The 65,045-nt window shown below is 42.7% G+C and overlaps 2 protein-coding genes across 2 annotated transcripts; one reads left to right on the plus strand and one right to left on the minus strand.

The window, feature by feature from the left end:
* Window positions 1-36,115: 36,115 nt before the first annotated feature.
* Window positions 36,116-40,786, minus strand: BAG5 (BCL2 associated athanogene 5). Its single transcript, XM_018082216.2, has one exon. It carries the CDS (start codon window positions 40,759-40,761, stop codon window positions 39,409-39,411), a length of 1,353 nt encoding a protein of 450 aa, XP_017937705.1. The 5' UTR covers window positions 40,762-40,786; the 3' UTR covers window positions 36,116-39,408.
* A 1,745-nt stretch (window positions 40,787-42,531) lies between these two features.
* LOC103753775 (apoptogenic protein 1, mitochondrial) lies at window positions 42,532-49,068 on the plus strand. The gene is given in 5 exon segments (XM_029964275.1): window positions 42,532-42,756; window positions 42,759-42,994; window positions 44,181-44,244; window positions 46,180-46,270; window positions 48,815-49,068. Coding segments are annotated over 5 exon segments (636 nt in total). The 5' UTR covers window positions 42,532-42,617; the 3' UTR covers window positions 48,921-49,068.
* Window positions 49,069-65,045: the final 15,977 nt, after the last annotated feature.

Consider the following 65,045-nt stretch of genomic DNA (forward strand, 5'->3'; position numbering starts at 1 on the left):
CCTGTTAGCATCTCAGCTGCAAGAGGAAAGCTGGATTTTTACAAAGAGGACACAGGGAGGATAGGAAATTTTGGAAACCGCATGCATTTTAGATTAAATGAGCTTAAAATGCATTTACTCTGAATAAACCATGAAATATCTTGGACAAAAGTCTACCCTGCAGTAGATTGTAAAAATTATGATACGGTAGATTATAAAATGACTAGTGTGAGAATACCTTGATTGGCAGATAAGAAGAGGTGGCTGCTGTAGTGCGATTCACAAAATGAAGCCCCAGGGCACTGCTACCTACAAACAGCAATTCCACCCACACCACAAAGTCAGGGCTGCAAGTGAAGGGAAGGGGGAGTTTCTCTCACGGCTGTAATTGGGACCTTGGGGAAGCAGAGATAGAGATGGCTCTGAGACGTTTTTTTTAAGCCAGGAAGAAGGTTTTTTTGCTTGACATTCATACTGGGAAAATCTGTTGGTGTTGGTGAACTGCCAAAGATTCTGAGAATCATTGCAGCATTCTCTGTGGGTTTGGGAAACACAAGGCTTGATTCTGCAACTTGGCTTCTTATTCCCTACGTCAGCATCTCCCAGGAAAAGGTAGAAAATTTATCTTTATAGTGACATCTGTGGCTGAGCTAGGAACTGAAATAGCAGGTACTGAGTAATAGCTCTGCTGGCCTGGAAAAGTCACCAAGATGGTGCAGTCTAAGGTATATCTCTGGGTCCTTCATTCTCTTGGCAGTCTGTCTGAGAAAGCCAAAAGAAAAGTCTTGGGACTCATTTTTTACCTCTCCTGCCATTCGTTTTCTTGATGTGGCTCAATGCTGTCATTAAATTAAATGTATCCAGGTTATAAGAGAGTGAATTTATGCAGGGATTAAAACAGGCTAACATTATGCCATTGAAAAATTACTTAGCTTGCTACTGAATGGAAGCTCAGTGCTGACCTGCACAAGTATTTCTGCCCAGGAACAAAAACAGGTCTAAAAGACAGAACTGAAAAGACAGCTGACAGGATGAAATGAAGAAAGAGAGAATGTCAGCTGCCTCTCTGGGGACCAGACTTCTTTGAAACGAGCCCTGCCAGACAAAATAGAAGTCTTGTTGCTGGGCTCTAGCAAAATGTTAGCAAAGGCCAGATCCTGTAAGCCTCAAGGCTGAGGTATATCAGTGTAAGATAAAAGTGATAAGCGGGGGTGGAATGTGAATGCTCCAGCTCAACAGTAATGCTCTCGTCCCAGTGGTCTCTCCTCCTCAGCACACCCAAGAGAAAAGGGACAAGTTTGCCATGTCCCTAAGACTGGCACCCATCAATGCTGGGGGCAATCTCTGGTGGTGACCCCCTGCAAGGGATCAGGGACAAGGAACTATGCCCAGTATATCAGGAAGATGGACAGAGGGACCCAATACTGGTCTTCTTCTCACAGTGCCTTGATGATCTGTCTCAGGTTTAAATAGGGTTTCCCACTGACAAGCCAAACTGTTGGCTGATGTAGGCGGACTTCACATGAGCTGAGGAGCTTATTGAAATGTCGCAAAATGACAGAAAGGTTTTTCCTTTATCATACTGGTATGACTGAAATCTCAAAGCCAGGAGGGATTTGGACTGAGAGAGGATCCTAACCCGCCTCTGGCCATAATTATTTCAACACAGCTGTTCAGACAGGGCATGGGCAGCCTTTGTCCTGCCATAATTATTTTTGCAAGGGTTTTTTGTTGTTTTTTTTTTTATTGATATATTCAAGAAACAAACTGTTATAGGATGTTCACTGTTACAGGACTCACCCTGCTAGCCATATAAGTCCATACTGTGTCTGCTACATGGGACAGGTTAATAACAAACCTGTACTTACTTATGTACAGATAAGAATAAATATTCATACCAGTAACTGGTAAATCCCAATTCAACCACTGTAGTTATATGACTAATTCTCTTGGTGCAGAAATTGTTCTGGTATAACGGGTATATGTGTATATATATATTAGAAGAGGACAGTTATTTCATTTCTCTGCATGAGTAGCTATCCCAATATAGATGTATTTATATCAGCACATCTGCAAGAGAGTAGGTCTACCCCACTAAAAAGAAGTTTTGCCATGTTAACTGTGCTCATAGCTCAGCATGAGGGCACCTTCCAGTCAGCAGAAGCTATCAGAGAGAATACAGTCTGCTATAACATGTACTCTTCTGCAAGACATGATGAGCAGCTTTCCTCCAACAGTACAGGGAGATGACCAACAAGTAAAGCCAGTACTGAAAAAAAAAGTAAAACAGGTGACCTCTGATATCAGGAGAACTTCTTCAAAGAAATCGTGTCTTTCTTCCAGGGAGGAAAGTAGAGTTGTTTGCTCCTACTTTGGTCCAACAGACGTGGGTGTAATTAAAGGCACAACCTGATTTGTTTGACTCATTGGCAACCTGAATAGCCACCCTGTGTTTTGTTTGGCCACATGAGGAGCCAGCCCCTTTTCCAGGCTGGGATTTAATGGGTGAACAGCCCCCTTTCTAAGGAGCCCCTCTTTTCCCCACAAGCCACCAGGTTCTTTTGGCATTTGACACTTCTGTAGAGCTTTTTCCCCTGTGGGTTTTCCATATAGCTATTTCTGGGAGATTTCAGACTTGCAGCGCAATCTTCGTCTGTTCAGCTTCTCTCTGACTGTAAAAAAGCCACCCTGCACCTCTAATCATCTCAGTGTTTAGTATTAAATTATCCATCAGAGCTCCTTTGGTAGCAGAGGGAGTTGATTGTACTGTTTTTACAGAGGATAAAAATAGCAACTGTAGCAGGCAAGGGCAGAGGGGAGGGCTGAGGCGAACGGAGGCAGCCGCACTTCTGTGACAGAAGTTGGTGCCTTCACCTGCAGACAGCAGGGACTGGCAAAAAAGGATCTTGTTTCTGCAATCAATCGAAGTGTAAACAGCGGTGTCTGAATTCATACTGATGACCTTGATCTGTTAGGCAGGGAATAAGACACTGGATACTGAAAATTTCCCTGCAGCAGCCTGAAAACTCCCAGTCACCAGCCCAAAAACCTTGCCTGCTTCTTCAGCTGGTTCCAGAAGACAACCCTGCTTCCCTTTTCCGTGCCAGTGCGGTGCCAAGCTTGCACACCCCAGCCTTTCAGGAGGCACAATGAGCTCCCTGGGCTCTCACAGGGGGGAAACCAACTCCTTGCAATTTTTGCAGCTGTTAAATAAGTGGGGCATCCTCCTACCCTGCTCTGCCGAACCTCCAGCCCCTGTCCACCCCTTTCCAGCTGCTCTGCTCCTAATCCAGGCTCTGACATCCTTGCTTCACCCAACCCATTGATGGAGTGTGGTAGCTCTGCCTCCAGACCTCTCTGAGAGCTGACAAGTGCTGTTGCATGTAGCCCAGAGGCAGGGCTGACATGCAGAGGCAGGAGTCATTTGCTGATAGCGCGTCCTGAAGCAGGGAGGAGGTGGGATTTGCCTCCTCTGGCCCACGCACCAGAGAGCCTGTAGTCACCAGAATGTCGTGTGCTGCTTTTCCTGCTCCCTCAATGGGCTGGCCCAGGAGAGCACAGCCATCTGGCAGCTCTGATGTGTGAATGATGCCACTAAAGAAACGAGGATTTCACATTCGGATCCCTTTTTTTTGCAGAAGTGCCAATCAAGCGTGTGCTACTTGAACTGGGAAAATGTTTTAAGAAGTTTTTCAGGATTAATGGAGCTTCATATCAGTTCGAGTGGAAAGAAAATCAATAGGAGCGCATTTCCCTGTGAGTCCAGGTAATTTTGCGTCCATAATTAAGCTTTTCTGGGGCTAGAGCTCTGCTTGGGTGTAGAAGGACCCCAGTTATCAGGATCATTTCAGGAGACAGCAGAAGAATACAGTGCACATAAGTGCAGGTCAAAGTGCAGCTTTGAGTAGTGAGTTTATCTCCATCTTTTAGAGACAATGATGTGCTCTGGTAGCAGACCAGAATCGGATCTCCTTTTCACTGGTATGAGGTACTTCTGTCACAAATTTCAGGGATCTAAAGCTACATCCTATTGTACAATAACAGAAAAAAAAAGGTAGGGAATCCTTTACTGTTTTCCAGTACCTTCTAGTGCACTGTCAGAACTCACATGTCCCCACAGACACACACCTCTTCAGCAGCAGTACATGCCATTTATTTATCTGTGATCACTGTCTTGCAATATTAAGCTTTTATTAATCCATAACTGGAAAGCTGTATCTCAGAAATACTGATGCTCTGTTATTTCAGCACTGCACATATAGCCAAGGGCAATCCTTCCCAAAAAGCAGTGAACCTGGTCCATCCACACCCACCATGCTTTCTGGGAGCACCTTTCTACTGGTTTATGCAGTCCCTGAGAGCACATCTCATGCTTTCACGTGCAAAAAGTTGTGGATACCTTTGGAAATTAGACATGGTACTAAATTCCCAAGAACTTTCTTGGGAGGCGCAGAGCCAAGCCACCATTGTCACAGTGGAGCTGCAGGCCAGCTCCTGAGGCTGTGACTCATGTGAAAGGAGTTCAGTGGTCCTGCGTGGGTGCAAAGGAACAAGATTCCACACATGCAGACATCTGCAGTCTCAGAGGGACCCAAACAAGGAATATCTGCCGAGTCCCGAGTCTTTCCAACAGCTCAGACGTTTCCAGGGCGAGAGCTGAATGCAGAAGACCGTGGGGTGGGGGGAGTGAGAGGCCACACTTGAGCTTAATTTGGTGCACACAAATTGTGAGAATCTACCTTTGAGTTTGTATGACTACCCACAAGTTATGTGTTCAGCCCTAGCAAAGTTTTTTAAGTGATTTAAACACCAAGGCATGGAGGAGAAACAGTCCAAAATGATCCTGCTTTGCTAAAACTTACATCTGCAATTTATAAAGCAAACTGCTACGGTAAATAATGATCAGTAAGGCTGAATCATCTCCCCATCCTCTGCACATTTTCACTTTGACATTTGTTGTCCTTCTTCTTCTGTTTAATGAGCGAGTGAAAGGTATTTGAAACTCATGTCAGTGCATCCTAGCAATTGAAAAAGTATTTTAAAGAAAAAAAAATACATTTAAAAACTGGTTAAACCTTCTCAGTGTAAAGAGAGTATGTAGAATGATTCACCTATGGTGTTATGAATTTTATTCTGGTCTGCAGCAAGTCAGAAATAATAAATCTGAAGATACAAAGCAATTAATACCTCGTTTTCTTTCTGCCTTTCATTGCCATCATCTCCATTAAGATTTACTTGGGTAAATTAAGTGTTGATACTCCAGGTTTACATATTTCACATATGAGATGTGCATTTAGATACAGATTTTATATATATATATAAAAATCTTGATATATATCTCAATTCTGAGATAAATAATTTATAAATATATAAAATATTAATTATAGATATGTAAATAATATCTCTCAATTCTGAGATATATTATTCAGGAGAACACTGAAGTTTCATGACACCTGTAAAAAAGATGAGCATTTCATACAGATGAGTTTTCCGAAGATAGCAATGTGATGACTGGTCTCTGGGTTACTAACACTCCATTAGCCCTTTTTCCAGACCATTATTAAAATCAGGAAAAATGTGTTTTTCTAAATAACGTTCATTTTTAGTGCAACGTCACCCAGATCTTCACAAGGCAAATATCAAATGCAAGGAGCAACAGCCACTGAAAGAGGCAAACCAAACCACTTGATTTTATATTCTCTGCAAATGTCCCAGTGGTGTGCAGACACCACCTTTTCTTTTTTAAATAGGAATAAGTTGTTTTAGGTTTAGGGCCAAAGTTATTGCTAGTACAAATTAAGCAACTCTTCACTGACTTGAATAACTTGCAATAGAATCTGGCAGGACCAAATCAGACCTAAAGCCAGCCTGGAAAATCCAAACAGTCAACACAGCTTTCTGCAAACAGACTTGGAGATCAGGGTGGTTCAGAGCAGTGACTTGTTTTGCAGAGAGGAGCTGTGCCATGACGCACAGAGCTGTAGGCTCAGTTATTTATGAATCCTTGGTTGATTGGTGGGGATCCTTGTCAAAACCTGAGAATGTGTTGAAAATATCAAAAAGGAGCTCAAATCAGGAGCTCTGCCTGTTACCCAGTGCCAGCAGGACCTCACCTATGAAAGACACTAATGTGCTTTCCCAGACTCCACCAGGTGATGATCATGGAGCATTGCTAAAGTAGGGGATTAATGTCATCTGTGGAATTACCTGTTCCAGTGTGTAATGCAGATGCATGGACTGAGCTCATGGCTATGCAGCCCTGCCGTGCCTGGCCTGCAGTAATTGGTGAGACACGGAAGGAGAGAGAGCACAACAGGGGCAGGGGTACCTGTGGGACAGAAAGGGGGTCCTTGTGACAACTCTCTGTGGCAAGCAAGACAGTTGCACATGCAGATGTGTCAACTCAAAGGGAACAAAGGTGAATGCAAGCAGGAGGGAAGGAAGGATGTGCAAGGCATGGTCTGATTCATCTCTCACTACTATTAAAGTGCAAATTTAAAAGAACAGTTGGATATACATATTAATAGACAGAGTGTGTATCTGGTAACTGCTTGGATTGGGCTGGTACATCTCTATATGAGAAGCAGAAGATGAGCTCAGACAGTTACAGCTTGAAGGGAGTCCTCCAGGTAAGACTTTTAAGTTATTCACTAGTTAATTCCAGACACGACCAGCATCAGGTTTCTTGCAATTCCAGAGGGACATCAAACTCCTCCTGACACATCTGAATCTTGCCCAAAGCTTCTGTGTTCGCCATGTCTTGCACTCCCAGTGACATCTCAGGCCCTCTCCTTGCACAGAAGCACCTGCTGCCTAGTGAGGGACAGGAATTGCCAATAGCAGTACTCGAAGCTACATATTTTCCATGGACAATTTTGTTCCTTACGCACAGAATGCCCTTTTATTTACAAGGGGAAGAAGAAAGAGTGTTTGCTTCCCAGCCCAAGGAAGTGCCATAGTCAGGTTGTACATCACTGTGTAAGAAAGTCAAATAATTATTCCCTTGACAGTTATGCCACTCTTTGCAGAGATGCTCTACCCTTAGTTACTATGCCTAAGGCATCACACTCTTCCAGTGATAACATATGGCAACATATTTATCCTAGGGCTTGTAGGGCTCTATGGTATAAACTCACAGGTATAAAATTTGTCCTTGTGACCCTGTGACATTTCGAGCCAACACAAAATCAATAAAGCACATCGAATCACCAGCCAGCTTAAAAAACTAACCCAGCTGCAAGCATCATTTTAACAGCGACAGATGAGCATCACTATTAAACAGTCAGAAGTGTCATTTGTCCCCAACCTGCTCCATTGCTTTGGTCTTTGGGGTATTTCAGAGCAATTCCTTTCCATCGTGTCACTTAAGCAGTAAAGGGGAATCTTTTATAAGCTGAGAAAGGGCTGTGGTAGCAGCTGACATGATTTATGTTTAATAAAGGCCCTTTAGCGCCAGGAAAGAGGGGCCCTGCCAAATCTCAGGCGTCTCCCGAGCCGCTGCTATTGTCCCTGGGGCAGGAGCACTTTTTAGGTCCCCTCTCCATCCCTGTAAACAAAAGGACAGCTGTACGCTTGGCTGGCTCCGGACCGGGCTCTTTGTGCTCGATTAGTACCCCGCGCACATCATTCATGGCTCTTGAATAAAGATGACCTCTCGCAGGACAGGATGGGGGAAAAAAAGCCTCTTTATTCAGCAGGGTTCGAATTAGCATAAGGACAAGGAAACCGTTCCTTGGAAGTCACAGGAAGAGCTAGATAAATAAACAAGCAAACTACAGGTTCTCTGCAAATACTCCCCGTTCAGGAGTTGGGCCTGGGAACTGTAAAATCCCAGGGGAGTTGTCCCCACTCTCGGTCGCTAACGCGTGTGCCGCCCTTCGCTCCCTGGTCTGAGCTCCGGGTGGCCCAGCTGTTCATCTGCAGCTGGGGAAACACTTTGTCACAGAGAGTATGGCCCGCGAGGAGGAAAAATGAAGCATACAACATGGCCAACTTGAGCTGATTTCCACCACCTTCATCCTTCCACCTCTCTCTTGGCAATGCCCCAGCCGGTGGCTCTTGGAGTGACAATAATATTGGCCTTTATTTTCCCGTCCCGTGTGCAGACCGGCGGGTCAGGCAGCGAGCTATGCAAACAGACAATGACATGCTGAATTTTTTCACATGCTGGGTTTCCCAGTCGATGAAAGGCAATTCAGCAGCTTATCACCATGTACGCTGCTGCAATTAAGAGCCCTGTGAGCATTGGCCCTCCTTCCCCAGCCCCCTCCACCTCCCATCCCTCCCCCATGCCCATAGGAACAGGCTGTCTCTCACCACCCACCACACCAGCACAATTGCAACCCTTATACTCGGCTCTGAGCTCTGCTGAATTCTCTGTGACCCAGCAGCCAGGGGCATGGCAATAAGCACTAGGGTGTCCTCCAGACCCAACCTTCACATCAGATTAGTTTTCAGATGAAGCCCTGCTGTGTCAACTGTAATGGCCCTTAGAAACATGGATTTCTCTCCTGTAAGGCTTAGCAACGGTAGAGTTAGCTAAAGGCAGCAGACAAGGAATGAAATGCAGTTTAAAATTAAATTAAGTCCCAAAACTGTTTTTAAAGCAGCATTACCACTTTCTTTGGGTTTCAATGCTCACTGTAGTTGCTGTTTTTCTGCAAGTCTCACCCCCTGAAAATTATCCCAACCCTTTTTTTTCCTTTTTAACTGCGCCCTTTCCTCTGGAAAAAAAAAAAACAAAACCTGAAAATATGGCCCTGGCTGTAGTCAGAGGCTCCAAGTGGAGGAGGCAAACATGAAAAAATAGATATTATTTTATGACTTGTGATTTTCAGGTCAGTCATTAATTCTAACCCTCTGCAGTCAGCAGCACAATGAACAAACCAGAGTCTCCACTGCCATTTTTGTGTTCTGTAGAAGTTTCATTAGTCTCCAAAGAATCTGCAGCAGAAAAATGCATAAAACCACAAAACAAGGTTAATTACTGAGTCAGCATCAGCTTCCTCCAGTGGTCCGGGTTACTTTGGGGTGGAGATAAACACAGGCCAACTCCAGCCATTGGCAGCAGAGTGATTTACACAGGTGGGCATTGTCCTCCTCACTCTTAAAAGCATGAGAAGCCAAGTACCTTGCCCCAGTGGTGTGGTTTATCACTGGAAGTCTGAGGAGTAGGACATTACCATTTCATGTAAACCGTGCACCCACATGGAAGGACATGACACATGGAAGACTTCTGAGAGTGCGTGGTTAAAGAATATTGCTGAAGTAAAGGCGTTTCCTGTTGTTCATTAGCCTTTGGACTTTCAGTGACAGAAAATGAGCCATTTGGAAGTTATTTCCATGAAAACCACTTGAGTGTTCCTCACACTTGCCTTCTTCCAGCTCTCTGTCCAGCACCTCACATGTGTTGTTTGTTTCTGTTCGTCTCTGATGGGGAAAGCAATATTCTGAGTTTAACTGAGGCTAGACTCAACATTCACTACGGGTACCTCTGATATATGTGATAACTACACACCTGCACCATTAACAGCCCTGTTGGAGTTGCAGCAAAACAATGAATGAGTCCATAAAGGGCTGAAACACAATAAAAATTTCTGAATGAGGCTGTGAGAAAATTTCAGTGCATCAAAGGGTACTCACTAAAACTGAATGAAGGGACTTCTGAGGAGAGTGAAAAAAGATTATCGAAAGTGCCTGTTATTTAAGAATGTTATAAATACATGGGAACTCCTGCCGTCCTTAGAGGTGCTCTGCCTCTCTGCTTCATTATGGAAATGCTTCCCTCGGGCCCCATCTGCCTGCAGGTTTTCTGCTGCAGATGAAGGTGACCCAAAGGGAATTCGTTACCACACATCTCCCACGGCAAAGCAGGGCTTGCTGCAAAGGAGGCTGCACAGCCTGGCAAGCGCTGCCTGAGGAGGCTCTGACAAACTCATGGCTGACAGGATGCCACCATCAAAAAGATCCTCATGTGACAGTTTGTGCTTCCCTCTCATGCAGCTGGACGTCTTGGCAGCAGGCAGGGCTTTGGGGGAGTGATATGACTCATGTAGGGCTTTTTCTGGGAACACGCTCCAACAGGACATAAATTATGGTGTATGCTTGGATCAGGTGCTGTCCTGGATGCAGGCATGTCATGAGAGCTATGTACAAAAGGGATGTCTCTTCTAGAGAAATCAGACGAAGTGCTGCAGATCTCACTAAGGGAATATATATATTTATTTCTCATCTTCCATCTCTTTTCTAGAAGGATTCACAGATTAACCATGAAGTACAGCTGGGAGTACTAAGGCAGGCTTCACTAGTCAGTGTTAGTAGAAAACACTGAGGCATAAAATGTGAAGTATTTCATTAAAGGCCAACAAGAAGTCATAAACAGACCTCCTGCCTGTTTTCCAGTATTCGTGACAAAAAAACAAACCCCAAACAAACAGTGGAATTAGGCTTTGCCAGCTTTAAAGGGAAAGATAAAATACATAGGGGCAGAGTTGACAGTAAAAGAAAATTCCCATGTGAGGTCAAGCGGTGAGACCCTCAGCCTATAAGTAAAGCCAGAGCTCACGTGACCATCAGATTTCAAATATGTGGCACCTTTTAAATATGTAAGTGAATTAGACAAAAATGAATAATCCCATAAATCAGGGAGATGAGAGGGGGTATGAGCTGTATGGCAAGCTTTGACTTTGACTTGGAGGACCAGGATTATCGGGCAACCCCCATTTCAGGTACAGGTCATTTGGGACAAGCAAGCAGTTGAAGCGAGTTTCTTGGCAAAAGCTGAATCTCATAAAAACTGTTGGTAGTGTTACACACCCATATGACTCAGGCTCCCAGCTTCTTCAGCTTTATTCCACAATAAAAAGAAACACAAATCTGAGCCTCTGTGACAGAGAGGTCCTCGTAGCTTTGGCCAATGGTATTTATGAGGGTCTATCACCCTGCAGATTTTGTAGTGCCAGTCCAGCAGGACTGATATCTTTGTGCTGGCCCTCAGTACTCCATCTGGGATGGCAGGACCTACAAAAAGGAGATGCTCAATGCTTCTGGGAGACTTTGCCCTGCTAAGCCCTGTGGTTCCTCTGCTGCTGTTGCAAGAGGGTGAGGGCCTAGCAGAGGAGACATGGCATGAGCCAGCAAGTCACCAGGAGTATTCCCAGCAGCCGATGAGCTCAGCACCTTTTCCGGCAGGATGTTGGGCAAACATCAATTGGGGAGACGTTTGGGAAGGAGATTCCCTCCTCCCTGAAGCATGCCTGCTCCAGGCTCTGAAGTACCACACCCTGTGAAAAGATTGCCCAAGAAATGGGCCATTGCCTCCTCTCCAATGTGCAAATGGTTAGCAACATAGCTGTTTTTTTCACATATCCATGGAGCTGACTCCCTGTCCTTCTGGGAGTTTTACATCTTTACTAAACCCCAGCAGCAGCTGAGGGATACAGTCCTGCGGGACACATATGGGAGTAGGAAGGAGAGCAGCAGCATGTGAAGGAACAGGGCATGTGTAGGAGATTCCACATTACCAGCAGGACAGGCAGCACAGAAAAATGGGATTTCAAGGGTTGATTTCTGCAGCCTGTATTATAAACCTTGGGGTTTTTAATCTGTTGCAGGAAGAAAGCCACAGTGCTTTGCCTGTCTCCTGCTGGCTTCATGTGGATTTTCTCCAGCTCCTTCAATTTCTAACCTAGTTTTTGCTTAAAAGCTTTGATTTCAGTGTGGGGCCATGAACTCAGACTGGTCTGTGGCATGAGCCACATGAAGAGTGATGGCAGAGGCTTGTGTTTTCTAGTGAGATGGCATCTGTGTGTCACTGGGTGGAAAGAGATGTTCAGGAGGCCATGTATCCTTCTCACTTCCCTTAGCTGTGGTATGTCCAGGTAGAGAAAACAGAGGCAGACTCAACACCCAAACCACACTTTTTGGGGTATGAATGGTCCTCAAATACCTCATAGAAAAAGACTTGTTTCAAGCCTCAACACAGACTTCAAAGCACTGAATCCTAATCTTTGCTGTAGTATGGCAAATTGATGCAGTGTTTACAAACATTTGCAGGCATAACATGATAAAACAAATGCCACCAGTCCTCCAGCAAAATGCATGATTTATTTTCTATTTCACACACAAATATTTGTGCTGTTCTGTCTTTGAGAGCTGCTGAGAGCAGTGAAGCAGCCTCTCCAGGTGGCTTGGCCAGGAGCTCTGCTTGTACCACATATGGGAGCAGAGATAATGCTAGTGGTCAAACTGGGACCTGGCCTGGCTCCCACAGTGGCAAATTGTCCTGTAAAAATTCGTTTTGTACAGGCTCTTATCTTTCTGAATGGGAGGAAGGTTATATTTACACTAGGCAAAAGCCAATGGGACTTTTTTTTTTTTTTTGCTAAGAAATGATAAGATAGAGTTTATAGTTCATCCCTTTGCTGTGATGGACAGAATTAGTGACAGATATATGAGGGAAATTTAATGAAAAGCCTGTAAGCATCTGCTCTCAGACTATGAGAATCTCCCAGAACAGTCCCATCCATCCCCCACTGCTGCCCTCAGTGTTGCTCAAAGGGCTGCCCAGGTAGAGGGATAATGGGGACGATGCCCAACCTCTCTGCTCATGGAGTGCTGATTTACAGCATGGAGAGGGGACACCAGTAAGGGGGCATTTTGTTCCTTCTCCCATCCTCCTAGCACCAAGGTAACTCTCAGAGGATTGCTTGGGGAGACAGAACCCACAGCCCATCAAACCACCAGCTGGAAAAAGTGCAGAAAAATGTAAGTATGATTTCTTTCCCGTCCACAGCATTAGTAAGGGGTTCTCACTACAAGTAGATGGGACAGGGATATAAATACATTTACAGCTCAGGGGAATTTGCTGCATCACCTCCTCTGCTGCAAGCCTCTCTGTAGGCTCCTGTTTTAGGGAGATTATTTCTCCCAGGCCCCGGGGACAGAGGTTGCCCTTGCCAAGGTAGGATTTATGGGAGGAGGTGGCTGCAGAGAGAGGTCAGTTTTGGGGAGGCACATCCTCACCACAAAAAGGCATCAGGGCAGACAGGGCAGCAGGATACCAGCACTAAACAGCAGAAGCACGGCAGGGTTGATGTGGGTCAATCCAGCATCCACAGGGAGACACTAAATGCAGGGAGGGCTCAGGTCCCTCAGCCTGGGGCAGCTCCCAGAGCTTCTTTGGTTTCGTGCAGACAGCAAGAATTGGCCTCTATTTCTCCCCTAAAGCATGTTTCCACTCATCACTTCTGTATCCATGCTCCATTTGCTTGGACTGATGGCATGATTCCTGTCTGAGCAGTAACCACTCATATTTACTGATCAGGGCAGGCTCAGCTGGGGAGGGGATGAATCCCTGCTGATCTCTGCTGCTCACCATGCGCTTTGGTTCCCTTCCCCAGACAGACCCGGGCAGCTCATCCCTCCATCTGGGCACTACTGGGAGGATTAGTTAGCATACATGACATGGTTACCTGAGGTAGCCCAGGGCTGGATTCAGCGACTCAGGAGCTCCCTCTGTTTCTACTGTTTGCAGAGACTTTTAAGACAGATGCACTAAGCACTGCACATGACTGTGCAGCAAACTGGGCCAGATGCTTACAGCAAACAGGGATGCAGCTGGGGAATGCTGCCAATGGATACAGTGAGCAGTTGTGAGGAAGGGGCTGGAATTTGACTGTTAGCAGGCATGACAGTGCACGTACAGCTTTGATTTCTTTCTCCTTGCAGAAGGTGCACATGGTGGGGTTTGCACCCCAAGCATCCTCCACAGCTATGGGTGCAGCACCCTGGGATGCTGGAGCTGAGTGCACCAGACATTTGACCTGATGTCCCACCTCCAGGGACCTTACCCAGGCTACCCCCACCCTGCCACCCTCTCCATGAAATTGCTGTGGGCAATGAACCATGGAGGCCCTTCAAGGGCAGACAGCAGAAAAAGGAAGACAACAGAGACAGTGGCAAGAGAAAGGGGGTGCCTGAGGGCTGTGGCAGCCCTGCACCCCAACACCAACTTATGCTTACCATAAAGTTTGAATCACATTAATCAAACACAGGGGATATTTATTTCTTTTCCTGCCTGAGCTGTGTCCAAGTGCCTGCCCATATGTTGGCTCGCTGGCAGCTCTGGGCACCTGGGGTTCAGTGTGCCTGCAGTCAGATGGTGAGTGGCTTCACCCCTGCAGGGAGCTGGCTCTGAACTGTATCCTCAGGTGTTGGCTCTGCTTTCCCATCTCCCACGTCACCAACTTTCACCACAAGCCAGCCCTGACTATGGCATTATGCCCTACCAAGTGTCACTGGGGGACCCTACTACAGCTTCCAGACCTGGCAGTATTCAGATATTGGGATGCTTAAAATGAGCAGAGCAGCCTGCCCTGTTTTACAGAGTACTGCTGCTCTGAGTCCCAGTCCTGCTCTCACACTTAACTGGGAATTTGCCTGGCTGCTGTGATACCTTCCTTTCATTTCCATGCCATGCTCCCAACCTCCCTGCCCAAAGATGCAAATATCTGTAAAAAGCAACCCCTGTGCAACCATAATTTCCTCGGTGTCCTGTAACTCTGAATAATACTGGAATTGCTGAACATGGGACTGCTTTGTGGTCATTATCCAGCTGCGAATTTAAGGGGCTGAGAGGAATGCCATGCTAAAGGCCTTCCCACTTGCTTCCCGGGAAGAAAGGAAAGAGAAAAGAGAACAACCAGCCCTGATTAAAAGCTTTTTTTTTTTTTCTAAAGCGGTCTCCGCATGCAAAGATTTGGTTCAAGGAGCATTAAAATCACTGCTGTCAGTTCAGAAAGAAGGGGCTGAAGGGAATCTGGGCCATTGGCATTGTGCTAGGGTTGCTATGGCAATCCTGCAGAAAGGCAGCTTAATAGGCTTTCTTCCCAGGAAACTCAAAACTGCAGCTCACAGGCTGCAAAGCGGCGCGTGCAAAAATATTTTCATGAATAGCATTTCTGTGGAAAATTTTGTTGGCTGTTTACACCCTCCCTTCGGAAGCAGGGCAGCCAGGAAGGTGGTGGTAGATCACCCAGTGGTGGCTGGTGACATGGAGAGGGGACAGGACAGGGGACACTGGGTAGGGACCCGTGGGCGGCAATAGAAATGCAAAGGGAATGGCAAATCTCTCTGCACAACACAGGCGTTGTGAATGACTTAAAAAAATGATCCGTCTTTGCACACCCAGAGATGCTTTAGTAAACAGGCAGGACCAACAAGCTGCTTGCCCCGAATTCTGTGTCTCCATTCAATGTTATTCCCGATGCAAAGTCTTGCTGTCTCTCTGCACTTCCCTGTAATATTTATCATATTAAAAAAATAATGACATTAGCTAAAATATTCATGAAGGCTGGTCCAACACACTGCTTTTTTTAGTGAAAGCTTCAGAGAATTCCAGTGATTCAGGGCTTACCTGAAAAAGCCCTTAAATATTGTGGATTAGGGAAACATATTTTATCTTAATGGAAAGAAAGAAAGACTGGAGATTAAAATATGAGACTGTGAGAGAGGATATCTCTGGCTCTGGCAGACCTGCATTTCATGATGTCTGGCAAGTAACAAATCCCTCTGTGCTTCTGTCCCTCCCTCCCACCTGTAAGCTGGTAATATTACAAGCAAATATTTACTTTCCTGGTACTACAAGATTTCATTATTTTGGTGTTCTTGACTGCATGTTAGTTATATAATATGTAATTTAACATAAAGAAATTACAATCAAATATGTATGTGTCCATCTTATTGGGGAAAATACAAATGGCTCTCCAGCCTAGCGTATGACAAGGAAGATTTCCCTTTTCTTCTGTAGTACATGCTTTGGAGCAAAGACACCCAAGTATCTCTTTGCTAAAGCCAAGAAATTCCATGTTATAACAATGTGTAGCACAGAGCTAACCCACAAGTCTTAAAAGGTCATGAGTTAGGTTGTACTTTTTGCTATTTTCCATTTCATCTGCAATTCTAGTGCGGATCTCTGATCTCTCTCAGAGCAGTGATAATTAGTGCATTAGTTGAATAAAATCTGCACGTATTATAAAAGACAGATGTGTGGCTGGGAGAAAAAAAAAATTAAACCAGAATTACATTACATTTAAAAATCAGAAGAAACCATAGAAAAAATTACTCGGGATGAGTCAGGGTAGGAAAACAATAGATAAGGGTCTGAATGCTTTGCTCCCCACTGAGTTCACAGCCGTCTGGCAGAATTATGCCATTTCCCCAAGTTACGTAAAGAGATTACTGCCCTCACAACATTAAGAGGGGAGTCTGAGCTCCTAATTTTTAGATTCAAAGTCAGGCTCACGTAATGAAACAGAAATCAGAAGAAGCTGAAGACCTTGGCATCTGTGACATTTTTTTGTAGGCTCATCTCAGCTATAGGAGAGTTTAACAACTAATCACAAAGGGATAAAAAGATGTGCATGCCTTTTACTTCCCACTGTTAACGGAGACAAGTCAGATGTAGGAAATCCCATGTAAACTGTAGCAGTCCTTCCTCTGTCGCTAGTGGATGGTAGTGTCAAGCATGTAACAACACATTAATTTTTAATGCTTGGGAAAAATGATGTCTGGAAGAGCAAAGCAAGTCCCTGCAAGATCCCACAACCTGTGAAGATTTCTTGAACTTCTTGAACTTCAACACCAAACTTCTCTCTTAACTTGATTATATAACTTAATAAGATTATGTATTACTAAAAATTCAGAACTTGGTCTGTTCTTTAATCTATGAGATAAGGAAAAGATGGTATGGAGACAGAGCTACAGCTGCTTCATTGTACCCAGGTGTGCACTGAGAAAACTCCTACTCGCTCGTTAACTCTGTTCTTCATAGCTAATGACTACAGGACAGTGCCCTCTCTTTATCTTTCAAGCCTTTCCAGAAAGGTAACACACAAAAGGCAGGGGATGCTCTATTTTTCAGGAGCCAGGCAGCACATGGATCATTTTATCAAAGTTTTGTGCCTTGGAGCCAAAGCTGGAGGAAAGACTATAGTACTTTAGGGACCTCAGGCAGGTCTCTAAATTGAAAGCTAGTGAATCCAATTTAAAAAAAAATGCAATTTGCATGTGATTATAACTCATCTGTATAAAATGCAGTTGTTTCACTGCTATTTTTGGCAATCTTAAGCTTCAACAAGTCCTTTTCCTCACACTTTCAAAATTACTCATTTGCATTTCTCATTTTCTCACCTTTGTTTCCCTGAAGCCCTGAATGTCAGAGGATCAAAGGATTATCTGGGTTACCCAGCTGCGGGGGTTGCTGAAGACTACACTGGGACCTTGCTTCCCTGAGCCTCCGAGAGATCTTGTGTTTGGAGCTGAAACACCACTGTATTATATGAATAACCGGGGCTTCCCTGCATTCACAAAACCTATTCTTACAGCAGATATGAGCACTTAATCCACTCAGTTTTGCTCCCTGAAGATTGAACCAAAGTTTATCCAGTGCTGGCTTGTCTGAAGGCATTCAGAAATTGCCACAAAACCTCCTTTGGAGCAGCAGCTAAAGCAGCCGGGTGATTACAATGGATGAGCTCATGCTTTTCCCTGTAACAAGCAGGGCTTTGTTCTCAGCTCTGGGGATGGGAGCCATGAATGGCAGGGAATACACCAAATATCAGGGTCATATGATGCAGGAGTAGGAAATTAAATTGTTTTCAATGGTGAGTAGGTTAGAAAAGTTAAAAAATAGATTTTACAAATATGGTGGGCAGGAAGGGAAAATTTTGTGCAGAAATCGTTCAGCCCTGCTGTCCTCTGCATGTGAGCAGTGTTTGCCCATCCACTACAGAGCTCGGTCTCTCTCTCATTGATGCCAGCTACAAAATCCTGGCTTCAAGCAGCAGAACAGAGATTTTATAGTCTGCAGTGCTGTTCTGCAGTGCTAAGCACGAGTCCTTTCATTTCACCCTTCCATTAACGTCGCTACAATTTTTTCCGTAGAAGCATTAATGTAGAACCAACACAGTAATAATAAACTACTGCCTGTATATCAAAGTAGAAAACATTCTACTGCTAAAAAATTATCAAGGAACAAAACAGAAAGGCATTTTAAATCTTCTGTTTTTATCTAGATGTGTAATTCTAAAAAAAAAATGCTCTCAAGTTAAATTCTTCCCAAGTGAAACCTCATGCAGAACAATAGCAGAGACTGCAAATACCGTTAAATGGCTAAAAAGGTTAAGAAGGGATTTATGTGGAAAACCTGGAGATCATTAATTCAGGTTCCTATTTTGAGATCAGCTTGATGGTAGGAGATTAAGACAAAGACAGGCACAAATTCAGAACAGATGCCAAGATATGCTAGTTTACTACAGAGAACAAATGGTGGAATTATTCTGCTTTGGCAAAAATAGTAAGCCGTGTAATAAATATTTAGATAAAGAAACATTAAGAAAACATGGAGTTTCTGTACTTCTCTTCCTTGGATTCTTGTGTATTAAAACAATGGAGTAGCTGGATGATTAATTTTGCAGAAATAAAGAAAGGGTGTTAACCTGAAATGAATCACAGCTCATGAAGTTTATGTCATATTCTTGAATTGAAGGAATTTCCTTCAGCCCAGCAACATTGTGAGTGACATCTCTGCTGAACAGCATGCTCAGAGTGCCACCTGATGGCTAAGCCCTGCTTTCTCCTCACTCAGCTGCCTCCAAAATGTAACAGGGCCATCCATGGTCTCATCACTGTTTCCCTAAGTTATTACCATACAAGAAAAATCTTCTACCTAAATTACAAATGCTCCTTTGCTCAAGAAGGGGTACCCTTGATGTTACGTTCCCACCTGCTATTGCCACTTTGCTAAAGTAGACTGGATCTTCATTTCAGTGGGTGTATTTGGGGGACACACTGTGGCACTCAGTGGGCTAGGGATTGAACATCCAGAGAGGATAGGCCTGGGAGATCATCCACAGCTCCAAATCACCCCTAGGAGATAGGAAGGAGACGCCTTCAAGCTTCAGAGAACCAGAGGCCTATGGATTTGAAAAGATATCTCAAAACCCACATTTTATGAATTAAATAAAGCCACCCTCAGTTAATACTCCATTCTGCCTGCTAGAATTCCCCCAGATTCGCAGATGAGGATGACTTTTTCTGGAAGCATATGCTGGGTGAGCCAGGTCACATCCACTGAGCTGCAGCCTGGAACTGATTCCTCTGTATGGACATTGCAGGGAAAACACGAGATTCTTGCCTGATCTCTGCCAAGTCAACAAGAGCAGGTTCTTCCTTCAACACTCCGTATAGGAGCCAGACATGATCCTGTCCTTCAATGCCTCGTTCTGCATAGAAACAGGGCCATGGTCACACCTCCCCTTGCACTCCTCTCAGGTTTTGACAGAGGGGGACAAGAGCATTTGCTCTTCCCACTGAGAACAGTAGGCATGAACTTGCTTTCTGGGGAGGAGATGTCCAGGTCCACTTCCAGACAGAAGCACAATTCCCACTGACTTCTACAAGGAAAAGATCTCATTATGTTTGATACATGTTTTAATGTAGAAGGGCTCCACTTTGCCACCTGCATGGGCCAGCACCTGCCAAGTCATAATGCAGCCTGAGGTTTGACTTTGTAGCTGAAACAGGCAATCATGGAACAGCTGCAGAGGCTGCTGCCAGAATACAAAATAAGTATGATTGAAATATTGCTTTGTGTTCTTAGGTATCTCTGGTTCCCAGGAGAAACTGCAGGCAAAGCTTATGCACAGCAAGCCATGGGTTTATCTTTCCCAGAAGGAACCAAGAAAGAAGCTCATAATTGTTTTTTTAAATAACTATACTTAGCCTTTAGAACAGTGTCTCTCATTCCTCCACTGGGCCATGAAGCTGATAAGATTTCAGAATAAGCATTCATTATGGTACTGTTTGCAGGAAAACATTATCAAGGACAATCTTACTTTATTTTAATCCTTAGGGGGTAAAACACAAATCCCTCTAAAATCTCATACCGTCTACAGAAAAACAGAAGAGGCAGCATTCTTACAAGCCAGGTGTATCAGAGGAAGATATTGATCCAAGCAATATTTCACTGTGACAGGAGTGAGACAATGGAGCAGAGGGCCAGAAACATGTAGACTCTCCATCCCTGAAGATATTTAAAACTTGACTGGAAAAGGCCTTGAGCACCTTGATCTAACTTCAAATCAGGCCTGTTTTGGGCAGGAGGCTGAGGTAGATGACATCCAGGGGTCCCTTGCAACTTAGATCATTCCCTGTTTCTATGATGCGGACGAGAAGACTGATCAGCAGACCATGAATTTAGCATTGCCTCTCTTTCTATGGGAATGTTGCACCAACCTAGAGCCACCAAGTCGCTGATTCACCCAGCAGTCACGTCAGGCCAAGTCCTGCAGCATCACCCCTTGGGAAGCTCCTCTAGCTGAGGCTGACCAACATGCATGTGTGTCGTCCCACATTACAGTAAACTCCCAGAGGTTATTACCACTGAGAAAACACAGTATTTTAAATCCAGCTGACAAAATCAAGTTTGGGGACTGTATAGCACACCCTTTCCTTTTGAAAGTCCCCATTAAATGTAGGCACATTTCTTACTCATCACACTAGCTTTCCCACAAAACCTTCCTCCAATCCGTATGTCAGAAATGATCCCCTTTTCGTCATCCAGAAGTAAAGCTTCTTTATTAAGAGCAGCTGTCAGCTCATCCATCTAGGCCAAGCTGCGGCTCTTGCTGGGCCTGTATAGACCTTTCCTGTGTCAAGAGGGCTTTTTGTTTCTCTTGATTCCCTACAGCCTATCCGGGATGGACAAAATACAAATTTCGAAAAGACCTTTTCCCTCCATTCTCTTACAGAAAACACTCCTAAAGTTCTCTTTGGGTTAATGTTACATTTATTATCTAAGCTATTTCTGCTTTGTCATTGCAGCCTATGAACACGTGGTCCTATGAACACAAATTTAAACAGTGGATCTCTGCTGCATGTTTTGACCGGTTTGGATAGGAAAATTCCTGATCTAACACCTTTTTCTGCTCAGTTTTCACTTTATATTTGCCTGATTTTACAGCTACTCAGTTAACTGCCCTTCATGGTCTGAAAACCTCAGAGACAGCCTGTTGAGGGACACAGAGACATGCTTGAAAAGACACTCAGGGTCTTCTTATGGATGATGGTTGACCTCACAAATTTCCATGTGATGGTGCAAGAGGGAGTGAGCAAGCACCCTGTAGCACAAAGCACGTGGCCAAGCACATGCCAAAGGCAGGCCAGTCTGGACCTTTCCCTGACTCTGCTGCCACCAGGGTTCCCCTCAGCAAGGTCCCCCAGGATCAGAGTAGATCAGGGCTAACAGCATCCACTGCCTGCCCTCCTGACCCTGCTTAAATTACTCTCACGCTGCCAGACATGATTCACAGACAAAAACAGAGGCAGTGTTCAGTGTGACTCCTGCTTAGCCCAAACCAGAGTCTCTGCCACTAACTCCAGCAGCAGAGGAGAATTATTTTTGCCTTGTTGTGTGGACATGTATCTGCTGGGACTCGAGCTCGTGACATGCTGCCTCACATAGAGTTACCAATAAGGAAAATAAATGGGCTGTGTGTCATGCTCAGAGTTTAATTAAATGTCTATTGAGTAGCCCAGCTTTCTCAGCTGGCAAAAATCTTCTGGAGGTACTGAGACACATCGACCTCTGGTAAAGTGTCATGGGATCACTGGCCACCGTTCTCCTTCCCCAAGGTCACCAAAGCATTTGGCAATGCATCGGTGCTTTCCTATTCACTCTGAGAAGAGCAAGACCAGCAGAGCCACCAATTCTTAACAAATCTTGGGGTTTCAGTAAAGCCCTGGAGGCAAAGGAAGGGAGCTGAGATGAGCCCATGGTGGTGTGGCCTGACATGTCTGTTCGCTCAGACACAGACTGGCTGAGGGCTTGTGTTTGCTCCTGATCAATGCAGCACCAGAAACAAACCTGCCAGCTGAAACACAGCGTCCTTCATGCAAGCCAAAGCAAGCCTGACTTTATAACTGACTTCACTTCTTTCCATGAGCTCACACAAACAGCTGCAAGCCATCTCCAAAATTCACAGCCCTGTGAAATAGTGGGGTGAAACAGAAATGGAGGAGATGCTTGCAGGAGCTGGTGGTGGCACAGGCAGCCTGCAAAGGCAATCCCTGGCTCCCAGGGTGTTAATGTACCCCCAGAATATGCTCATAAATTGTTTCAGCAATCCCCCTGCTAGTCCTCAATTCCAAAAAATCTTTAAAAGACTCAGTAACCTGGACAAAGCACACAAGGGCCGTATGCATGGACAGTTTGTGCTCCTTCTTCAAGCATCCCAAGGGCCCCACAGAGCACCATGGCCATCACACCACCAATGCAGGGCTGAGCTCACCCAGTGCCTCCATTTGGGGTTGCTGGGGCACGTGTAACTCCAGGAGTAGCTCTTCTTGCCCAGTCCATGCTGGCCTAAAGAGCTGTGGGAGGAGGTGGAAATACTGCAGGGGACAAAGGCAGGTGGATGAGAGGGCCAGAGTTGCAGTGTGGTGCTGGCTTGCTTGGCTGTGAGTCTCATGGACCAAAATACCTCAATTGAACACTGCTGAAAAGCATCTATCATGTCTGCCACTGATTTTGCTGTTTAATTCAAAACTCCTGAACAGTTCTGGGGTTCTCAAAAACAGAAGGGACATTATGTTTGTTGCTTGCAGTACTAAATTATTGCTGCAAACTTCTTCTTAGGGGCTTTAGAGAGAGAAAGCTCTTAGGGTGGAAAATATAGTGTACTAGAAGTGAACTTAACCCAAAGGACACAAGTGTGGACTGTCTCATGGGAAGCATGGTGCAGAAAATGCCAGTAAGGAGGATTCAGGGAAACACAAATTTATTGGTGCAGCTCAGGACATGGAGTAAACTTTTATTTCATACAGAGCTGGTGTCCCTTTTTCATTGCAGAGAACAACAGAAAAGGCCATCTGCAGGGCTGCCTGCATGGATAGCACATCCCTAGGAGAGCTTGGTCCTGGGTGTCCCAGGTCACTAGGAGCCCCTGGAATATTCTTCACCTCCTGCAGGCTGAAGGGTCATGGAGCCACACCACATTGGCTTGGACTCATCACTTCCCCTCCTTTTAGTGTGGTTTCCTCCTCAGAAAAGAGAGCTGATGGCTGTGCCCTCTCTGCAAAAATGCTTTGAGATTCCTGAATGCAGAAGTGCAAAGGGAAGCTGGTAGCTGCTTACTGCTATTGCTGCCACCCCTGCCGTCCTCAGGAAGGGAGGCAGGGCTGCCAGGCTGAGCCTGATGGTTTCTTAGCAGCTGAATTTACAAAGAATAATTAAATACATGTAAAGCAGAGGACAGGCATTGATTTCCCTTAGTTTATTCCTCAAAAGTACATAAAAAGTGTAAATACTTTCAGATTTCAGCCATGGGGAAAAATCCAGGCAGAGTCTTTTTCCTTCCCAACCTCACCTAGTTGCTCATCTTCTCCCCTGACATTTGCCAGGTCTCCTCTGCTTCATCTCCATCCCAATCACAAGTGATGCTCTGCTCTCTCTCCGCTCATCCAGTCTCCCCTACCTGGCACTCAAAGGTGTAAATACACAGCGTGGCTACAGCTGGAGCCAGAGCTTGCACAACGAGCAGTCCCAGCGCTCAGAGAAGAAAAACCCAGAGCAGAAAGCCCGTGACATCGCAGAGGACATCCATGGAAACAAGTAGACCCGTGATTATCTGCTAGACCATGACTGCCCACTTCCAGGCTGCTCTGAGCTCTAAGAAACTCTGTGGCTATTCAGGGAATGTGGATTTCCCTCTTGAGCCCTGAGCCACAACCACTTGGTGCCCACAGCAGGAAGGTGAGTGCAGCCCTCTCTCCTCAGGTGGAGCTAATGTGTTAAATGACTTCCTACCATCTCATGTTGTTTTGCAGACAGGGCTGTCAGGCCTGGCTGTCACTTGTCCCACCAAATCTCCGAGGTGGATCAGTGTTGGCAGAGAGATGGAAAATTGCTTCCACCCTCTTAGCTTTTATTCAGGGATGTTAAAAAAAAAAACCCTAATGCTTACTGGCAAAATTTGTGGAGTTAACTACAGGAGATTAATAACTGCTGGATTTTTATATTGTTTGAGACTACTCAGCACAAGGATAACAGCTGCTTTTTGCTTCTGAGAAAGGTCCAGAATGAAACCATTACTTAGCTATTCAGCCAGGTGCTTTTTATCGAATGAAAAGTCATTTGCTCCACAAAGAAATGCTCCTAAATTTGGATTCACCTCATCAGAGGGGTACCAGGTACCTGTACTCTGTGCTGTGAAGGTCAGAAGAAAAATCCATCCCTCGTGCATTAAATAGGGGGCTAGGGAGGGTGGGGTAAAAAATTAGGGAATGCAATATCAACAAAGGGAAATGAATGTTGAGCAGTGCTGCGTGCAGGTACCTGTGTGACAGCAGTACACCCTCTGTGGTAAGTCCTGTAGAAGCCTATTTTTATCCCTCTTCTTTGACTCAAATACAGCAAACACAACACTCCGGCGCCGTCTCCAGACAGCAGGGCTGGTTCTTGGAACAACATTCCTGTTAAAGCATCTGCACCTCTCACACCTACCAGCTTCTATTCAGTATCTCAGGAGAAAGTGGGCAGTTTTCCAGCCTCCTGTGGAGGAGCAAGAGGATTTACTTTTCTCAGTGCCCTGAGTGACTGTAGCTGTGTGCAGCCAGGTTGGTGTTGCAGAGGCAAGGCTGGGGCTCTCCCAGGGCAGTGGGGGTGCAGTGGAGGGCAGGGACACCCAACTAACACAGCTGGCCACTGTTACATAGTCTGGACTCACAGAGACAGACCAGAGATCATAGTGGGCAAAGTAGCCAGCAATGTACACAGATAAACCTCTTTCTGAGGAAACGTGAGAGACCTTTGTAGAAACAGTGAGAAAGTTGTTTATTGAGGGACAGCCTTGGCGCATCCAGGCTGGCAAAATGTGCCCACATGCCTGAAGACAGAGACCCCAAGGAAATCCTATAAAAAACATGCTGACACAGGCTGCCACATGAACACAAACTGACCCAGGAGATGATGTGATTTTGAAGCTAAAGGACAAAGCCGGCACAAGGACAAATGGTTGGTTGTGAGCAACCTTAAGTGGGACACTGCCAGACTGTGGCTAGCAGGGAGGTTTGAGAACAGGGTAACGGGAGTATTTTGGGAATGACTTGGTGAGTTAAAGGAGGAGATTTGTATGAAGTGCTGTTTGCAATAGCCGGGGTCAGCAGGCAGTGACCCACACAGTGCCAGCCAGCACTGTGCAGCTGCGTGCTGGCTTTGGTCCCCGCGAGGGCAAAGGATGGTGCCTGCCCGGTGCTGACCTGTGTGCCAGGGCACGAACCCGTTCCCCACTCCAGCTGATTTCAAGTGTAGGGGCTGCGCTCACGCCGGGCAGCTGTGGAGCTGTTTGCTGGAGATAGAGCCAAGGAGCTGGAAGGGTGCCCTGGGTGTGTCCCACCGCCTATCACACCACCGACAGCCTCCGATTGCCTTCATTTGGTTACCCTGCCATACAAACAAGATGGACAGCAATTCTTGGAAGTGCTGCCCTTCTCCATATGCTAAACCAGCCGGAGGGGAAGAACAAAGTCCCTGGGTCAGCACGTTGGGCTTTCCAAGTACACATCAAGGAGAAACTCAGGATCGAATTTTTAACAAAGACTTCCTATGAGCCATTTCTGTTCTGGTCAGGTTTATATTTATTTGTTGTTGTTGAAAGGTAAATCTTCTGTTGTTTTATCATCAATATAGGGTGTTCTTGGTCAGTAAGAGCTGCCTTAGGTTGGGTCTTCAGGTCATATCGACCCTGAGGTAAAAGCTCACAGTCTCAGGCAGTGTTAGTTCTGCTAAGCAAGTCATAAATGCAGATTGCATCTGGCCTTTCATGCTGTCTCCTGTGCAGGGGTTTGTACATACAAATGACTTTGCTGGCTGAAGTAAGAGAGTTTGCATTTATGAGCCAGAAAAAAACTGAGAGACAAAAAAAAGGCTGGCTAAGCACTGGTGTCATGATGTTTTCTGAAAGGAGCTCTATCAACCTAAACCTCCTCCTGCTCACTGAGTTTCTTAGTGCTTCTCTTACCATTTACATTTGTGAAGAGCTTTTTTAAAAAACCTTCATGCCAGCATTTATGTTGATGAGTTGTATTTAAGAAATATACTCAGTCTGAAAAATGCAGATACATTCCTCTTTTTCCATTTTAGGGTTTCATTTTTGCAAAATCACAATCTCTTCTTCTCTGGGCACTCAGTGAGAGAAGCTGCAGTGCCCTATCTGAGCCATTTATCAGACCCCTCACAGCCTCACACCTTCAGGAATTTAACACCAGTAGCTGAAGACATATGAGCACCTCGTAAACATCTGCCAGTACTTTCTTGGCACTGTGAGCAGACAGGCTCTCCTCTCTCTCCACCCAGGCCACTTGAAGTGAGGAGAGGCTGAGGATTTTGCAAGACCACATTCCTGATAGCTTTGGAGAGCCATGAGCTGAGGGATGAAAGTCAGAGCTGGGCTCTCTAGCTAAGTGAAGAAGCTGATACTGTTCCCTGCAAATCCACAGGCAATAATCCCTCTGACTTTCTGCACTGCCAAAGTGCCATTAAACTATGTTTGTTTTATTTGTTCTTCTAGTTGTTTTGTAAAAAGGTGAAGCCAACAAAGTCATTAAAGCCCTGCTGCTTTCAGTTAGAAAAGTGACAAGTCAGGTTGGCAATAAAAGCCCTGATGAAAGCTGAGGAACTGCTTTTCCTGTTCTGCACCCTGTGACAATACAGCAGCCACTAAGTACTGCAGCTTATTTTGAGAAGTGTGTCATGCACTCCAGTTATAGACAGAAACCAGTAGATGAGATGGTGCCCTGTTTCTATCAAGACCTTCATGAGATTTAGGGGACTGGGCACAAGTCTGGTGTCCAAGCACAGGAACATGTCAGACAAAATGGGTAAGTTGAGAAGAAATGGAATTGCTCACACCCTGCAAGGCAGCAGCCACGCACAGCAGAGAGCAAGGATCTGGAGCAGTGTACAGAAATAGAAAGCTGGTACTGTCCCTCCCCCTTCCTTCCCAAATGAAACCTACTTCCACCAAACTGCAGTGACACCTTAACTAAGGGACCACGTGGCTTCGTGCTTCAAAGTAGAACCATCCTGGTGAGATTAAAAGGTCACAGCAAATACTAAATCAGAAGGAAAATCAAGGAGCAGCACAAGACACTGCAAGGTGTTGTCAAAGGTGGGTTTTCCACCCACAAGGAGGAGGAGGAGACATGAGACATCCCACAGCAGAGAGTGATCTGCTGGAAAGAACAATGGTCCAGGCAGACAGCAGACACTCCCAACACACTCAGCAGCTCATACAATGGCTGGAAGTATCCAAGTGCCTGTTGCAAAGAAATGAAGTGTTTAACCCTTTCTGACTACGGATGAAAGCAACTCCTTTCCTCATATCAAAGTGTGAGGAAAGAGGTTGCTGTCATCCATAGTCAGAGGCTCCTGCCTGTGCTGGCTTCACACTTTGAGTCTCATAAACAGCTGGGGTTGCCTTTTGTCCTACTGTGTTTCTCCAGGTGGGCCAATGGCCCTTGGTGAGGATCCACTGGGGAAGCAGCTTCTCCCTACAGGGTGAATTCATCTGAGGGAAAGGCTGAGATTAACTTAAGGTTGGCAATCACAAGTGGGTATTGTGGTGCAGGTGTTTGTACAGGAAGGTGTAGATCTCACAGAAAGGCCTTGGAGAGAGCTAAGCTGACATCTCAATATTTACATTCAAAAATCATACTGGAAACAGGTTCAGTGACCTGTGAACTGCTTAACCCCTGGGAAAGGTTTCTCTGCTCTTGGTTGTGGTGGCTTATCTTCAAGTGGTGGCTTATCTTCGCAGTGCTTCCATCCAGATGCACCCAGGGTTGGAGTTACTGTGGGACACTGAAGTCAGGCTGAAAACTCCAGTTCAGCCCATGGGTTCAGACTGAGGCAGGTATTAAGGTCAAGCACAGCCTGACCTTTCTGCCCAGTGTCACCAGTCTAACTTCTCACAGTGCTGGATATTGCACCAACACATAGAAGGATCTAATCATTAATTTAGGAACCAGCAACTCAAGGGCCAGATATCAAAAGATTTTCCCAGGCCTGTGGTAACGATTGCCACCCACATCTATCTTCTTCTTTTTAAATATTCTCCCCTTTCAAGATAGAACACAGATGAGAAATACAGAGTATACAGAGAAAGCCTCATCTTAAAATACAGCCTGGCAATCACTAATGTAAGTGATCCAGTTCACTGACTGCCTTAATCCAGACTATGTGGAAGACAATGTGTTTGTCCCCAAAGAGCTACACAAGCCTATAAAACCCCAGAGAGTGTGCCCTTGATTGCATGAGCAGATGAGCATGCCAGAAAGCAGAAGGCACTCCTATTTTCAGCAGCTGAACATGTAACACTAAGGAAGGGTGTGGGAATCAGGAGAAGGCTCAGCAACATGAAAAGTTTCTAGTGAGATCTTTTTAAGTGCTCTCTTACAGCTCTCTGAACAGTTCTTTTTCTTCAGAAGATGTTTGGGAACTATCTCTGAATGAGACCTGTTCTGAAGGTTTCAGAATGAATAGTTGAAATATGTCTCATTCTCTGGTTAAACACCTTCCCTTCAATTGTCCATCTTGATAATTCAGGGTAGAAAAGTTTCTGCCTGAATCCTTTCTGTCTTTTGAACTTCCAGAAGATCAGAGGTGGGACAGGAAAGGATCTGGAGGTTGCAAGTTTTTCAAGCATCCACAAAGCTTAATGGCACATAGGATGCCTGGCTGGGCAGGAGCCATCTGGCATCTCCATTCACATGGTGGGGCACAAGCTCCAGGATGCAGCTGGAGAGGTCATTTTCTGGTGGGGCTGTTTGGCAGCTGGTCAGTGAATCCCAGATGGTGGCAGCCAGCCATGGCTGGCATGGGGAGCTGTGGTGCAGGCAGGAGCCTTTGCCTGGAACAGCAAAAACCTGCTCTCACCCTCACTGCAGGCAGGACAGAGGCAGAAACCAGGGTCAGGAGTCCTGCATTAGATGGGTAAGATCAGACAGGTCTGGGCTTATGCAGGATCATGTGCTGAATGTGAGTCAACTGTGTGCTGCTCTTGCAAGGAAGGTGTTCTTGGCTGTGTTTATAGGACTGTAATAGCTAAAATATGAGAGGCAATTATGCCATGCTATTAATTGCCAGTGACTCCCCAGATGTAGTCCTGTGTCCATTTTTGGGAATAGCACTTCAAGAAATAGGCCCATGGTGAGCACCTATGGGAGAGCCACCTCAGTGATAGAAATGTAAATAATGTGGAGTTATTTTATGATGGAATACCGAAGCTGTTTGTGTGATTCATCTATAAAAGCAAATGCTAAAGGGGGAGCTGAGGAAACATCTATTTTCTGTGAATAATAAGGGATTAGTTATTTATTACTAATCATTACTTATTCTCCACATTGATGGTGATAGAATAAGAGGGGAAAAAATCAGTAATATTTAAATCTTTAGATGAAGAGTCAAGCTCTTAGGAAAACACTTGCTAACTATAGAAGTACTAAAGAGCTAGAACAGGCTACCTGCAGAGGATGTGGATTCTCTGAGAAGGTTACACAAATACTAGTCACTCATGATCTGTTGATACTAATCCTCCCTTAATGCAAAGGTTTTCATTAAATGCTCTCCTTAGGTCCCTCCCAAGCTGATTCTGTGACTTAATGTCTGCCAGACATCTGCTTCCTGGGTTACTGTTAAAAAATGCCTTCATTTGGTGGCTGTGGGCTCCTGAAAAGTGTGCTCCCACACAGTCAGTGAAGGCATGTTAGAGATGAGCATGTAAATTTTAACATGAGTACAGTGCAGCATCTCCCACCAACAGGTCTCCAAAGCCAGTTAGGAACAAGGAAAAATAACAGCCTGAGCTTCCCGTGGGTGCTCTGAAATCAAACTCATCAATGTCAGTGAAATCTGCTGAGGCTGTGATGAAATTAGTAATGGTATAGTCAGAGTAGGATTTATATTACTTGCAGGAAATTATATGTGAACCCAGATACTGAATAAGGAGTTTCAAGAGAAATATTGAATAACTTTTTATGCATTGTTACTTAGCCACATTACCATCATAGGATGGCTTCATGTCAGGAAGAATTGAACAAAACCTTACAGCTACTCTGAAGTGGACAGTGCATTATTTCCAAAGAAGGGAAATAATAAATAGAAATAATTAATAGAAATATATGACATATACTAGCACATCCACAGAAGATTTAAGGTACTCAAGGACTCAATGTTACCTCTGGGGCAATCAAGTCAAGGCAACATCTTATATAGTTTCCTTCACAAATTGTCTTTTTCATTTCCAGTTGGCTCATTTTTATTCATTTGTATTTTTGCCCACACCATCCATTAGCTTAAGTAATTACTTTTACATCTTTGATACTTACACTGCTATTTAGAGAGAGCAATCTTACGTTTTATTCTCACTTTTCATTTTTCTGGGCTACAAAACCCAGCTCTTTTAATGCCTTCCACTAGAGCAGGCCCTTCATTCCCCTGGTCTGTTCTGCACCTCTTGTGGTCATTAAGCTTCCCTGAGTGGGGGAATGACCAGAAGTGCATATGATATTTCAAAGGATGTTTCTCTATTGCCCTGTGCAATGACAGAATGTTTCCCTTTCTATAATGGAGATATTGTCTTTGATGCATTGTAGGAACATCTTCACTGTCTTTATGTCCATACAATAGGGACAGATGTGCAGAAATACTCCAGAAAGCTCTCTGTGAGGTAGTGGCAAAACTGAAAAGGATGCTGCAGGGACCACTCAAATTTCCAAGTGAAGTTTTGTGCAGCTTCGGTGAGTCAAGGTCAGTTAGCCTTACATTAAATACAAGTATTGCATCTTCTACTCTTCAGTCATGTAGCATCGTCCTGTGGTAAGCAAGTCAGAATGCAGCTGCATCATGAACTTTGGATGTTCAGGTGTGTAGCTGACCTTGTATCATATGATCAAAATTGCATAGCTGCTGAAGGTCCAGGCCTTTTCCATGCTCAGGTCCTTGAAATATGCAGCAACTGGATTTATAGGAATGCAGTCTTATGAGCTGAGACCAAAGCTAAGTTTCCCCTGGTTTATCCTTGTGCTTATTCAATCACTAATTATTTTCCATTACCAGTTCTTCAGTGCTCCCCTGCTTAACAAAGCCTCTCTAAAGCATTTTCATCTTTGATTGTTATCACCCTTTTCATCTTTGATTGTTATCCTTGACTATTTGGTCCTGGGGCCCTGACCCCAACCCTCTGGCTGTGTTCCTGGCCTAACCTCAGACCTGCTTTATCACCAGCTTTGTCAGGTGATCTGGACTCCTGGCAGAGCCTGGATATTGTCTCAGGACTTCCACTGCCCTGCTGTCATGCTGCCTCCTGGAGCCCCATCCCATTCTCCATCTTGTCTCCCAACACCTTCTATCAGCTGAGTATATCAGCAATATTAGTATTTTTAGTCACCTTTTTGGCTGTTCTTCTTCCCTCTCATGTTTTCTTATTTGTTGCTGGAACCTCTTAACATCCTCTTTTTCTGTATCAGGAATGAAGTTCATAAAAGTCCTCCCAGCTGCCTTGTTGCTTAAACAGCTTTTTCACAACTACCAGAGCCTTGGCCCCAGAGATCCATAACACAGTAATTCATGTGGAGACCATGTATTTTTTCTGTGTCTCCAGGTCTGACCAAGTGAGCAAAATTGACCTTCACCAGAGAAATGCACCCTGAATATAAGCTGTAAGGTTTGTACCGGGACAGAGAAATAATTCAGCCAGTGGTCAAGCGTTGGAAATAGTGCCCACAAAAGAATTAGTAACTTGGGAAGCAGCTTGTGCTTGGGAAGAACAAGATGGACCAGATATGATGAAGTTTGCCACAAAATTGAATTAATGGTTATTAATGAAAAGGCAGAGATGAAACACATCAGAAACACAATAGCTCTGTAGAAATAAGAGACAAGAAATTGCCTTCTGCTCTGAAAACAGGGATGCTGAGAAATGTCCTGAAACACTGAGTTGGAATGAGGCTATTCTAAGGCTTCCCAAAGCAGCCACTGGCTCAGTAATCTTTCCAGCTAGCGTTCTGCAGACTCCCAGTGATACCTGGCACTTTTAGAAGTTAATTAGCCATAAGTATTTTTTGAGTGTATAATTTGAAGAAGATTGAAAGCCACAGCACACACCCCATACAAATGTCCACTTGTGTATATATGGTCAGCAAGGTGTTTTTTAGTTTACTGGATTTTTTTTAAAAGAGTTTAGTACTTCTAATAATGAAAATTTGAAATCACATCTATACATTATAGCAATGTAAATCATCCTTCTACACTATGGCCACACTTACTAAGCAGTCTCCTGCCTTACCTGATGATTTCAAAGAGCTTTGTCACGAATGAGCATGGACTCTCCCTGGGGAACCTTTTAATCTAGTTTGGATACTATTGCACTTGCCTAAGTAAATTCATACTTCCAGTCAAGCAGAATGATCAGCAAGAGGTTCTGATCTAAAACCACTCACATGTAGTTCCTTCAAACAACACCACACCTACTACCGCTGCTGCTGCAAAAAAAAACATAGCAGAGGTTGAAAATGTTTCCAGCCTCTTTCTACACTCAAAATTATTGATTGCTAGAATATCCAAATGGCTAAGCAAGCTGGGCATGAAGACAATGCCGTGAAGAAAGTACTAAAAATACATAATTCAGTTTTTTATAATTTCACTGCTAGAGATGTGATTATTTTATTTATTTCCTTTGAAACAATGCATCAAACAATGTAAATCATCCTTCTGCACTATGGCCACATATGTCCTGTATGGAATCCTACTTCCAGTTGGAAGTTTTAGTCTTAGATACATTCAGAACTGAAAAAACTCCTGAGAAAAATTGAAAAATACTATTAAAATTTTCTTTGGATTCAGAGAATAGAGATTTTCAAAGGAGTTCAGCCTGTTTGGGTGTATTTGCTTGGTAGCCAAGCAAAACAGGAGCTGAGAGGCAATTCAGCTGTGGCCTATAAATATATTGTAGACTACACACTCGGGGAGAAGAAAGCTTCTCATGAATATGTTTACGCTGGAAATTAGAAGGTTACTCAGTCCTCACAGCAATGATGCTTTGGAACAACCTTTCACTGGAGGAATGAGGCAAAGCCATTTTAAGTGGCGTCTCGATTAGCCGCAGGGATGATCCCACGGTTGTCTGTGACAAGAAATGACAGAGCGTGTGGGTCTGTGGATGGTCTCCTTTTCAAAACAAGCCCTTACTTGTCACAGTGAGAACTTTGGATGCTGAGTGTTTTGGAAAAATCTTGCTTTTACTAGACGTCTCAAAGTGGGCAGAGGCCATTCATTAATATCCATAGGCGGCGGAGCTCTTCAAACCTCCTTTTCATGTGGTATTAACATGAGGCACCTGGAAGGTAAAAAAGAGACATTTGATCATAGGCTACAGGTTGATTTGAATAAATCAATGATATGAAGAATTTTCTTTAAAAGCCTAATAAATTCAGCATAAACACACAAAAGAAATCTTACCTGGACTTGCTACCAGTTATTATAGAATCCCTTCCAACTGCCAGTTTATTATGGGATATAACCTTAGTGTTGCACACTGCCTTTCTGCAAGCCATGCTGGTATTCCAAAATTCTGCCATGACCAGACATTTCAGAGAGAATGAGGGTAATTATGGCATCCCTGGAGATGGGTGGCACCCTCTTCCCCAAGGGCACAGCAAGGCTAACCCCCATCAGCCAGATGATGCCCTGGAGGAGCACTTAGGGTGACACAGGGTGGAAAACAATGTGGAACTGCAGGGTGTAGACTAGGTATAACTGCAACAAGGCCAAAGGGAGCTTTGCTCTGCTTGCTTTTCTTATATCATAAAACTAAAATAAGTCTGTCAACCACCCACCTGCTAATTATACTAGTTTTTTGCTTTGTTTTCCTCCAGCCTTCCTTGAGATTTTGATTTGGTTTATAGACTTCTTGGGGATCATGATCACAGATTTGATTTTGTGTATGTGTTCTGGACCTCATTAGGAACATTTCGCTGCATCATTATGTTTATTCCCTCGTGAGATGTTTTTGAATAGCTGCCTGAAAGACAGGTTTCACAAGGAATTCCTGTAGCACAGAAGTTTGTCTGGCAAAACTAATTTAGGAGAAATGGTCCAATTAAGAAACTCATTGTACTTTTCCATTTCTAATGGCAAACTCTGCAACAATTTATGTCCTGTAGGAAGAGTTTGCAGACTTAGAAAAGGTCCTCATTATTTTTGAGCTGACAAGCAGTGCAACTCATGCAATCATCTGTGCTTGGCAGTCCCCAGAACCAAATGCTGCAGAGAGAAAGGGTAAGTGTTGTGGAAAGCCTTCAACAAAAGCACAGCTCATCTTTTGGCTTCTTCAGTTAATGACCAGCTTTCAGCTGACATCTTCATGCCTACTCATAGAACTGAAAGCATTATGGACATTATTGTTTCATATAGCAAACCAGAATCACACCCAGGTCAGCCAACAACTAGTACATGCCCCACCATAGCTCAGCAAAAACTTTACATGTAAATTCTCAGCTTCATCTAAAACAGAAAGCCTGACAGCATTTCAAGGAATATTTCCCTAAGAATCCATTTTTAATGAAAGCTCATAAGCAAGAGTGGAACAGATATAGAGTTTACTCAAAACATCAGCTCTGAAAAACATCTGGTTATGTCTCTGCTACCAGTTTCCTCTAGCAGGAATATTCTCCTGGATCCTGCCATTTAAATGTCTCCTGCTGGCAGCCAGCTTGAACCCCCAGGCCTTCAATCCATGAGCTCAGTATTAATGTCCTTCCACTCCTTCAAGTTCTCAGCTGAGAATTCTCCAAAGGAGAGGATAAACCTATATGGAAATAAAATTCAGAGTTTTTTCAGTTAAACCATTTCAGGCACCAACATCTGCCTGTCCCAAACACACACAAAAAAATCCTTAGCAAAGTAATTCCCTCCTTTGACAAGCAAACAGGTGGTTGAGACAAACAGGTCAGCAGCTGGCTGAGCCACATCTACGGCCATGGCCCAGATGACTTACTGGTCTTTGAAGAATACATTTCCTTCAAACAAGCTATATTGTTAAAAGGGAGAGAAAAAAGATTAAGTTTTTACCTTCATTCAACCTTTTTTAAACTTCTTACCTGTCTTCTGGGCTAGGCTTATCCAGACTGCATGTAGTACATTGACAAGATTGTATTTTTTCCAGAGGTTGGACTCATGGATCTTGGAGGTGTTTTCCAACCTTAATGATTCTGTAACAAATGATCACTTGTGACATGATCACAAAAGCACGATTGAAAGCAACTGGTTTATTTTCCATACATGATTCATTTGTGTTGCCTTTGTCATATGCCATTACTAAAGCAGAAAATTCCTACTTCTCTGTAGGAGTCAGTAGTGACACCCTTCCTTCTTCTTCCTCCAGTTAACTATGCAAGTTGATCTAATGAGTGCTACTGAAAATCTTAACCCTTTGCTCCCTAGCCCGTGGCTGCATGACCCACCCCTTCATTTTGCAGTACTTCTGGCCCATATACCTTTCTAAAAGCCATTTTGGCTCATTAAACCCCCCTCCTCCATTTTTGTTGTTTGTTTTCTGCCATTTTATTGGATTGACTCATCAGAGTTGGCCAAGCAGCAGAAACTGCACAAAGGCAGCAGCCTTCTGGGCAGAAACAGAACTCCCGATTTCTGTCAGCAGCGAGCCGGTAACGTGGCTCACTGCATCTCGAAAAAACACACCGAGCCACCAGAACAATCAGGGAACCTGCCTCATCTGCACAGTTGAAAACCAGATTAGCTAAACTCCTGCTAGAGGTTCTGGAATCCACACTGACTCTGCGCGAAGAGACTCAACGCCGCCCGTTCTGCCAGCTCATCTGTTCCGGCGGCATCCTCCAGCAGGAAAGTGGCGAGACGTTAACACAGCCACGAGCATTCCTGCAGGGATCACCCAACTGGAACCCGGGAGGATGCAAAGCTGCCAGGGAAGAAGGAATGCAAGCAACGACTGATGTGATGTTAACTCAAGGCTGAACGCAGAGAAAACCAAAAGGCAACAGATTTACCAAGTAGGAGTGGTATCCACACAAAGAACTTTATTTTCATAATTACAGCAGTGAAAAAGCAGACTTTTAAAGAAGGAGAGGAGAAAGAAGAGAGCTTTATGTCTGCATGTTTAATAAAAACACTTTCTCTAGGACAAAAATCATTTACATTCTGATAACTCACATTCAAACATAAATAGAGAAAGGCATCAGGGCTTAACATTCAAATGAATACCTAGCAAAAGTAGTAACGTATTTGTATTAATAATCAAGAATGTAACACTGCAATATTTAATCTTGAATCTGTATATACAAATGCCATATCCTACACAGCAATAACTGAAGACATATACACCATTAGGAGCACGTACATCGATTTCTGTTAAATAGAAAAGGTAGGAATTGTACTTAACAAAAATCTCTTCCAAGCTGGTATCACACAAAAGCCACTCTGAGTGGCAAACAACAAAAATAAACACTGAAATAACTAAAGAAAATTAGTTTAAAAAGAAATTCAATTAACAAATAGGAATCACGATGCAGGATTACCTCTCCCCCAAATATCCAATCGATTATTTTCCTCTAAGGTAAATAACACAGCACACAGAAAAGTTGTTCTATTTCAGTATAGTACTAAAATGCAGGCTTTTGCCATTTGGTCCATTTACATTTTGCTGATTATTTCAGCCTGCTGTATCAGAAAGAAAAGTTGTGTGTGTCTCGATCTTTGGACATAAAAAACCAGAGAAATTACATTCTTCAGCATAGAAGCAAATTTTTGAGAAATCTGTGCATTTCTTTTTCCTTTTTTTTTTTTTTTTGGTTAAGCATATTTATTTTATTACTTTCATTCATGCAAAAACTGTGAACTAATCCCATTCCAGATGAGGATTTTACCATAAAATTTAAATAGTCAATTTATTAGATTACAGAACAATGGAAAAAAGCTTAATCCACATAATACCTTGCTACTGAACTCAGTCAAAATTACACTAACCTTACACATTTGCCTTCTTAGAGATGCAGGTATAATAATTCATTCAGAAAAGCTAAAAGACATTTAAAATAGAACAGATCTGATAACTATACTTATTCATCTTTACGTAAGAGGCTCAAACATTCATAAAACTACATGTAACCTCCAGAGAACACAGACACCAAATTGTTTAAACAAACTACAAGTAATCACTGCAGAACTGACAGTAATATTAAAGAAAAATTAATAATATCATTATGCTATCAAAATCTTATCTTTCCTAAAACTGTAAGTGCAAATCTGAAGTTGCAGTTCAAACGTGTAGAAAGCTTGAAATGAGTAAAATAATTCAGGTGTATAACACTATTAATGTTCTGTGTTAGCCACACAGTACTCAAATATAGGTTGGAATTTTAACCAGGGGAAATTTCTTCTGGGGGAAAGAAAGATAAATTCAATGGGGTTGCGTTTCTGAAGGAGCAGGGAGATCCTCCAACAAACATTCTGTCATTGCCAAATTGTGCCTTAGGCAGTGCACTCAATTAGATCAGTTTTGGCAAGCAGATTTGCAAAGCAAACACCTGTACAATCACAAACAAAATCTATTCACACTCTGAAGGTATGCAGCCTTCAATCAACATCTCATAGTATATTACAGAACACATTCTTCTTGGAGCAATAGGTATAGAAGACCTGCCCAAAGTCCCCCACCTCCACGTCAATACTTTAGTTTTTAAGCAGAATCCACATTTCCCAAATCTGATACTCATTCTTGGGACTCTACAGGACAACTGTCACCTATTCTACCATGTTAACTTGACATATCCTATAGTAGAATTAGATATATATGTGAAAAATCCAGTTTGCAAAGATTACAAATGTAACAAGCTGCCAGTAAACAGTTCCTATATCTACATATGACGGTGCAAGTTAGCAGTGTCATAAAGGCACTTGTCTCTCACAGACAGTACTGTCTTCTCTAATCAGTCAAAAATAGATCTTAAAAATATTTAACATCTGAAATGGTTTTTACTCCTTAAAGTGGTGCAAATCATCATCTATAGAACAGTAATTCCCTAGTTCATCATGAAAGAGCTGAGTGCAAATTATCCATAATTGAATATATCTTTATAATTAATTCGTTTTAATGCCATGCTCTCATAAAATGCCAAAAAACATGCCATAGTAGAAATGTCATTGGCACTAGCAGCCACAAACAAAAAGGTAGGTGCATACAATTGTACAAGCAAGCTTATTTATGAATATAATAAAACAATTAAGTGATGAGTTGCAAGGAGAGACATTTGCCACAAGTCTTTTCCAAGACATTCTTGAAGCCACACCTGACCATGTATCACACATTTACATCATTAGGACATCTTTATAGCTAGCTACCTAATTTTACAAAAATAATTCCAAAATGCTCGTTTCACTTCAAAGTGAATTCTGTTTGTTTTCACCAAATGTGAAAACAAGATGCAACAGCAGAGTTTTAAAAGACACCTAAGCAGCCACTAAATAAAGTTCAGTGCAGTTTTCAAGGGTTTATGGATGGCAGTTTGAAATCCTCGAAATCCCCTTTATCTGTTTGGTATAAACGCACAGATTTTCCTCTCCAAGTCTCAGTACCTTAAAGCAATGACTTGAAAGAGTTTCCACCAACAAAAGATGTGTTTTTGCAAATCAAAGGGCTCAGGTATTATAAAAAATTGACATAATTGGCTTTGCCTATGTAAATGCTCATTTGCAGTTGGCATTACAGCTCCATTAACTGAGAAATCTAGACAGTGTGATGGATGGAATAAATCAAGTACAATCCAGAAGCCAGCAGGCTTTTTGCCCTTAATACTTTCTGTTGTAACAGCACATTAAGAGTATATCCAGACTGCTGTGAAGTTGCTGGATGGAGCCTCATGCTTGAATATTAATTTTCACGTCCAGTCTCTTTAAATAATTTTGCCAGTATTATACCATAAGGAAGTTTCTGTGTCTTTGAAAAATCTGCATTCACTGAACATTGCACAAGGCTATTGAAACAAAAACAGGAGAGGAAAAAAGAAAGAAAAAAAGCCATTTGTTCAAGTATTAAGCTATTCCTTCAGAGAATTGCACTTCTTTGCTTATAGCAGTGACCAGAATTGCTGATGGTGTACCGACAGTTGCCATGGCAAGTGGGTGACTGCGTGGGATAGCAGACATATAGCCAAGTCAACTGCTTATGCAATCTCCGTGATTTCAGCAAGCACAGAACACACCACTTTATTATGTGCTGCCAATGATCTGCATAAAGTGCCAGAGGAAAAAGTGTTCTTCTGTGTCAGGCCGTGGCTGTTTCAGTATTCCCATTCATCTGTTTTCATGTCCAGGTAGTAAAGAATATTCTGTGCAAGCTTTACTGCCTGCTTCCTGGCAGCCTTACACCGCTCGTCACCTTGTGGATCAACAGCATCCAGGGCCAGAAGCTGTTTTGTAAGAAGTTCTTCCAATCTCATGTAGTTTTTATCCGTTCTGTTTCCATCAAATGAAATCACCTCTTGCTGAATTTGAGACAAGTTTCCAAGAACAGTCCAAACTGCTTTATGAGACTGATGTTCAGCAGCAGTTTGCTCTGGATACATTTGCCTTTTCTCCAGTGCTTCCTTCAAATCAATATATGTTATAAGAGTTTGAACTTCAATTACTGCTCTTCTCCTGGCCTCTCTAATACAGGGATTTTTTCCAGCACTCACCTCATCTAGGTGGGCAATCAATCCCTGCAATTCTGCTTTGGATCCCAAATACAAATCAGAAGCATTCTCTGTTTTTAAAAGTAAAGAATTAACTTCCTTCATCTTCTTGCGGATCTCTTCTATTTTTAGAATGGACTGATTTTGTGCCAAATCATAAGCGTGAGTAGAATTTGCTTCCTCTTCCAAGTCCAGGTATTTCTGCAATTTATTGATCTCTTCTACTACTTCCTTTCTGTAATTTCTGATTTCTGTGCGACCGCAGACATCCAAAGCGTCTAAATCAGCAATGAGGCCTGTAAGCACACAGGACAGGTGCCTGCAGGTGTCATTCCTGCTCACTCCCATCAGAAGAGCAATAAGAGTTCCTCTTGCTTTGTTCACATCACACATTACAGAGTTAATTTTGGCGACAGAAGGATGTGCATCATTAGAGAGTGGCAGGGACAGCTGTTGCTTCATACCATTTTCTATAATCTCCTGAACAGCACACACTTTTGTCAGAGTGCGATACCTTGCTTTGCGTAAAGAAACTTTCCCTCCAGTTTTCACCTGGGTAAGCCTCAACACAATGTCCTGGATTCCTTCTTCAAATTCGTCACTAATACAGTTTCCTCCTTTGTAAAAAGGCGTGATCTCGCGTTCCACAAGAGACTGTGCCTCCTTGAATATCGACTCTATTTCCAGTCTGCGCGGATGGTTTGCATTTTGTTCCAGTTCCTTCAGCAGCCTCTCTGTTTCCTGGGCAGCTCGCTTTCTGGCTTGCTGGATATCCCCCTTCCCTTCCGTGTCTACAGAATCTATTTCAAAGAGCTGTTTAGTAAGGCTCCTTTCCAATTTCTTGTAATCTCGGTCGGTAGACAGACCACTGAAGACAGCCACTTGCTGTTCAATCTCTTTGACTTCTTTCTGTATTTCATGCAACCGTTTTATGGATGGGTGTTGGTTACCCATATCCATTCCTCTTCTCTCGTCCAGTTTCAGATGAACTGTAAGGCAAAGGAGAACAAGACTTGCTTAAGTGCCATGCAAGCACAGGTCGCAACTTTCACTTCCTGAAGCACTTCAGCACTGAAGCTATTTTAAAAATCTCTAGCAATAGGCATAAACCACTTGGCTGATATTTCACCGCCCTTTCTCTCATTTTTTTACACCTTTCTCGCGGTCGGGCCGCAGGGGTGATGCTTGAGTTGCCACACCACCAGCTCCCCGCGCTCACCCACAGCCTTCAGCCCTCCCTTCCCCACCTGCTCTGCAGCTGAAGCCACCGCAGAACAAACAGGACACCCGAAGCCCAAGGGAGAACCCGGAGGGGAAGGGGAGGAGAGCGGCTGAGCGGAAAACAGCGGTTGTGCCACAACCCCGGGGCAGCGCCGCCTTCCCCGCACTCACCTCGCTCCCCTTCAGCACCGCCCGCGGGCCCCTCACGGGCCGCCACCTCCCGCCTTCCCCGCGGCGGGGCCGGCGGGCGGGGCAAATGACCAACGGGCTGCCGCGAAGCGGCCACCTGCGGGAGGGCTCGTCCGCCGGCGCCCCCGCCCCGCCGCCTCAACTCACCCTCCGGCCGCCCGGCCCAAGGACCCCGCTTCCCGGGGCCCGGCTCTGCCACCGGGCCGAGCGCCGCCGAACCGCCGGAGGCCCCCGCCCGCCGGCCGCGCGGGAGGGAGGGGAGGCGGCGCGACGGCCCGTCCCGGCCCGCCCCCTCCCGGCCAGCGCCCGTGCGGCACCCGCCGTTGTAAAGCGCCCTTGCGCTCATGACGGGGCACTGTCCGCGTAGGCTGCGTATGTGTGATGGTAATGTATGTGAGATGTTGGTGTGCAGGTGCGGGGCGCCTCCTGCCGCCGCAACACCGCCGCTTCCTCATCCGCCTCCTCCTCCTATCCTCCTTGCCTTCTCCATCTCCTCCCTGCCTCCCTCCTCCTTCTCCTGCATACACGCACGGCGGCGGCCCGCAGCGGTGCTGAGCGCGGGATGGGGAGCGGCCGGACAGCGCGGGTAAACCCGGACGGGGGCGGGCAGCTCCTGCGGGGCGCGGGGAAGGGCTCGGGGGCCGGACGCCCGCGGAGCCCCGGGCCGGGTGAGCGCTGTGGGCGGGGGCGTCCCGGAATGGACCGCGTTCCCCGCAAGGAAACCCGCGTTCCCCGCGGGCCTCTCGCCGCGGGGTGTTTTGCGAGGCCCCCGGGTTTTGTTTGGCCCGGGCGGGCGTGAGTACGGGGCGGGATTGAGGTGACAAACGCTCTGCCCAGAGAACCCGCGCGGGGCAGGTACACAGGCTGGTGTGTTGGTCACATGGATGCCAGAGAACAAACGGCCGCTATTGGTGAAGACTTAGGGAATCGTGGAACGACCTGAGTTGGAACGAACCCATAAGGATCATGTAGGTCTGACTCGCGGCCCTGCACAGGACAGCTCCAAGAATCACTCCATGTGCCTAAGAGAGTTGTTCGAAAGCTCCTTGAGCTCTGTCAGCCTTGGGGCTGTGACCACTTCCCTTGGGAGTCTGTTCCAGTGCCCAGCTACCCTCTGGGTGAAGAGCCTTTTCCTAATATCCAGCCTAAACCTCCCCTGGCACCACATCATGCCATTCCCTCAAGTGCTGTCACTGGTCACCAGACCACAGAGATCAGTGCCATAAAAAGCTTGCATACGTGCTAGTTCTTGCCATCACGTATTTTAACGAAGTGGAGTGTTAGTGATAGAAAAATGAAAACAAAAAAAATGTGCTTTTAAAAAAACATGGTGTGATTCATGTCTATGGTAACAGAGTCAAAAGTATCTTCTCTGTAGTGCATTTTTAAGTAAAAGTAAATTGTAAATGTATCTCATTGTTCTTGGTTACAGTAAACGAACATGCATAATTTTGGAACTTGTATTATGCTTGTATGTTTTAAGGTCGCGTGGAGTTTTGGGATTTATTTCAAATCAAGACACGAGCCGAAGTGCTCATAACAGAATTCCGTCTGTATTTCCCAGGGCCTGGGTTTCAGCCCCCCCGCGCACTCCCACAACGACTGGATCGGGCCCCCGGACAAGCATTCCAACCTGCGCCCCGTCATCTTCTACGTGCCCCCCGAGGAGTCGCCCCTGGAGCGGCGGCTGCGGAGCGACGGCAGGAGGGGGCCCAGCCTGCTAACCAAGGCGTGCTTCTGGGCACGGGGGGCACCTACTTTGTGGTTGCCGTCCTTCCGACAGGTGAGCCCGGCACCACACCCCGTTGCCACAAACACCCCGCTGCCACACACCCGCTGCCCACAACCACCCGCTTGCCACAACCACCCGCTTGCCCACAAACACCCGCTGCCACAAACCACCCGCTTTTGGGCGCTCAGCGGGCGCCGGTTCCCGCCACACCTGAAACTGGGAGGTGTGGGCTCCCTGAGGTTCTGCCCGCCCTCAGTGGCTGGTAACTGCTACAGTTTCTTTTAAAACATAGTGTCTTTGCAGAAATTATATTTTTTTGTCATTCATCTCTTTAAAAAAATCCCACATGTTTTATTGCTGTTTAGTATTAGAGAATATTTGCCTTTTATCCTGTCTTGTGCTGAAAGTATAAAGTTGTAGCTGCCTGACATGCAAGACCTGTCTGTGACTAGAGCAGCCGTTGAAAATGACTCTGTAGCTTGTCTTCTTCTGTCCTAAGTGAGAGAAATTAGGTGTAATTACCACAAGTAAAAAGGGACATGCACCATTTCACCCCAACAGTGCTAAAGTGAGGAATTTTCAGTTATGCCCTGTCTTCTTTCCTGATTTCAGTATCTCCTGACCAATACTCTGGGGTTTTTTTGAAGCATGGTAACAATTCAGTAATTCCCCATCATTTGTGATGAACTTTGAACATCATATGCTCCCAAAACTTGCCAAGATCCCAGACAGAAATGAAGCTTGGTTTTTTGTTTTTGTTTGTTTTTTTTTTAATTCCACGGAAATGCTTTTTAAGTTTGAAAAACACACAATTATTGTGTTGCCATCTAAGTAATGTTAATTTTTTTTAGGCGGTATGTTTTTCTCTGTGCTCAAAACCTCAGTTACACAGTACAGCACATCTCCATAGTTTGTCTTATAAATTGAAAGTTTGGATCCTGTCAAACAATTCTGAAGCTCAGCTGTAGCATTATTCCACAAGTAAGTTTTGTAAGTATCAGTAGAACGCTTGCATGAATTAATTGAGGCCTGCAGAGAGCAGGATCTAAGTAACAAAGTTACAGGTTTAACTAACTCACTGGATTGAGGAAAATGTTTAGTTGACACTTCCAAGTATAATGAGTTGTTGCTAGTTATTTCAGAGGGTGTTAAACACCACATTGCTATGTAATTAAAAACAATGGTTAACTTCAAGGACTGACTACATCAGATTCTAATGTGGAAAAACATGTTTTAGGAAAAAGAAGAATTTATTTATTCAAGACTGAAAGCCAAGGGTCTGGAAATGAGAGATGAAACAGGTTAGTGAGATCTTTGTTTAAAGTTTAGGATGCATTCTGAATTCCACTTAACTTTGAATTTTGTTAGTTTCTGCTCTTTGTCTTCTGTCAAAAGTAAATCTTACAGGTAGGATTTAGAAGTGTTTTCAGGAGCATGATAAAAAAAGAAGGGAGGAGCTCTTCAGAGATGTGCATGTGGGGGTCAGATCATCTGTTGCACTCTTCTTCCCCTAATTCCTTTCCCACAGCAGGAGGGGATGTGCTGAAATCTTAGCCCAGTAATATAATAGTTTTATAGCCTGTGGAGAAAGGGGCTTTTTACTTTCACACCTCCTAACCCAGTGAGCTGGCTGAGGCAAACATACAGAGTGTTTGCCTCAAGTGCATGTTACGGTTGGGTGGATAAATTCACAATCTTTGCCTTCAGGTCCGTAGTGTATACAATGAACACAATATTTTTCCTTCAGGGGAAATAAGACAGCTTCTGGGGAGATGGCAGCTGCTATCTGCCTGTCTTTGCCTGAGCACAGTTGCTGTAAAATAGTTGCCTCTCTAATTCATTATGTGAAACTGAAAACAAAATGCCTTCATAATAACAGTGAATTGGCCATTGTAGTATGAGGTTGAACATTTTGTTCATAGAATAATGATCTGTTTGAGTTTAGTAAAGCAACTGCTCTGACGTTCTGTGTGTCACAGACCATTATTTTTTTTCTGTTTGTATCCTGGTGATCAGTGTATGGTTGAGAAGTAATTTTAATTAAGTTCTGTGTTGTTTTGAAAACACTTCTTTTATATTGCTATTTTGTGTTTGATTTGTTTTTATACCCTAGAGATAAAAAAGAGTGAGCATGTACCTTCCTTAAAAATATAATTATATTGACTTCATGCATCTATTACACAGCTGTGAGTGTATATAAAAATAGACAATAACCATATACATGAACAGTTGAAACAAAATTTACTGTTCTACATAATTAATCAATTCTGCTGATACCAATATTAAGTAACATATTATAGGTTTTACTAAGGCAACCTTCAAATAGTTTTAAAGCAAATTTATCCCATAGTATGTTAATCCATTGTAACATATTCGTTTTGTAAATAATGACAAATAGAACCAATCAATAATTTACACTTCTGTGATCAGTCTCAGGAGCCTTAAAATGCGTTTTGAAACAGTAACAAGTTGAATATCACAATTCCATCTCCCTCACCATATTCATGTTCTCTGGGACATTCACATTTGACTCTCATTGTAGGGACATTTTGTTCCAGAAGGTTTGTATGGGAATTGTCTGGTAGAGTTGAGAATATTTGTTGGTTCTCAGGATTACACATCTGTGTTGTATCCACAGGTTTTCCTGTCCCTCTTTTTATATTCTGCTGATGAATGGCACATTCAAAATCATCTTTTGTATTTGTTTCTTCACGAATCACTAGATTGTTTGTAAGTCTGACATCTCAGAACATACACTTTTTGGTATAAGTTACTTGAAATTTATCAACAGTAACAGAAAAAAACATACATCTGAAAATACCATGTCAGTTATGGATAGTGTTCTTTCAATATTTGCTTTAAGGGGGGAAATTTAAATAACTAAGTGCTCTTACTGGTATTGTTTAGACTTACAGCCCTGGGAGAAATTAGTTTTATTCAAAGGATAAAAGGGCTTTTTCATAGGGGTTCACTAGTTCCCTAAATCATCTAAGGGCTGATAAACTTAATCACTTCCATAAATAATAGGGGCTTAGGAACTATGTCAACTTCAAAATTATCAGTATTTTTAATCTGCTGTGTTCCCTAGCTAAGTTTTGAAAAGTTGGAAGATAAAATTCAGAGTTACACAGGAAGCTTGTAGGAGCAAGGAGTCAGACCTCACTCTCCTGCATCTGAACCCAGGGTTTTAATCCAAAGAATTATCTTGACTTTGTTAAACAAACACTTATTTTTAGGTCAAAAAGCAACACTGAATGCAGAAGAAATGGCTGACTTTTACAAGGACTTTCTAAGTAAAAATTTTAGAAAACATATGCAGTATAACAGGTATGTAGAAGGTATTTATGTTGACCATTATACATTACAGACTAAGAGAAAGATAAGGTCAAGTTTAAAATTTGAACATTTTTCCCCATAATTGGTGAAACAGCACCTAAAACTATAATTTTAGACATTTTTTATGCTATTATGAGTATTTGACAGAAATTTGCATTATTGTTTGAGTTCTGCCACTGCTTATTGTTTATTTAGTGGACAGATGAAGCTTGTGTCTGATATTTAAAGAGACAAGATCAGGCACTCAATTTTTTTATCTTAGGGCATGGGTCTTTCCATGCTGCTAATTGAAACTGATAAATATGCAAATAAACTGGTTGAAATTTCTGTATAACAGATTCTAGTTGTCTGTTGAATGAGGACTAATAAATGTGATTGGTCTCGAAAGAAAATTGTTTCATTGAAGTAATATTTAATATTCTTGGTTCTATCATTTTGCAAGCATATAGTAAAAATGAAAGTGATTAGCCTTGAGTTTGAGGGTTTTTTTGTGTGGCAGGGCATTAGTAAATTGATTGCCTGAACTCATGCTGTGTAGAACCTCAGCTATAATTTAGTAAACCCACATCCACCTTTTCACAAGATCTTTGTTTCATCGTTTCAATGTTACTGTTTGTACAATAACTTGATAAACTGGGTTGGGGATCTGAAAGGACTGAAAAATTACTTGTGAACACACATAACCCTGCAAGTAGCTGTGAACACTTGACAAAGGGCTAGAAATGAGGAAGGAATGGGAAGCTGGAGGAGGACAGCACTTAATCCAGTCACAGTAGTGCTGCCCACTGAATATGAAACCACAACTTCAGTTTCCTCTCTGTATTGGATTGAAAGGTTATTGGGCTCAAAAGTATCGAATGTTACTGGGTTCCTAGTGGTGCAATGCTAGTGAGAGTTCTGCTGTCACTGTAACTGATCTCTAACAAATTGTGGTTTAAGGTTCTTCCTGTAAGAACAATTTAACTGTAAAAAATATTTAAAACAAATACAGACATCTGTCTTGCCCATGGGGGACAGGGTGGCAACCTCACTATAAACTGAAGCTACAGATGGAAAGTAAGAAATTGCTTTTAGTGGAAGGATTGTTGTTCAAATTGCCTATAACTGATAAATGGGAATGCAAGTAGTTTATCTTGGTACTAGTCACCATTTGCCATTGTTGGAGTGACCCTGTGATAGTGTCCCATCCTCGTGGTGAGAGAATTCAGGTTTTGTGCTTAAATGTGATCTTCCTTGTTGCTGCCTTGTAAAATCAGGTAGTGTCAGCTGCATCACTGTAGTTTCAAAGTGGAACTGCACAGCCCTGAAAGCAGCAGAGCTTTTTACTGGCACTCTAATTTTGAGGGGTCATGTTATAAAAATCTGTTTATGCATTTAGCTGTATGTTCTTTTGCAGTATTGCCAGCTGGCCTGAAAACTGTGGCAGCTGAAGTGTTGCAACTTCTAAAATTTAGATAAAATGGAAGTAATAACTGTGCATAGATGCCTTGAATATTTAGTTCAGGGTACCTAGACTGGAAATACAGTCTAGTTTAGGAAAAAAATTCAAGAAGGATATAGGAAATTAAACATGAAAGGGGAAGAGAAACAGTTGCAATGTTAGCATGATATTTTGATTTAACATGACATCTGAAGGGGTAGCTCAGTGTTGCTTGTCAGTGTGAATTTGGCTACTGTCCTTACTGAGAGGTTAGTGTCTCGGGCTTATGTTAGATCTGTACATGCAAGATTTCCCACAAAGATCTCAAGAGAAGACCTAAATCCTGGTGTTTATGTTCCTTGCTTGTTCTATGATTCTGTGTATTCTATTGCTGCTTGTGCAGCACTTTACAAAATGGGGGCAGGGTTCTTGTTAGAAATTAGAAAGAAATTTTGATATTATTTTACTTTGTAAAAAGGGCAAGAATTTGAAGCAAGTTCTCAGAGGTCAAAAAGGGCTGATACAGACTATTCTGGGTATTACTTGAACTGGTTCCAGAAGCCATGCACACTTCATAAAAATTAAATTATTTAAAGATGTAAAGACTAACTCCGGCAATATTAAAGGCATCGTCTTTAAAGGATACTGCAGTAGAAAGATAATGTTTCCTGTATTGGGTTATACAATAATATTTGAAGTGTGATTTGATTTTATTTTTCCCTGCCCTCACAGGTGGCCAACTATGCCCTTTTCGACACATCCACTTACAAACAAATCTTAGCCATTGCACAGCACTGTCAGGAAGTTATGCTAGATAGTTTGGTGATCAGCTTTACTTTTGAAACATGAGATATGGTGTTAACTACTTTATCTTACCTGATTTCAAATACAGTTAGAACCCTGTAGTCCATTCATGGATGTGGATATACACGTAGACTTTTTCATAGGTTATTTAACTCCTATTAGGCAGGAAAAGTGTTACCACAAAGAACACAAAATGCAGGTTATCACTGAATTGTCATTTGTCAATGCCAAAGGATATTTTAATATAATTGTGTACCCTTTTCCTGTTCTTGTTCTGTGTGCTGATTATTTTCTTGGCTTTGGAATCCTAGAGATTGGTATAAACGTAATTTTACGATCACATTCCTCATGGGACAAGTAGCACTGGCAAGAGCTCTGAGGTGGCTTCGTTGGAAAAAGAAAAATGTAGAACGTTAATCACAGCTCTGTGAAGAATGCAACAGTAGCTAGGCCTGGTATAAACATGTTTATAGTGATGTTCAGAATCTGAATGATGTAATAATTGCTTGAGTCTGTTTGTTAAACTATGTCAATAAAAGTCAATATTGGTCTTAAGTTATAATCACTACGTAGATTTCCTTTACCCTTTATTCCAAGAAAATATAAAATATTTCTCCACCAAAATAAAACTAAGAAAACTGTTAAAAACTCTTTCTCGTTTACATCAAATGGAATGGGTAATGATGACTGTCACATTTTTACCACAGAACCATGGCTGCTAAATAACATGTGATTCAGTCTGCTCTCCTGAACTCTGGTCACAGAATGATGTCTCCACCAACCATATTAGTATATAAAGACAAAAATGCCTCATTTTGCAGCAGTTGCCTGTCTGGGGCAGTAGCAATCCATATGTAATATGAAATCGATGAAGGGACAAGTATGATTTGTAAGTATATATGCAATCCATTTTGAATAATCCTCTCTTCAGTGTGATTATTCAATATTTTTAGTAAAGATTTAAGATAGGATTTCCTATAAATTACTAATGCAGTAGGATCTTCATAAATATATTTTTTTTATTAAAAGGAATGTGTCTTCCTCGGAGAAGAATTCCTCTAACCTATAACTGGTAAAGATTTTAGTTGCCAAGCAATAAAGCAGATGCTTTATTGCAGATGCAAGCCACTTAATCTTGGTAGAAGAGGAAACTGGTAACTGCTGTAAGGAGAACAACATTACTACAAGTAAGCACTACTTTCTCCTGGTTCATTTCTTTCAAAAAAAGATGCTGTTCTCAACAGTTTCTCTGAGGCACTCAAAACTACTCACCTGAGGGTGATTTTTCTGGCCTCCACTTGGAAGTATGTTGGTTCAAGTGAAGTCTTAAAGTGTTATGCCATGTATTTGTAATTTAAAAGAAGTTTCATTCCTCAGAATGTTCTCTCTGCCCTTTTATACAGTTAAATGATTTTTTTTATCCACTGCCTACTAAGAGGATTCTGATAAAAAGAATGTATGCTGTCAGATGAAGTGTATTTTCCTAAAGCTTTGCTGTAGGGAAGGTTCTGCTTTTGGAAACATCATCTCAGTAGCCATTGACCTGTTTTTCATATCTAAACATGACATGATTTATTCACAGACTTTTTCAGCTGGAGCAAAAAGAGCTTTGTCGTATCAACTGTAATAATTCCTTTGCAAGATGAAATAAATATTAATGATATAGTAGTGGATCTCACTGTTGCATACAATGATGATATTATTGGTGCTAAAGGGGTCACTGAATTGTGTAAGTGTTGTGTTATTAGTAAATTAAAACAGTAATTAATGGCGTTTGCTGAGATAATAGCCAATACTTCTAGCAAAAATATTTGTGAATGTTACACTGCATCAGTGCTGTAATTAAAAATTTACAAAATGCCACCTTTAGAAAAATAACTTTTTAAAATAGACTACTGTGGGTATGTAATGTAAGTCTTCAGGGTTTTACAGTAAATCATATCTTACAGCATATAAACTTTGACCATAATGTGAATGCATACTTTAATAAATATTTCTGATGTAAAACAATGGATACTGTAAGAAAATACCCCAGAAAGGGGGGGACCAGACTGGTGGTCAATGGCCATATGTTCTGACAGCCTGTGTGTAAGATCCCTGAGGTAGTTTCACATGCTTTAAGTGGGTAGAGGTCAATCAAAAGCATTTTCATCTCCTGAGCTGCTCACTTCCATTAACACAGACATTTCTGTGTCTGCCTGCTGAACCAGATCAGGAAATTGATTCACTGCTAAAATTAATCCAAGGAAAAACTGTTCGATGTTGGTTGAATTAATATGCCTCATCATGCAGATATGTGTTGTTTGGCATGGGGGAGCTGTGGGAATTCAGATGGAAGGTTTGGATTGTGCTTCAGTAAATTCACAGTTAAAACTGTTTTCTGAACATGTAATTTTAGTATTGATCACCTAAAACCAATATGAGCACACAATGGATCATGCTAGGATTCCACTCTGAGCTTCTTTGTCTTTTATATACCTCCAGGGACAGTGACTCAAGCACTGCCCTGAGCAGCCTGTTCCACTGCCCGACAACCCTTTTGGTGAAGAAATTTTTCCTACTACCTGACCTAAACTTCCCCTGGTACAATTTGAAGCTGTTTCTTCTCATCCTATCACTTGTTATTTGGCAGAAGAGACCAACTCTCACCTCCCTACAACCTCCTTTCAGGTAGCTTTAGGGAGCCATAAGGTTTCCCCTGAGCCTCCTTTTCTCCAGACTAAACAACTCCAGTTCTCTCAGCCCCTTCTCATAGGACCTGTGCTCCAGATTCTTCACCAGCTCCACTGCCCTTCTCTGGACTTGCTCCAGCCCTCAATATCCTTATCATGAGGGGCCCAAAACTGGATGCAGCACTTAAGGTGTCTCAATAGTGCTGAGTACAGGGGGACAATCACTGCCCTGATCCTACTGGCCACGCTATTTCTGATCCAAACCAGGATGTCATTGGCCTTCTTGGCCACCTGGGCACACTCTTGGCTCATGTTCGGCTGCTGTTGACCAGCATCCCCAGGTCCTTTTCTGCTGGGCAGCTTTCCAGCCACTCTGGCCCCAGCCTGGAGTGCTGTGTAGTTGTTGGGATCCAAGGGCAGGATTTGGCACTTCCCCTTGTTGAACCTCAGACAACTGGCCTTGGCCCATCAATCCAGCCTGTCCAGATCCCTCTGCAGAGCCTTCCTACGGTCCAGCAGATCAACACTCCTGGTCATCTTGGTGTCATCAGCAAACTGACTGAGTGTGCCCTCGATCCCCTTATCCAGATCATTGATAAAGTTATGAAACAGGACTGGTCCCAAGACTGAGCTCTGGGGAACACCATTAGTGAACAACTGACAACTGGATGTGGCACCATTTGCCACCACTCTCTGGGCCTGGCCAAACAGCCAGTTTATTACCTGGTGAACAATGCACCCATCTGAGCCATGAGCAGCCAGTTTCTCCAGGAGAATGCTCTGGGAAACAGAGTGAAAGGCTTTACTGAAGTTAAGGTAGACAACACCCACATTTCCCTCATTCTCTGCGGGTCATCTTGTCACAGAAGGAAATCAGGTCAATCAAGCAGGACCTGCCTTTCATAAACCAGTGCTGGCTGGGTCTGATGCCCTGATTGTCCTGCCCATGCCACATGATGGCACCCAAGATGATCTGCTCCATCACTTTCCCCAGCACTGAGGTCAGGCTGACAGGCCTGTAGTTTCCTGGATCCTCCTGGCCCTGTAGATGAGTGTCACATTTGACAACCTCCAGTCAACTGGGACCTCCCCATTTAGCCAGGACTGCTGATAAATGATGGAAAGTGGCTCAGTAAGCACTTCTACCAGCTCCCTGAGTACCCTGGGGTGGAACCCCTCTGGCCCCATAGACCAGTGTGTTTCTAAGTGGTGTAACAGGTCACTGACCATTCCCACTTGAATTATGGGGGCTTCATTCTGCTTCCCATTCCTGTCTTCCAGATTAGAGGGCTGGGTACCTGGAGAACAACTGGTCTTGCTATTAAAGACTGAGGCAAAGAAGGCATTAAGTATATCTGCCTTTTCCTCATCCCTTGTCACTATGTTTTCCTCCCATCCAATAAGGGATGGAGGTTTCCATACATAATCTCATGTCATGCCTGTAGTCCTCCTTAATTGCCTGCCCCTACTTCCAAATGTTATAAACTCTCCTTTTTCCCCTGAGTTCCTCCCACGTCTCTCAAGTTCAACAAGGCCAGTCATCTTGTCTTTCAGCACATGGGGACGGCCCATTCTCAAGCACTTCCATGGTTTCTAGCACATCAATATCCCTTGTGGCTTTGCTGCCACATGGATTTCTGTCCCCTATCTCTCCTGAGACAACAGACCGAAGGACCTCCCCAGCACACTGTCCCTCAAACACAGGCATGTTGCTCCCAGGCTTATCTCTAGCAGGCCTGGTTTTATCCATTTGCCCCTTCAAATTCATTAGGATTCTGTGTGGAGTACTGAGTCCCTTCATCTAAACCCTATTGAAGGACTGAGGTATTTATCTATTAGGTAAGTGTTGAGCTCTGATTTAGAGTATCTAATAAAGCCACTGTGAAAAGATATTAAAAATAATCCATCTGAAATATTGAGTCTCATTACCAAAACCCACATACATTTACTGAGATGATTACATTTTCTGAGCAGACAAAAGCCATATCCTTTTCACCAGTGTTGTGTTGCTTTTGGTTTGTTTTTTTCTTGACTCAGAGCAATTGTAATCATGCCAGCAGCTTCCAGATATTATTGATCATAAAACCTTTATACATCAAAGGAAAACTAAGGAGCTGCCCAAGACTACTAAAAATAAATTTTTTATATATATGAAGGCCTGCTACAGTAGCTGAAGCTAGTGAAATAGATCAAAGAGTGACTTTTCTGTACACATTTTCTGAGTATGGGAAGAATACAGGGGAGTGTTCTTATCATTTAGGTATTTAGCTAATCCTGTCAGAAGGAACAGCAGTATTTAATATTTAGTAGTGTCAGCATGTGCCTTTTAATCTGTCTCATGCACTCGGTAAGTGCATAATAAAGCAACAGTATTTTGGTAATATTTGAATAGTTTTAGTTAGCTTGAATTGACTTGGGGTGGTTGTGTTCTGATAATCTATGTAGGGGTTTGCTATTCACTGAATTTCTCTACTGGAGCATTAATTCTGATAGAATATGAGAGGAGTAAGAGGAAGTGTCAAATGGGGATTGAGTGGCAAACTAACTAAAGGTTGGGTTGGATTGACTATAGCACCTTTAAATATGATTGATAACAAACTGTGTATCTTAAAAAAATTAAATGCATTTCTCAATGTCATTGTGGGTTTTAAAAGTAGTGGTAGCAACTACTAAGAAGACAGCTTCTATGTTTAACTGAACATTCCTAGGGATAATATTAAAATCTAGTTCAAAACTCAGATTTGTTATTTAGGAGCTGACCCTTCCTGGCCCCATTTTAAGCAGACTGTCCTGTTGGCAATTTTTAGCTTCTACTGTCACTAAGCAAGATTGGTACCCTACAGGGTAATCAGATTTAGCCAAACAAGAACTTAATTTGCATCCTGTGCAGAGCCCATGGGCCAGTCTTTTGCATAAAGACTGGAAGGTTGAAATGGTTTCAGGAAAGGATAATATATGCTTGGAACTGTAATATGCATAATAACATTTTCATATTAAAAATTATATCCACTGATCGTTGTAAACTGATTCACAGAATAAAAACCCCATAGTTGAATATTCAGGTTTATTTCACAGGAAAAAAAATAGTAAGGGAAGCACAACTTACTTTATTTCTTATCAGTTTATGTCTTAAAAGGAGTTCATAAGTACATGGAATGTAATTATCTTGAAGTACATACTCATTAATATTCATTATTATATAAATCACTTCTTTGTGCCTTGACTTTGCATTCATTAATGGATTAAGATTTACCCAGGTATTGTGAAATTTATATGACTGATACATTCAAATAGCAGATGCTGTGGAAGTGCAAAAGCAGTGCTTTTGGCTAGAAACAGTAAAGGCAAAAAATTGCATGATCCCTTTTTAAGTGTGATCTTACTCAGGAGTATTATTTTGTAATAATTTCCCCACTGTCAAATGCTCCGAAGACTTGGTTCATTTCATATAGTGGCTTGTGTTTTACTAGTTCAAACCAGATACACATTTAAATTGAGTCTTATATTTTGCAGGGAAAGGCACAGTGATTTTGCTTGTTGGTGTATGCAGGTTCTCATCTTTAGGGTGGTCCCAGAGGTGTTGTGACCAGGGCCTGAGACAGCAGGAGGCAGAAAAAATGACTGTATACATCTCCCGAGGCTGGCAGGAGGCAATCAGCACTCATCCTAAGCCAGGGCAGCCCTGAAGCTGCACCTGTGATGGACCATGACTGGCACGAGTTTCCAGCAGCCCCCACGCCACTCAAGAATTTCCGTCATTCAGCAGAGCTCTGTTCACACCGCTGCCTCCAAAGAGCCCACTGATATGATTCAGCTGCAGAATTGGCTGTGATACTTCCATCAGCTGAGCCAAAACACATTAACAGGCAAAACACAAGTTTCAGACTCATAAGAAATTCAGGTCACTATTCATATCTCATTGTAAAAGAACTTCCTGTTGACAAATTGTAAGAAGTCCCTGCCATGGAAAAATTCTCATATGGTGATCAGGGCGTAGCAGACATTGGCTGTTTTTAAAGGATTCCAGAAAAGTTACAGACTTTAATTTCTAGAATGACTTGAATAATTAGAAGTGTAAATTCTTGGGGGAGGGCAAGGGGGGTTATGTCTTGTTTTACAAAACAGACTTTGTAGTCAAGGCTATTTAAGAAGACAAAATCCATGAATTGCAAATTTCGAAAGAGATTAATTGACTGCCTTGATTGCCTTCCAAGTGATTGTATTATCCTGGAGTGACATATAGAAAATAGCTGGTATGACACAGCATAAATATTCTTTAAAAAAAAACAAGTCAAGACAGTTCTGACCTTAGTAGCTGTAAACTACAAATACTTTGGTAGAAAACTCTTATTTGTACAAAATTGTAGGAGAATAAAAGACAAAATGGAAACTAAATTCTAATGATTATGTAAGAAAATGTCTTCTGGATTTACCCACCTTCTTCTCACATTTACCAAAATAGTATTTCACTTTTACTGTCATGTCTGGAAAACCTCCAGTTTCCTCAGGCCTCATGAAAATTCCACCATGAAAAACAGAACAAAATACTAAGCTGACATATGAGTAAATAGCCACAGGTGCCAATTTGTGCCAAAGAAGAATTCAAGCTCACTTCAAAGAAAAAAATCAACTCTGCCATAGGTTATTATAGAGCAACTTTAATTGACAAGAGATGCTAAAAATTAATTAATTTGCTGTGCTCCTCTGCTGCTTCTCTGATACTTCTGCAGTTGGGAAAAGAAGGGTCTATTCAGTGTGACATCTGGAAGCTTGCTGGGCTTGCCTAACAGTTACCACGGTATTGCAGCCATAAATCTGAGTGCCACAGGACTGAGCAAAACAGGCTGACACTGGGACAACGTGGCTGAAGAGCTGCCACTGGACAGAATATGTTTCCATCTCAGAAAGATTCTCCTCAGACTTTTAAATCATGAGGCTCACACTTTCTCTAAAAGCAGCAAAGCAGATTATTACTTACTGTCTTGAGTCTATAATTTATAGGTATTATCTAACAGCCACTTAGCAGTCAGTGTTCAATTTTATATCTAATTAACAATGCCATTTCAGCTTTTAGTTCTACTGCATGTTTACATGTAAATTAGAAAAGCAATCTCACTTGTTTACAATGAGAACTTCAGGTTTGGGCACTGCTCAACAAAGTTCACAACCAAAAATTCAAAGAGAAAGAAAAGAAGTGAAATTACTGAGAATGACAGTTAACACAGCATTCCAGCCTCCTCTGGCTGCAAAATGAGTGGGGTGGGAAATGACAAACGTGTGAACCATCCTTTAAAGATATTTAGAGTGCTTTCTGCATTGGTGCACGATAAACCTGGCAGCAACATTTTGTGGTTATGCAATTAATTACAGGGATAGGGGGCATGTTAAACTGCTCCCCACAAAGGAACCCTTTACTGGGCAGATTTCTGGTCGGTGTTATACACTGAGGAAGGAAGATACTGTTACTCATCAGCCTATTCCGTGTGAGTCATGGCAGTTTTCAAACATATGGTGATGGTGTACTTTGTGGCCCTTCGGCATGTAATAAGAAGTGTAACACTGTGTAGGCAGAACATTTCACTTTCATAGCTAATTTATATTTATCAGTTGTTGCCAGCTTTCTCCTACTGTTTACTGAGGCATGTGTCAGTTCCTGTGTACAGCTATGTTATCTTCAATAGGTAGGGTTTGATACAAAACTGTGTAAAATTGCACTATATATATGTCTTTGAAACAATTTCAATCTATTTCAGCTTTCATTAAACAATCTTTTTAAATATTAAGAAATAATCTTATTTTTAAATACACATATTCAAAATCTAAAGCATTGCATATGGCATGTTTCAGCAATTCCCCAGAACTTCCCCAGGAGACTGTAGTTAATTGATGTGGCTGAGTGAACTGCTCCGTGTAATCAAAACACCACCAGGTGTTTTAGGTGACAATGGTGTCATAGAGAACTGTGGAATCATGATTTTTTTTTCCTTCAAAGAAATAACTACAAGCTCTGCTCTCTGAATTTTACGATGCCCACCTGGCCACCAAAGTCAAAGGTCAAGGAGCCCTGCTTTAAATTCCTATCCTGCTTTAAATTATCTATAATTATTTGTCCTCTAAAGCAAAATTGTAGCCTCAGAATATCTGTAATGACCTACATAGTGATGAGATAACTTCCTTCTTAGCCAGTTGCTGCATAAATTACCTAAATTACCTAAATTGAGTCTAGCCTTTTTGGCTCAAGGCAAACTGCCAGAACACGACGTGATGCAGCAGTATCTGCCAAACTTGACAAATTAATAGCATCCCCTCACTGTTTTTTCCTATGCATATACTGGTAAATAAAACACCTATATGCAGATATATGAGGAATTCCTTTCTTCAGAAACAGAGACCTAAAAGGCTAGTTTCTAAGGCCTCCTCTCACAATCTCTGATATAGGGAGTGGATATGCTAAATTTGGATAGGCTAGATTACTGATGGGCCCCATGGAGATCCTGGGCAAAACTATCACATGGGAGCCAGGTCCTTGTGGTTGTCCAAATCACACAGGGAGCAGGGAATAGTACAGGATTGAGAAGGCACAAAGTTGTTTTAAAACCATTCTCTCAGACTCTTCTCATCTTGGGTATCAGTCTCAGTTCTAGAATTTTTTTGGAGACTGTCCACAGGTTGAGTTCTTCAATATTTGCTCTCAGGTAACCAACAGACAAGCCTGAAGAGCTAAGTAAGACACACCATCCCTCCTGTAGGAGTGAATTACACAGTCATCTCATGTTTCAAATCTAAGACTTGATAGCAGTGATGTACGTATCTTGTTTTCTTCTGTATCATTCTGAAGATACAGAAGAAGTGAAGAGTGTGTCCATGGACTGTCTTTGAACTTAGTACTTTTCAGTGGATTTCTTCGTAAACTGGAAAGAAAATATTTTATTAAAACAGATAGAAAAATATAGAATTACAATAGAAAGGATAGGAATTATAGCATCTGAAAATTAAGCAAAAACTCCACAGTACATACTTGCAGTAGGAAGAAGGAGGCAGCAAGGAGAGAGGTTTCATATCCAAACCTCTGGGAATAAGATCATCTGTCCTTATCCTGCATCTGCTCTGTTTCCCAGGAGACAGGACAGGGAACAAAATATCTAGCACAGGCAGTTCTGTTTGCTATTGATTTTTAGAGTGACTCTGCCCTTCTCAGCCCCACGTACTGTCTACCATCCATCTTGCCACAGGCATATTCACAGAAGCCATTTTCTGTAGAGACATAATTGGTCACTGGCACAGAAATGACAGAAACAATTGTCACACAGCAGAAACATTTTCATTTCCCTTTTCCTTGGGGCAAACTGTATTACCATGAATTCCCCAGTCCAGTGCAGCTGGGTACTGCCTTGGTCTGAAGGCTAACTCCAACAATGAAAAGTGGATGTAAAATGGCCTCCCATAAAAAATGAGAGATTCCAATCAACATTGGATGCCAAATGAATTCGGTATAATTCCATATAGAGTTTTAGTTCAGGAGGAGAGAAAAACATTTAACAGAAGAAAGGGGAGTAAAACTTTGGCAATTACTGTGGCATGTGCAGAAAAGAATACTTCAAGTGAAAGGGAGATTACTGATAAATTAGACTTAGGAGCAAGTGTTTTCTACAGTGACCATGGCACAAACAATTGCAGCACATTAGACTCAAGAAAGATGAAGCAAATGGGAACAGAGAAGGACAAATTGAATGATCAGGGAGATGTACAATCTCTCTTTAAGAGATTAAGAGTTCAGTTTGTTTAGCCAAGCAAATTGATGGTCGGGAGGGGAGAAAGGAGTGCAGAATCTGCTGGACAGGTGAGTGGAGGAAGGACCAGCTAAGAGGGTTATCCAGGGAAGAATCTTCTTTCTGTACAACAATTTAATTAAACATCTAAAAGAGAAGTGTTACCTTTGAGGATGTCCTTAGAAATGCAAACACATAGAGAAATGGGGCCAATCACTAGCCGGGGAAAAGAGCTAGAAAAGAAATCACACAGTTTGGCACACTATCTGTATGTATATATTACCCTTGAGACTGAACACTGGAGGAGTGAGGTTCTTGGGCAGGAAGAGCAAGACGCCTGCTTGGTTTTCAATAGGGTTTGATAATTACATTTAGAAAAAGACCAGAAGAGGTGGTTATCTGTAATGCATTTTAGACTTTGGAGACTTAGTTCTCTTTCATCAGTATGTGCAAATTTCTACTTGGAAAAGGTCACATACAGGCATACACTGGCATTAAAATTTCTTGTGATTACCTTACACATGAGCTTTAATAAAAGGCAGCATCTGATAAATCATAACTTCCTTCTTCTGTAAATGTATGTAGTACTTTTAAAGAGAATAAAGAGAATACATCTCCTGTATCTCCATGAGGAAGCACCAGTCTTCTTGGTACTCAGATGAGTTCATATCCCAGTCTGTATCTCTGCCAGGTACTGGATGGAGAAATTAATGCCTTTCCTATATTTTCAAAGATTCGCTTCTCAAAATAAGAAACGTCTCATACTGGTTAATGAAATCATCCCAGATTTACACTGATGTGTGACTGAAATTACAATCACAGACCTCACAGGTTGTTTTGTGTTTATTGTTTTAGTTGGTTTTAGTTTTTTTCTTAGGAAAAAGCATTTTTCATAACGAAACTCTGTAGAATTTAATGAGAAAAGGTTATCTAAAAGCCTCCCTCACCATGGATCCTACAATGACTACCGAGATTATCAAGTGTCACCTAATCTACTTGCAAGTAATCTGGCAGCAAAGCCTGATGAATTAGCAAATCTCTGTAAAGGAATGCTGACAAGCTGTACAGGGCTGGTGTTCAAAGAAAGGGAAGGGGATAATGTAAGCAGTAGTAAAGCAGGCACTTAGAATTTTGCTGCTTTTAACTACATGTTCCTGGGTTTGAACACAGACACAAGATTTTATGTTTGGAAGAGTCTATTTGTTGTATTTGTGGAATAAACTTTTTCCTATCAATACTAGGCCTTTTCCCAATATAAAGGTAAAAAAGGGAGCTGAATCATAGTTGGGAAGTAAGGATATGGGAGAGTGAACAGAAGTACTGTACCACAGACCAAATGTTCTTATTCCAGTAGTGGCCAAAACTGTAATATTCCACCAAGAGTGTGCTTTTTATTTCCTCTGGAAGATTTAATACACTTCTGCAATGGTTCAGTGGCTGAGGTAGGTGAATACAGAAATAAATGTAACTTCCTGTGACTCATATGCAGCGATTAATAATCCTCATAACCTTGAATGAGCAACTGGAACCCCAAGAGAGAATAAACTCACTGAGAAGTGAAAGTATAGAGGAAGGAAGGGAGGAGCATAAATGGAACATTATTTTTCTTCATGTAAAATAACTAAAAGCCATGAAGAGTGAATATAGAGAAGAGAGTATTTCCAAGCTAGAAGGGTGCTGGTAGTCAATTATCAGCTGACTACAGAATATGGAAACAAGTAAGAAAGAAAGTTGCTTCATCTTTCAATGAAATGAGAGGTATGGCAGAAGTAAAGACAGAACAGAAATTGCTGGTTGAGCACAGTAAGTATGTACTGGTGTAAACATTCCCTTGTAGAGGTGGGAACCTACTCCTTGAATGCACAGAGTAAAGATACAAGTCTAATTATCATCATGAGCTCTCCTCTGCAGACCTTTAAACTGTTGGGAATTTTGATGCTTAGAAGTAGGATCTTGGAAAATATTGACAGTATCGTAAATTCATACAGCACTGAGTATTAGAGGTTGTCAATCCTTAGCCCCTTAATCATTTATTATGAAGATAAAAGTGGAAATTGGGATATATAAATATAGCTGCATTGCTGAAATTGTCTAGTATTTATGTTCATATTAATATCGATGTGCAAATTCTCTAATATAAGTTTCTAGCTTCCCAGTAGTTACCTTACCTGTATTACCTGAGGTTTAGAAGTCTGTTTTTCATAGTAGAAGTGTTTTAGAGCTACTCGAATGTGCTTAAACCTTTCAGTCAGTATCTTTTGGTCTTGAGCAACAGCATAGCTCTGTAATAATTGAGAGATGAAAAAATATCTTGTTAACAAAATATTTATGTCCAGTGTGAGCATTCTGCTCTGAAAAAAAATAACAGAAATTAACTGTTAAGAGTTGACTTAACACCGCATGCTTTATTTCCTTATTATTTCTCTGTGGATGGAAAACAGAAGGGAAAAGCATGCTGGCTTTCATTTGCTACAGCTTCCTAGAAATCCTTGTGACTCTGAAAAAGAGAATTCACTTGTGTGTAAATAAAGCTTATTGACTTGGGAAGCAGGATCATGATCAGTGTTTATTTTACTTAGAATTAATGCCTTGCCCAACAGTGGGTTCCCAATGGTAAGTTCAGGCATCTTGACAATGAGTCAAGTGAAGCAAAACACAGTCCTTTCACCCCAAAGTGCCTGAACTCCCTGATAGCAAGGTAGATGTGCATGCAATAATTGCACATATGCACAAAAGAGTTGGGCTAAAATTGTGCCTGGGACTGTGTATTTGACACTTCTGAGTCCTAAGCAATGATTTTTATGTTTCCTCTTTTCCATAAAAGATGTTCTTGTAGGAAATACAAACTAAAAGCATATGCAACTGTCAAGTGATTGTGATGAAAAGCCAGACAGGTTGCTGAATCTGGCCTTTCAATATTTGTTATTGCCCGGATGCTTTTAAACAGCACTTTAGAAGCAGTTGAAATTATTCCAATGTAGTGCTTTATTGTGGCCCTTACTTCTAAAATGAAATCATAGATTTTACAGACTGTAGGAGTAGATTTAAAAAAAATAAAATTCTCTTTTGGTGGAAAGATCCTCTAAGACAGGTGGATTTTTTTTATTACAAAGCTAAAGTAAAATGACCCACACTTCCTAAATGAAGTGAACCTGAATTTCTTTAGAGAGGCTTGTTCTATTTCTACATGTCAGTTAAACCGACCTAAGTTTGCTGTGTGTATTTCTCACACTGTTGCACTTCAAAAACCCAAGGGCTTTGTGCTGCATTAGTTGAACTGTTTACTTTTTGCTCCCCCACTGTGAATTAAAACCTCCCTCTCTCTTCTGGGAGAGGAAGGAAATTGGTACACTGAGAATAAAGAATCCAGCACTGTAAATAATTTGTGTTTTGGGGTTTTGGTTTAGTATCCACTCAGATGTCTGCAGAAAACCATGGTGACCTTGGTGGTGGTAGACAAAAAATATTCTAGAGACAGCATGTCTAGATAATTTAATCCAAAAAGCAGGGCATACAGCATACAGTTCCCTAAGAGAAAATGGAAATGTGGGCAGTAAATAGTTTTTATGGCTAGATGAACCTGGATAATTTTATGTAGATGAGACAGGAAAAACAAGATCCAAATGGAGAGGAACTCTTTGGATATTTCAGGTCAGGCAGAAGCCTTAAGGATGAGGTGCATTCCCCAAGTCTCTCCTGTGTCTATCTGTGTGCCATAAACAGAGAGGAGTAAAACTGCACTTTAGTTCCACTGAGCTAATCAGCCTTCCTGCAGGAGGGAGCTTATAGTGTGTGCTGCTTATGTGGGAAATTGCCAGCACACATATACTTGATTAGCCAGCATATTATGAATCAGGGTCATAGCTGGAGTAGTTGCTTTGTTCAGAGATGCTCAGATCCCTCGGGTAAACAGCTAATTGCAGGAAATCTTTTAAAGCAAATGTGTGATAGGAAGAAAGCAATGAATATTGTTTATTCAAAAGGCAGGAGTGGCTCCTTTGAATCAGTTCTCTTGCATAATTATGTAATTAGGGCATGTTCTATTTTTAATTAAGTCTCCTGCATATTCATGAAAATACTCTGAACTTGTAGATCAATTGGTATGACTCTTTAAAATGCAGTTTACAGAAAGGAATGCCCTTCAAATCTTTTTTTTTTTCCCCTTCATATTACTGTGCAAACACATATTTCACATTGTTATAGTTAGGCTGTATCACCTGTCAAAAGTAAAATATTATGGTAAACCATTAATACAAAATTTCCAGAGAAACGTTTTAAATGGAGATGAAGAACACAAGAAGTTGCTACTCTGAAATACTAGTATCAAAATTGTTTTTTGTTGTACAGCTTGACCTTGTAAGATAACAATCAGGGAGTGGAATTCAGTAAGTATACTTCATTTCCCTCAGCTTTTCAAATCCAACAGTAATTCTCTGTATTTGCAGTCTGCAGACTATCCATGTTCCTCTAACTTTGTTTTGTTTCTTGTGGGCTTCTGTGGCTCTTCCTGTTCTTCTGCCTCTTTGACAACAGCATTAGCTTTGATTCCTCTTCCAACTTCCTGCTTATTCTTAGGAGTCTTGCTTTCTCACCCGACTCTTGTTCTCACCTCTGCCATTCTGTAGACTTGCTCAGTGCTGTATGTGAGGGCAAACAGATGTAAGCTCTGCTTTCCTTGAATATTTTCAATATTACCATTTAAGTGAGGCTGCACATTTTGATTTACCACTATACCTGTGTATGTTTCCATTAGCTTATGATTCATACCCTGTACGTACTTCAGGGTTACACAAGGCAGCAGGACTAGATGGTCTTTGCAGGTCTCTTCCAACTGAAGAGTGTTATTCTATTCCATGTGGAGCTCAGATGATAATGCACCATAATGTAACTCTTTCATAAAGATAGGTTGTCACTATCCCCTGATGATTTACAATGTTCATTTTACTTCTTTGCTATATTTAAGAGTTTTCTTTCACCTCAGACCTCAATTCCTCCCAGATCTCAGGGCTTAACTTCTACCTAGTGGAACACAACATAAAGAAAATACTGTGGCTGTGCCTGCCTTTCTAGTTAGAGTGGAAATGAAACTGGAAGCTGAAGCAAAGAAATAATTCTTGTGACAAGTGTCACTGAGTTCTCACAGAAGTCTGTCTTTTCATGTGTAAACCTGTAGAAGAGTAGGGATTTTTCACTTAGTTCCATGTGGAATAAAGACAAGGCCATTGAAATATATTAGCAGCACACACTGAGCCCTAAGGGGGGGCCCAGCCTTCACCAAGAGTTCGTCCTTCAGCCTGTTTCCTGCGTTGTGACTTGCTCCATGAGCCACCGCATGCTGTGGAGCTCTTCATGTGCCTTTCATAGGATCATCAAGGTTGGAAGAGACCTTGAAGATCATCCAGTCCAACTGTCCACCCATCACTGCCACTGAAACCTCTAAACCACATCACCCAGCGCCAGATCCAGACACCCCTTAAACACCTCCAGGGATGGCGACTCCACCACCTCCCTGGGCAACCTATTCCAGTGCCTGACTACCCTAACAGGGAAAAATTTTTTACCTAATACCTAATCTGAATCTCCCTTGTCTCAGCTTAAGGTAATGTCTTCTGGTCCTCTCATTGCAGGCACAGTAGAAGAGACCAGCTCCCACCTCACTATACAGGTACTTTCAGGTAGTTGTAGAGAGCAATGCAGTCCCACCTGAGCCTCCTCGAGTCTGAACACCCTCTCTCAGTCCTTCTTCATAAAATACGTTTTCTAGACCTTTCATGAGCCTTGTTGCCCTTTGATGGATATGCTCCTGCTCCTCAATGTCCCTTTTAAAGTGGGGAGATTTTCCCAGAGCCGTTCGACTGAGACAGAGGCATCAGTTTCACGAGTCCTGCAGTCACCAAAACCCTGAACTTTTTTCCACAACACTGGGCTAAAAAAACAGCGCAAAGAGCATCAGCACCGGTGCCCCGCTCTGGAGCGAAACGACCCCGAGTGTCAGGGAGGGCGCCCCGAGGAAACGCCGTGTTCTGCTCTCCGCTGACACAAGCTTCGGGCAGACAAGGCCCTATCGAGGTCTAGCAGCCTCGGGGATGCACCTGAGCCCT

This window comes from Manacus vitellinus, unplaced genomic scaffold (genome assembly GCF_001715985.3).
Source record: "Manacus vitellinus isolate BGI_N305 unplaced genomic scaffold, ASM171598v3 scaffold_6_pilon, whole genome shotgun sequence".
NCBI lineage: Eukaryota > Metazoa > Chordata > Aves > Passeriformes > Pipridae > Manacus > Manacus vitellinus.

Coding starts and splice junctions, on each gene's coding strand:
- BAG5 (XM_018082216.2), bottom strand. CDS start 40,761: ATGGATATGGGTAACCAACACCCATCCATAAAACGGTTGCATGAAATA.